At 40.2% G+C, this 57,598-nt stretch overlaps 1 protein-coding gene across 1 annotated transcript; it reads right to left on the bottom strand.

Annotated features, from left to right (window-relative positions):
- Positions 1 to 15,389: 15,389 nt before the first annotated feature.
- On the bottom strand, positions 15,390 to 46,041 carry CGRRF1 (cell growth regulator with ring finger domain 1). Its single transcript, XM_022570526.3, has 6 exons — positions 45,723 to 46,041; positions 33,877 to 34,016; positions 24,650 to 24,827; positions 24,350 to 24,497; positions 18,091 to 18,198; positions 15,390 to 17,866 (listed from the first exon to the last, which is right to left on the bottom strand). The coding sequence occupies exons 1-6, from the start codon at positions 45,824 to 45,826 to the stop codon at positions 17,546 to 17,548; spliced, it is 999 nt and encodes a 332-aa protein (XP_022426234.1). The 5' UTR covers positions 45,827 to 46,041; the 3' UTR covers positions 15,390 to 17,545.
- Positions 46,042 to 57,598: the final 11,557 nt, after the last annotated feature.

Below are 57,598 nucleotides of genomic sequence, written 5' to 3'. Positions count from 1 at the left end.
CTCAATTTAGAGAATTTTTCCAGAAAAGAAAGACTTCTTAAGCCTAGTTTTAGGTAAATAGAATGCCACTGCCCAAAGGCCATAACAGGTGTGATTAGTTACTCTACAGGAGTGAAACAAGAATATGAATTGGATGGACATGTTGAATGCATAGGGAAAAGGTCTTTTTTTAAAATTTTGGTAAAATATGTATAACATAAAGTTTACCCTTTTCACCACTCTTAAGTCTAAAATTCAGTTGCATTAAGTACATTCACATTGTTGGTGCAACCATCACTAACTATCCATTTCCAGATCTTTTCCATCGTCCCAAACTGAACTTCTGGGCTTGTTAAACAATAAATCCCCATTCTTCCCTCCCCTCAGTCTCTGCTAACCACTATTCTACGTTTTGTCTCTATGAATGTGTCTGTTCTAGGTACCTCATATAAGTGGACTCATACAGTATTCATTGTCCTTTTGCGTCTAGCTTTTTTCACTTAGCATAACGTTTTCAAGGTTCATCCATATTACAGCATGTATCGGAATTTTATTCCTTTTTAAGGCTGATTAATATTACACGAAGAAAACTTTTGAGACAGCTTTCTCTAGCATGGAGTTAGATAAGAAAGGTGAACTCCAGTTTTTAGAACATTTAGTCAGGTACACTGTCTTTTTGACTGATTTCTAAAGAGTATAATCCAAACCAATTAACTGGTACTTAAATAAAATATAAATTCAAGCAGTTGAACCACAATTTCAAACACAAATGCAGATGGGTTCACACTTTTTAAAAATAAGCAAATGTGTGAAATATTAAATTATAGTTTTTTACAGTAAAACAACTTATAAGGCATCATAGATAAATTTTCAAATAAATACAGTCAAAAGGTTAAATGTAAGTGCTGCAAAACTACTCCTATTTATAGGATTTGTATAGGTCAGGATTACAAAAGTAGGAGCTTAGACCTTTTAGAGGGATAAGTTGTCCCAGATTGGCATGAGAGAAAGAAAGTAAAAATTACTCATTGTAGAAATCATCAAATCCTAATTCTGATCTTTGTTGTTGATTAAAGGATTGCCAGTATCTTTTCCAGCTGAAAGTGCAATTGAAATGTGTCCACAGTTTTCAATAGCTGAAATTTTTAAATGTACAAGTCTAAAGTCATATTTCTGTAATCTAAACAAAGATCAGACTCCCCTTCTCCAGTATTCTTTAAAGCAACCTCTGTGATGAGAATATTCCAAGACTGCTGGCACCAACAACTTTCTCTTTACCAGGTACTATTGTTGCATAGGATACATTAAATATTGATTAATCCCACATTTTTCCACATCCTTGGAATATCCCCATTCAGAAAGCTTATGAGAAACTGCCTGGTTATACATTGAAATTTTATTGCAAGATTTCTCAGAGCCTTCATTATGCTAACGTTCATTCTGCTCTCCTGAAGAGTACAGTATATGGCAGGTCCTAAAGTTACTTGAGCCCAGAACACATTCTTCCTAGGTCTTGTAGTATAGTGTTGCCTGGGATATGTTTTGGGAAATGCTGGGTGTGATAATGGGTTCAAGAAAAGCAATAAAAATGATGAAAGAATTTAAAATTGTACCCACAGTTCAATGTTGAAAAACCATGTGCTTTTCACACAATGTAGGAAGGTGACTAGTGATTAAGAGCACAAGCTTCAGGCAAAACAAAACAAAGCAGAACTGGATTCAAATCCTAACTCTACCACGAAGTAGATGTGTGATATGGTCTATTTAACCTCAGTTGGTCTCAGTTTTCTGTCTACCATAGTAAATTGAGCCAGGTATATAGGAGGTAAGATCTAATTGCTATCAATTAGAGTAGCCAGGAGAGAGACAACACCAATTATTTTATCAGAGATCATGAATATAAAGAGTTGGTAACTGAAGAGTCGAAAGGAAAACATTAAGGTATCTCACAGGTAGCAACTGCAGGAAGCAGCTACCATCCACAGGGCTAGGGAAACAAAATGAAGTTGGAATTATAAAAACTTAGAAGTTTGGAGGACGGGCCCTCAGAGCTGGAACGCTCAGCCCTCTGAGGAGGGGGTGTTGCTAGGCTGGGGCTGGCGTCCTGAGGTGGGGATGAGGAGGCAGGTTTGGCAAATGTTGGGAGAACTGCAATCTGGATTCAACTGCTGCTCCTGGAATTAACCACCATTACCAAGGTAAAGAAGCGAGGCTCCGGTGGTGCTCACAGGAACAGGAAGCCAACATGAAGCCCACAGGAAACAGACAGGAAGGAGCAAATCCCTCCTTCCTCCTGTCTTCCAGTTTCCCTCTATTGCTCCAGTTTGCAAAGCCTCATAGGGAGCCCACTGGCAAAGCATAAATGTGGTTTGCGGAGTGTTACCCCAGCATCACAAAGCCGGTTGTAGAAGGGTGGGTTTGCAGCTGAGACGCAATAGCTTAACTGTTGGCACAAATACAAAGCGCTCAGAGCAAGGAAAGTATCTGACAGCTATTCCTCCTCCCCCAACCTAACTGACTCAGTCCTATGCCTGGGGCGGATTTGCAGAATTTCCATAGGACCTAGCTACAGTAAAGAGAGAGGAGAGTAAATGCCTGGAGGTTCAACTAAATAAATAAAACAAATAAGGTAGGCTTAACATCACAGCTCAAACTTCTAACAACTAAAACTGAACTCCTGGTTCTGCCCCCTTCCTCCCTCCCCAAGATGCATTCCCCCTCAGTCTTTGAAAATTGCAACATGGACAAGGTTACCTCCCTTCTTTGGCTCTCCAAGGTCTTCCCACTGCACAAAAGACTATCCTGACTCCTGCCCATGACAACACTTGCCCTCTCTCCAACCCCATCCACATTGCTCCTTCGCGTTTATTCACTTCAAGTCACATAGGCTTTTTCTCTCCCTCTACTACCCAAGCTCTTTTTCACTTTGTGCTTTTTGTTCCTTCCATCCAATATGCTGTGCCCAGCCTCTTTTTTTTTTTTAACATCTTTATTGGAGTATAATTGCTTTACAATGGTGTGTTAGTTTCTGCTTTATAACAAAGTGAATCAGCTATACATATACATATATCCCCATATCTCCTCCCTCTTACATCTCCCTCCCACCCTCCCTATCCCACCCTTCTAGGTGGTCACAAAGCATCGAGCTGATCTCCCTGTGTTATGCGGCTGCTTCCCACTAGCTATTTTACATTTGGTAGTGTATATATGTCCATGCCACTCTCTCACTTCATCCCAGCTTACCCTTCCCCCTCCCGGTGTCCCAAAAGTTCATTCTCTACTTCTGCGTCTTTATTCCTGTCCTGCCCCTAGCTTCTTCAGAACCATATTTTTTTTCTTTTTTTAGATTCTGTATATATGTGTCAGCATACAGTATTTTTCTCTTTCTGACTTACTTCACTCTGTATGACAGTCTCTAGGTCCATCCACCTCACTACAAATAACTCAATTTCGTTTCTTTTTATGGCTGAGTAATATTCCATTGTATATATGTGCCACATCTTCTTTATCCATTCATCTGTCAGTGGACACTTAGGTTGCTCCCATGTCCTGGCTATTGTGAATAGAGCTGCAATGAACACTGTGGTGCATGACTCTTTCTGAATTATGGTTGTCTCAAGGTATATGCCCAGTAGTGGGATTGCTAGATCGTATGGTAGTTCTATTTTTAGTTTTTTAAGGAATCTCCATACTGTTCTGCATAGTGGCTGTATCAATTTACATTCCCACCAACAGTGCAAGAGGGTTCCTTTTTCTCCACACTCTCTCCAAAATTTATGGTTTGTAGATTTTTTTGATGATGGCCATTCTGACTGGTGTGAGGTGATACTTCATTATAGTTTTGATTTGCATTTCTGTAATGATTAGTGATGTTGAGCATTCTTTCATGTGTTTGTTGGCAAACTGTATATCTTCTTTGGAGAAATGTCTATTTAGGTCTTCTGTCCATTTTTGGATTGGGTTGTTTGTTTTTTTTTTGATATTGAGCTGCATGAGCTGCTTGTAAATTTTGGACGTTGATCCTTTGTCAGTTGCTTCATTTGTAAATATTTTCTTCCATTCTGAGGTTGTCTTTTCGCCTTGTTTATGTTTGCTTTGCTGTGCAAAAGCTTTTAAATTTCATTAGGTCCCATTTGTTTATTTTTGTTTTTATTTCCATTTCTCTAGGAGGTGGGTCAAAAAGGATCTTGCTGTGATTTACGTCATAAAGTGTTCTGCCTATGTTTTCCTCTAAGAGTTTTATAGTGTCTGGCCTTACATTTAGGTCTTTAATCCATTTTGAGTTTATTATTGTGTATGGTGTTAGGAAGTGTTCTAATTTCATTCCTTTACATGTAGCTGTCCAGTTTACCCAGCACCACTTATTGAAGAGACTGTCTTTGCTCCATTGTATATTCTTGCCACCTTTATCAAAAATAAGGTGACCATATGTGTGTGGGTTTATCCCTGGGCTTTCTATCCTGCTCCATTTATCTATATTTATGTTTTTGTGCCAGGACCATACTGTTTTGATTACTGCAGCTTTGTCGTATAGTCTGAAGTCAGGGAGCCTGATTCCTCCAGCTCCGTTTTTCGTTCTCAAGATTGCTTTGGCTATTCGGGGTCTTTTGTTTTTCCATACAAATAGTGAAATTTTTTGTTCTAGTTCTGTGAAAAATGCCATTGGTAGTTTGATACGGATTGCATTGAATCTGTAGATTGCTTTGGGTAGTATAGTCATTTTCACAATGTTGACTCTTCCAATCCAAGAACATGGTATATCTCTCCATCTCTTTGTATCATCTTTAATTTCTTTCATCAGTGTCTATAGTTTTCTACACACAGGTCTTTTGTCTCCTTAGGTAGGTTTATTCCTAGGTATTTATTCTTTTAGTTGCAGTGGTGTTTAAGGAGTATTTCCTTAATTTCTCTGTCAGATTTTTCATCATTAGTGTATAGGAATGCAAGAGATTTCTGTGCATTAATTTTGTATCCTGCTACTTTACCAAAGTCATTGATTATCTCTAGTAGTTTTCTGGTAGCATCTTTAGGATTCTCTGTGTATAATATCATGTCATTTGCAAACAGTGACAGCTTTACTTCTTCTTTTCCGATTAGCATTCCTTTTATTTCTTTTTCTTCTCTGATTGCTGTGGCTAAAACTTCCAAAACTATATTGAATAATTGTGGTGAGAGTGGGCATCCTTGTCTTGTTCCTGATCTTAGAGGAAAAGGTTTCTGCTTTTCACCATTGAGAATGATGTTGGCTGTGGGTTTGTCATATATGACCTTTATTATGTTGAGGTAAGTTCCCTCTATGCCTACTTTCTGGAGGGTTTTTATCATAAATGGGTGTTGAATTTTGTCAAAAGCTTTTTCTGCATCTGTTGAGATGATCATATGGTTTTTCTCCTTCAATTTGTTAATGTGGTTTATCCCATTGATTGATTTGCATATATTGAAGAATCCTTGCATTCCTGGGATAAACTCCACTTGATCATGGTGTATGATCCTTTTAATGTGCTGTTGGATTCCGTTTGCTACTATTTTGTTAGGGATTTTTGCATCTATGTTCATCAGTGATATTGGCCCATAGTTTTCTTTGTGACATCTTTGTCTGGTTTTGGTATCAGGGTGATTGTGGTCTCATAGAATGAGTTTGGGAGTGATCCTCCCTCTGCTATATTTTGGAAGAGTTTGAGAAGGATAGGTGTTAGCTCTTCTCTAAATGCTTGATATAATTCGCCTGTGAAGTCATCTGGTCCTGGTCTTTTGTTTGTTGGAAGATTTTTAATCACAGTCTCAATTTCAGTGCTTGTGATTGGTCTGTTTATATTTTCTATTTCTTCCTGGTTCGGTCTCAGAAGGTTGTGCTTTTCTAAGAATTTGTCCATTTCTTCTTGGTTGTCCATTTTATTGGCATATAGTTGCTTGTAGTAATCTCTCATGATCCTTTGTATTTCTGCAGTGTCTGTTGTTACTTCTCCTTTTTCATTTCTAATTCTATTGATTTGAGTCCTCTCCCTTTTTTTCTTGATGAGTCTGGCTAATGGTTTATCAATTTTGTTTACCTTATCAAAGAACAAGCTTTTAGTTTTATTGATATTTGTTATCATTTCCTTCATTTCTTTTTCATTTATTTCTCATCTGATCTTTATGATTTCTTTCCTCCAGCTAACTCTGGGTGTTTTTTGTTCTTCTTTCTCTAATTTATTTAGGTGTAAGGTTAGGTTGTTTATTTGAGATGTTTCTTGTTTCTTGAGGTAAGATTGTATTGCTATAAACTTCCCTCTTAGAACTGCTTTTGCTGCATCCCATGGGCTTTGGGTCATCGTGTTTTCATTGTCATTTTTTTCTAGGTATTTTTTGACTTCCTCTTTGATTTTTTCAGTGATCTCTTGGTTATTAAGTAGTGTATTTTTTATGCTCCATGTTTTCGTATTTTTTACAGATTCTTTCCTGTAATTGATATCTAGTCTGATAGCATTGTGGTCGGAAAAGATACTTGATAAGATTTCAATTTTCTTAAATTTACCCAGGCTTGATTTGTGACCCAAGATATGATCTATCCTGGAGAATGTTCCATGAGCACTTGAGAAGAAAGTGTATTCTGTTGTTTTTGGATGGAATGTGCTATAAATATCAATTAAATCCATCTTGTTTAATGTATCATTTAAAGCGTTTGTCCTTATTTATATTCATTTTGGATGATATGTCCCTTGCTGAAAGTGGGGTGTTAAAGTCCCCTACTATGATTGTGTTACTGTCCATTTCCCCTTTTATGGCTGTTAGCATTTGCCTTTTGTATTGATGTTCTCCTATGTTGTGTGCATAAATATTTACAATTCTTGTATCTTCTTCTTGGATTGATCCCTTGATCATTATGTAGTGTCCTTCTTTGTCTCTTGTAATAGTCTTTATTTTAAAGTCTATTTTGTCTGATATGAGAATTGCTACTCCAGCTTTCTTTTGATTTCCATTTGCAAGGAATCTCTTTTTCCATCCCCTCACTTTCAGTCTGTATGTGTCCCTAGGTCTGAAGTGGGTCCTTTGTAGACAGCATAGATACGGGTCTTGTTTCTGTATCCATTCAGCCAGTTTATATCTTTTGGTTAGAGCATTTAATCCATTTACATTTAAGGTAATTATCGATATTTATGTTCCTATTACCATTTTCTTAATTGTTTTGGGTTTGTTATAGTAGGTCTTTTCTTTCTCTTGTGTTTCCTGCCTAGAGAAGTTCATTTAGCAGTTGTTGTAAAGCTGGTTTGGTGGTGCTGAATTCTCTTAGCTTTTGGTTGTCTGTAAAGGTTTTAATTCCTCTGTCGAATCTGAATGAGATCCTTGCTCAGTAGAGTAATCTTGGTTGTAGGTTTTTCCCTTTCATCACTTTAAAAAATGTCCTGCCACTCCCTTCTGGCTTGCAGAGTTTCTGTTGCAAGATCAGCTGTTAACCTTATGGGGATTCCCTTGTATGTTATTTGTTGCTTTTCCCTTGCTGCTTTTAATATTTTTTCTTTGTATTTAATTTTGATAGTTTGATTAATATGTGTCTTGGCGTGTTTCTCCTTGGATTTATCATGTATGGGACTCTCTGTGCTTCCTGGACTTGATTAACTATTTCCTTTCCCATATTAGGGAAGTTTTCAACTATAATCTCTTCAAATATTTTCTCAGTCCCTTTCTTTTTCTCTTCTTCTTCTGGCACCCCTATAATTCAGATGTTCGTGCATTTAGTATTGTCCCAGAGGTCTCTGAGACTGTCCTCAATTCTTTTCATTCTTTTTTCTTTATTCTGCTCTGCAGTAGTGATTTCCACTGTTTTGTCTTCCTGGTCATGTATCCATTCTTCTGCCTCAGTCATTCTGGTACTGATTCCTTCTAGAGAATTTTTAATTTCATTTATTGTGTTGTTCATCATTGTTTGTTTGCTCTTTAGTTCTTCTAGGTCCCTGTTAAACGTTTCTTGTATTTTCTCCATTCTATTTCCAAGTTTTGGATCATCTTTACTATCATTACTCAGAATTCCTTTTCAGGTAGACTGCCTATTTCCTCTTCTTTTGTTTGGTCTGCTGGGTTTTTACATTGCTCTTTCATCTGCTGTGTGTTTCTCTGTCTTCTCATTTTGCTTATCTTACTGTGTTTGGGGTCTCCTTTTCACAGGCTGCAGGTTCATAGTTCTCATTGTTTTTGGTGTCTGCCCCCAGTGGCTAAGGTTGGTTCAGTGGGTTGTGTAGGCTTCCTGGTGGAGGGGACTGGTGCCTGTGTTCTGGTGGATGAGGCTGGATCTTGTCTTTCTGGTGGGCAGGACCGTGTCTGGTGTTGTGTTTTGGGGTGTCTGTGACCATATTATGATTTCAGGCAGCCTGTCTGCTAATGAGCGGGTTGTGTTCCTGTCTTGCTAGTTGTTTGGCATAGGGTGTTCAGTACTGTAGCTTGCTGGTAATTGAGTGGAGCTGGGTCTTAGTGTTGAGATGTAGATCTCTGGGAGAGCTTTTGCAATTTGACATTACATGGAGCCAGGAGGTCTCTGGTGGACCATTATCCTGAACTCAGCTCTCTCACCTCAGAGGCACAGGATGACACCCGGCTAAGCACCAAGACCTGGAAATCCACACGACTTAGAAGAAAAGGGAGAAATAAATACATAAATAAATAAAATAAAAGTTATTTTAAAAATAATTATTAAAAGTTTTTTAAATTAAAAAGTAATAAAAAAATAAAAGAAAAAAGCGAGCAACGAAAACAAAAAACAAATCCACCAATGATAACAGGTGCTAAAAACTATACTAAAACAAACAAACAAAAAACGGACAGACAGAATCCTATGACAAATGGTAAAAGCAAAGCTATACAGACAAAATCACAAAAAGCATAAACATACACACTCACAAAAAGAGAAAAAGGAAAAATATATATTTATCTACATGTTAAAAAAAAAGGAGGAAGAGAGCAACCAAATCAATAAACAAATCTACCAATGATAATAAACTCTAAATACTAAACTAAGATAAACATAAAGCCAGTAACAAATTAGACGCAGAAAGCAAACCCCAAGTCTACATTTGCTCCCAAAGTCCACTGCCTCAATTTTTGGATGATTCGTTGTCTATTCAGGTGTTCCACAGATGCAGGGTACATCATGTTGATTGTGGAGATTTAATCTGCTACTCCTGGGGCTGCTGGGAGAGATTTCCCTTTCTCTTCTTTGTTCGCACAGCTCCCGGGGTTCAGCTTTGGATTTGGCCCCGCCTCTGCATGTAGGTCACCTGAGGGCATCTGTTCCCCGCCCAGACAGGACGGGGTTAAAGGAGCAGCTGATTCGGGGGCTCTGGCTCAGTCAGGTCGGGGGGAGGGAGGGGTACGGAATGTGGGGCAAGCCTGCGGCAGCAGAGGTCAGCATGACATTACACCAGCCTGAGGCTGCCGTGTGTTCTCCCGGGGAAGTTGTCCCTGGATCACGGGACCCTGGCAGTGGCAGGCTGCACAGGCTACCGGGAGGGGCGGTGTGGATAGTGACCTGTGCTCACACACAGGCTTCTTGGTGGCGGCAGCAGCAGCCTTAGCGTTTCATGCCCGTCTCTCGTGTCCGTGCTGATAGCCGCGGCTCGCGCCCGTCTCTGGAGCTCGTTTAGGTGGTGCTCTTAATCCCCTCTCCTCACGCACCCCAAAACAACGGTCTCTTGCCTCTTAGGCAGGTCTAGACTTTTCCCCAGACTCCCTCCCGGCTAGCTGTGGCGCACTAGCCCCTTCAGGCTGTGTTCACGCAGCCAACCCCAGCCCTCTCCCTGTGCTCCGACGGAAGCCTGAGCCTCAGCTCCCAGTCCCCGCCTGCCGCAGCGGGTGAGCAGACAAGCGTCTTGGGCTGGTGAGCGCTGGTCGGCACCGATCCTCTGTGCGGGAATCTCTCTGCTTTGCCCTCTGCACCCCCGTTGCTGCACTCTCCTCCGTGGCTCCGAAGCTTCCCCCCTCCACCACCCGCAGTCTCCGCCCGCGAAGGGGCTTCCTAGTGTGTGGAAACCTTTCCTCCTTCACAGCTCCCTCCCCGAGGTGCGGGTCCCGTCCCTATTCTTTTGTCTCTGTTTTTTCTTTCGTCCTACCCAGGTACGTGGGGAGTTTCTTGCCTTTTGGGAAGTCTGAGGTCTTATGCCAGTGTTCAGTGTGTTCCGTAGGAGTTGTTCCACATGTAGATGTATTTCTGACGTATTTGTGGGGAGGAAGGTGATCTCCATGTCTTACTCCTCCGCCATCTTGAAGGTCTCCCTGTGCCCAGGCTTTTGACAAGGCTTTTTTCCTCAACCCTCAGGGCTCAGCTCAATTGTAGGCTCTTCAGAGAGACCTCCACAGACACCGTCCTATCTAGTTACCTGCTAACTTGCTTTTTCCCTTCAGAGTATGCAGCATAAGCAGTATCATCTTATTTTTTTAATTTACTATTTATTGTTAGTCTCCTCCAGTCATCCAAGTGAGTTCCACAAGCGCAAAGATCTCACATGCCTTGTTCATCCTCTACCTCTAGCACCAAGCACAGCAGCTGATCCATGTAAGACCTTCTAAGTATTTGTTGAATGAATGGATGGTGTTCTGGGGGTACAAACATGAATAAGACAGAGTCTCCCCAGTTTTCCTGACTCACTTTACCCAAGCCAGAAGCCTAAGAGCTATCCTGGACTCCTCCTCTCCATGATCCAATTTGATGAAGTCCTTTGGTCCTTATTGTTTCTCAGCTGGATTACTGTAATAGTATCTCGATCCTGATTTTTCCACATTTAGTCTTCCCCACATTTCAAACTCCAGACCATCTTCCAAACTTACCTATCTATTTATAAGTGATAGGCATGTTCTCCAGCTAATCCAAGATTAGTAAAGTGTGATTTCTCATGCAGATAAAAATAAACATGAGTTCCAATATTTTCCCCACGTTCCACTTTGTAGACTGCTACATTCAAAGCACCTCCAATACTGACATTTACAAAATGCATATCTGATTATATTGCTCTGTTTTAAATTACTGCAGCAATTCTTCAGTACCTTTAAGATTTGATCGTATGAATTTTATCCTTTGTTTTGTTAATATGGTGTGGCACATTGATAGATGTGCATCTGTTGAACCATCCTTGCATCCCTGGAAAAATTCCACTTGATCATGGTGTATGATTCTTTTAATGTATTGTTGAATTTGGTTTGCTAATATTTTGTTGAGGATTTCCACATGTAAAAGAATGAAGTTGAACCCCCTTCCTCACACCATATACAACATTTGACTCAAAATTGACTATAGACCTAAATGATAAAACCCTTAGAAAAAACATAAGAGTAAATCTTCGTGACCTTGAGTTAGGCAAAGCCTTCTTACGCATGACAACAAAAGTGCAGTAACCGAAGAAAAAATAGGTAAGTTGGACTTGGTCAATATTAAAAACTTTTAGGCTTCAAAGTCACCACCAAGAAAGTGAAAAGACAGCCTGCAGAATGGGAGCAAATATTTGTAAATCATATATCTGCTAAAGGCTTTGTATCTAGAATACAAACACTTACAAATCAATAACAAAAAGTCTACTCAATTTTAAAATGGGTCAAAGATCTGAATAAATATACAAATGGCTACTAAGCACATGAAAAGATGCTCCACATCATTAGCCATTAGGCAAGTGCAAATTAAAACCACAGTTACACTGTAGAATGGTAGTTGCCAGGGACTGGGGTGAGGGGGAAATAGGGAGTTGTTATTTAATGAGAGTAGAGTTTCAGTTTTGCAAGATGAAAAATTCTGGAGGTCTATTTTGCGACAGTGTGATGTACTTAATGCTACTAAACTATACATTTTTAAAGGGTTAGGATGGTAAATTTTATGTTATGTATTTTTTACCCAGTTAAAAAAGTTTGATACCACTTCACACCCACTAGGATGGCAATAATAAAAAACATAATAACAAGTGTTGGTGAGGATGTGGGAAAATTGGAACACTATACATTGCTGGTAAGAACATAAAATGGTGCAGCTGCTTTGAAAACAGTTGGGAAGTTCCTCAAAATGTTCATTGTAGAATTTTGATATGAACCAGCACTTCCACTTCTAGGTGTATACCCAAGATTAATGAAAACATATGTCCATGTGAAAACTTGTAGCCAATGTCCACAGCAGCATTTTTCATAAGAGCCAAAAAGTGAAAAAAATCTAAATGTCCATAAATTGATGAATGGATAAACACAGTGTGGTATACCTATGCAATGGAATATTATTTGGCAATAAAAAGAAATAAAATACTGATTTATGCTATAACATGGATGAACCTTAAAAACATTATGCTAAGTAATGTTCTGTGGCCAGTCAAAAAAGGCCACATATTGTGTGTGATTCCATTTGTGATTCTACATGTGATTCCATTCCATGTAATGTCCAGGACAGGCAAATCTATACTATAAAGAAAGTAAATCGGTGGTTGCATAGGGTTAGGGAAACATGGCAGGGATTGGGGGTGATGGCTAATGCACACAGGGTTTTTCGTGTGGGTAATCAAAATGTTCTAATATTGACTGTAGGGGTGGTTGGAAAGCTTTGTGAGTACATTAAACCCTTGAATGGGGCAATTGTATTGATATGGTATTTAAACTATATCTCTATTAAGCTGTTAAAAATGGCAAAAACAAAAAAGGCCATGCAGCTTTTGCCTTGTTCACTAAAAACACTTACTCTTGGAATCCTGAGCCCCCATTTAAGAAATGACTATCCTGAGGCCACCTGGCTGTGACAAAGTCCAAGCCACATGGAGAGGCCACAAGTTGTCCTAGCTTGGCCCGGCTTTCAAGTCCTCACAGCCCAGGCACCAAATACGTAAATGAAGAGCCTTCAGATGATTTTAGTCCTCCGGACTTTGAGTCACTTTAGTCATTTGGGTCTTCCCAACTAAGGTCCCAGACAGGCCCATCCCTGCCATACCCGGTCCCAATACCTGACTACACAATCTGTGAGTATAATAAAATGGTGATGCTTTTATACAACTCCATTTTGGGATGGTTTGTAAAGCCCACGCTTCTGGTTTTCCTCCTACCTCACCGTCTACTTCTCAGTGTACTTGTTCCTCCCAATCTCCCTGAATGCTGGAGTATCCCCTCAGTCCATGGACCACTTCTATTCCTGTGCTCACGTCGTCGGTGATCTCATGCAGACTCATGGCTTTAAATGCCATGCTGATGACATCGCATCAAGAAAAGATGAAATCTATCAGCCAGATCTTTCCCCTGAACTTCAGAGTACTATATTCACCTGCTTATTTGAGATCCCTACTTGAATTTCCAACTGGCATCCAAAATGGAACAAAAACAAAATTGCTCTTGTCCTCCAAACCTTTTCCCAATTGTTTCCATCTCAGTAAATTGCACCTCTCAGCCTTGCAGTGGTTAAGGCGTCTTTGTCTAGATATACATAGCTCGCTTCCTGGCCTTCTACAGGTCTCTATTATCCTGGTGAGGCCTTCCTTGACCATCGTATTTGAAGTAGAATCCTCACTTCCATCCTTCACATTCCCGACTCATTCACCCCAGCTTTGATTTTCTCCATAGCACTTAATCTCCACCTGATATATGGTATTGCTTACTGATTTCTCTCTCTCTCTACTAGAATGTAAGGCCTATGAAGGCACGGGTTTTTGCCTATTTTTTTTTTTACTGCTGTATTCTCATGCCCACACAACGTGTAATGTCTTTGGCACTCGTTAATTTTTCAATTACTGAATGAATAATTAAATGAGTTCAGGGAGCAAACAGAGATGAGATCAATAACACAAGCAGTGTTGGCCTCAGAAGTATCAATATATATAATATACCTCCTCTTTGGAGGAAGAGAGAAAAGAATGTCTACTGGCTTTGAACATCTAAACAAAGCAGTAATGGTAATACCTGTCACACATAGAGCTTACTATATGCTATGCCCAGGTCTAAGCACTTCACATGTATTAACTGGTATAAAACTCAACAGCCTATAGTTAGGTTCTATTATCACTATTTTTCTAGATGAGGAAACTGATCAGAGTGAGTGAGGTTAAATAATTTGTCCAAGGGACAAGTGGCAGAGCTGGGAAAAAACCCAAGATATATGACTTTGGGGGTCTATCATCTTCACCTACCTTTTTTTTGTGTGTGTGTGCGGTACGCGGGACTCTCACTGTTGCGGCCTCTCCCGTTGCGAAGCACAGGCTCCGGATGCGCAGGCTCAGCAGTCACGGCTCACGGGCCCAGCTGCTCCGCGGCACGTCAGATCTTCCCGAACCAGGGCACGAACCCGTGTTCCCTGCATTGGCAGGCGGACTCTCAACCACTGCGCCACCAGGGAAGCCCTTCACCTACCTTTTGGTTCTTTTCTGAAAGTGAGACAGCAGTGGTGGGGTACAAAACTTGACAAGAGTGGAAGAGAAATAGCTATTGGGAGTTCGGTAGGGGGTCCACTAGGAAAACAATAAAAGGATTGTTGAGCAGCAGTGAAGACCTGGAAGCAACTAAGCAGAGAGGCTTCATGGTGGACTCCATAAATTGGTTAGACCACTTGACCTTCTGTGGTAACAGCAGGAAAGAAACATAGTTGAGGTAAGCCAAGCGTGGGGGTTGCTGGGGCAGGTAGAGTGGAGAGGCCAAGAAAGCAAGGCAACATGGTAACACATTTGAAACAGTTGAGCCAGCAACCCAGGAGCAAGTTCATGAATTATTAGAATAGACTCAGGGACCCAGGAACTAGAGGTCATGATGACGAGAGAGAAACGATTCAGGAGAAATATAATATAGGGAGATATGAAAAGAGAGGGGAATTCAGTGTTCAAAATCTAGGTAATGGAGTTAGGGAATTATCCAGTGGAATAAGGGCCATCTGAGGCAGAAGTGAGTAGAAGAGGCTGAAAGCACCTCCACCGACCCTTCCTAAACCCCAGATTACCTATATTGATGCTACAAATTCCCACAAGCCAAGACAAAATTTCATTCCACAATTAATGAGGCTTAAAAAATACAATAATCCCAGTGGGAGATAATTCACGATTATCTGTGATGTGATGAGATGATTTGTGTTGTGTCCTTAAGCAACAGTTTTTAAGTTCCTCCCCTAGAGCTGGTTTCGACATTAAGAACCCTCATAGGTACCAAGTTGGGAAGAAAGGGTCACTGAAGGAGGAGGTGGCTACTCACCTATCAGGTCTGCTTAATGTATCCCTGGTTGAGGGATACAGTTGGAAAGTACCAACTACTCTACATAAAGCAAATGTTTTATCTAATGATCCATAAAATAAATAAAATGCTTTTGTAGATGTTCTCACAAGATGTCCCTTATTCACTGCTATTGGCAAATTCTGCCATAAGCCTCTAAGAGACACTGTACTTGTTTTTACTTGATTACTTACCAAATTCCTCATATTTATTACTACTGAGGTCAGGAAAAACAATTCCTTTAGTTGCAGCAAGGGGAGCTAAGGGCAAATCATCTTTAAGAGTTATGAAAAATAATGGGTGAATGGATAAATGAAATGTGGTATATACATATAATGGAATATTATTCAGTCTTAAAAAGGCAGGAAATTCTGATACATGCTGCAACATAGACGAGCCTTGAAAACACTGTACTCAATGAAATAAGCCAGACACAAAAGGACAAATATTGTATGATTCCATGTATATGAAGTACCTAGAATAGTCAAATTCATAGAGACAGAAAGTAGAATGGTGGTTGCCCAGGAGCTGAAGGGAGGGGTAATGGGGAGTTACTGTTTGATGGGTATAGAGTTTCAGTCTGGGATGATGGAAAAATTCTGAAGACGGATACTGGTGGTGGTCACATAACAATGTGAAAGTACTTAATGCCACCAAATTGTATACTTAAGAATGGTTAAAATGGTAAATTTTATGTTATGTATATTTTACTACAATAAAAAAAGTTATGAAAAACGGAATAAGATTGCAGGTGGAAGCTATCTCAGATGAGAAAGCAACCATGTATCTAGGACAGTTTAGGTACACATAGATCTGTAAAGGGAAGCAGGATGGATAGGATGGGCAAAATGATCCCTGAGTGTTCCCCCAACTGAACTACAAAGTGAATTTCCCAGATGAACTGCTATACAGCTAGCCAACTGCAGCAGGGACTGTAGCATTTGACCACCCTGCTTCCAGGAATAGAATTAGAACAGGGCCTTAGGAATTACTAAGATAGGGATGTGCTTCTAACAAGCCATCAATGCTTCTGTTAGGGACAAATACTTGGAGGTCAGGAGCCTTGTCTGATTCTTTGTAGCCCAGACTCCCAAAAGGTATCTGGCCCCTAGAAGGTATTTAGTACATAGCTATTGAACATAGATGAAATTTGATTTGGTTTATAAAATGGAGAATAGGTAATGTCTTTTTGAGAGTGTTATATTTGATGGGAATGAAATAATAGTACATAAACACACTGATACAAAGATAAGGCATTATTCTTAATACAAACAGGACAAATGAGCCTTGGAAATCTCCCTGCATGTCACAGTTTATTTGCCATGATCTAATTTCTTAGTGAGTTAGAGGTAATTTCCACTGAAGAAACAGGAAGCTCTGATTTACTTTTTTCTTCTTAGTCATCTTGGGAAAAGTGGGGAATGGGGCTTTTTTGACTACCAGGTTACTCAACTCTTAACAGGATGTAACAAAGGATGAACAAAGTGATTTACTATTCAGAAGGACATGGGGTTTACTTAGAATGAAAAACACCCTAGAAAAAAAGAGTCACTTGTTTCTTTTAGTGATTTTTCTGGCTCTAAACCCCTTCAGTTTTGATGGGTTCGTGTGCAGGAGGAACTCTAAGGTAAGGCATTGAGAGCCTCGCGGATCTTCCCTGGTAGGTCACATCCAGCTACTCTAATCATATTGGACAATACATTTAATTATCCAATAAATTTTATTATCCATGTTTTATATATCTGCTTCCTATAAATGAGTATCATTTAAGTCTATGATACACTGAGAACAGTCAAGAATTGTTTCTTGCATTTATGATTTAAGAAGCTATATTTAAAAATTAAGACTTGTGTTTATGTGACTATAATTATAAGGAAAATTAGAAACCGAACAGCTGGATATTTATAAAAACGGATATTTCAGGAAAGGATTTAAAGTTAGAAGCCCTTTCCAACTCTTTTGTAAACCAGAAAACATACAATTATTTTAAGAAGGATTTCATTTTTACCCAACTGCATTCTAGATTTCGTCAAAGGAAAAACATTCAGAAATCTTAAGACTTTTACTTCCTTGAATTTTAGATGGATTGCTTTTCAGAATTTTTCTAATCAACATTACGTGAAATCCTCTAGCTGATAAAAGGCCAAATGTTTACATTCTTCTCAAGAGGTTGAATGAATTTTTATGCATTGACCCAGAATGGGATTCCAGTGTTTGCCATACTGAACAGCAAGGAATAATTAATTTTCACCATCCATGTACCGTACAAATATGAAGTTAAAATAGAATTTTCACTGACGGTTAACACTGTAGATTCCACGTTATGATTAGTTCCAAGAGCACAAGAACGCTGCATCTTCAGTGGGAAGTGTACTTCTCAGTTGTAACAACATCCTCAGAGACTTTTCAGTTTGTCTTTACCTTGCTCTTTTTGACTGCAAAGTGCAAAAGATTCTCGAACGAACTGCCTGCACATTGGGCACTGCTGAAAATACTTAACACAGCCATCACACAAGCACGTGTGTCTACATGGCAAGAGCACCCAGTTCACGGTCCCATTCTGGCAAACCACGCAGTCCTTGCTATTCTCTTCTGGAGGCTCTATTTCACTTTCAGATAGTCCAGCCTTTTCCAGCAAACTTCGGTCTGTGTTTTTTTCCTCTGGAGAGGAACTGCTGGAGGGAGTGGAATTATTATTTGCCGACATGAAAAGTTGCTGAAAATCAAAGAAACACATGTAAAGATATTACAAATGACAATTACGCTTCAAATCCGGGGGTCATAAGACGTGCTAAAAATTTATGAGCTAGCAAATCCAATAACTAATAATAGCTAACTTCTATGATAACTAACTGAAAAATATTATCTCTTTATAGATAGTCATTCTTTGAAACTGCAAACAAAAAAGACAGAGGATAAAGACTAGAGGGTACAACTTACCTTAAGATCATGAAATTGACCTTGAGCCAGGAGTAAATATTGATACAATATTCTACAGGAGAGTTTATAAGTCTCATCAGGAATATGAATTACTGACACCATGGAAATCTAAGATAAAAATTGAACACCAGTCAGTACATACCTCCTTATATTATTTAACAGATATGTGAAAAATACTTCTCAAATAAAAATAAGAGGTTGATAAATTAGAAAACTTACAATAAGTTCCTTAAATCACAGTCACAAAAGAGGGCCCAGTTACATATTTTTGCCAGAATTATTTTATTTATACTCAAATTGACAAATTCAATGTTGTTTCAGCAAAAATAGCAATTAGTTTTTATACAGCTGTATAAGTTGACTAAAATTTTCATATGGAAAAATAAAACATAAGAACAGCTAGGAAAGGGGCTTCCCTGGTGGCGCAGTGGTTAAGAATCCTCCTGCTAATGCGGGACACGGGTTCAAGCCCTGGTCCAGGAAGATCCCACATGCCACAGAGCAGCTAAGCCCGTGCTCCACAACTACTGAGCCCGCGAGCCACAACTATTGAGCCTGCGCTCTAGAGCCCATGAGCCACAACTACTGAGCCCGCACACCACAACTACTGCAGCCCACGGGCCTAGAGACTGTGCTCCGCAACAAGAGAAGCCACCGCGATGAAAAGCCCACGCACCGCAATGAAGAGTAGCCCCTGCTCGTTTCAACGAGAGAAAGCCCATGTGGAGCAACAAAGACCCAATGCAGCCAAAAATGAATAAATAAATTAAAAAAAAAAATAGCTAGGGAAATATTGAAAAGAAAGCTATGAGAGGGACTAAGCTCAGTCAGATATTAAAGCACACTACAAAGCCTCTAAAATTAAAACAGTGTGGTACTGGCACATGAATAGACAGATGGATGGAACAGAATAAACAGTCCAGAAACAGACATAACTATATATACAAATATGACAAAGGTAGCATCTCAAATCATTAAACAAAGAGAGCCTTCTTAATAAAAAGTATTGGGGCAACTGGATAGCTGTTTGGAAAAATATAAAATTAGATGCATTCCTCATTCCATACATAAGAATAAACTCCAAAAGCATAAGAAATCTAATTGTGAAAAATAAAACTATACAAGTACTAGGAAAAACATGTGAATTTCTTTTTAGTTTCAGTGTAGAAAAAGACTTTCGAACTATGACCCAAACCCAGAGGCAGATAAATTTGACAAACCTAACTACATAAAAATATAAAATTTGACTGACAAAAAGCACTATAAGCAAAGTCAAAAGACATATGACAAGCTGAAATATATATTCACAACGTATATCACAGACTCGGGGTTAATATCTCTAATTTATAAAGAACTTTTAAAAATTGAAGAAAAAGTGAATAAAAATCCTATAGAGAAATGGGCAAAAGACATGAACAGATAATATACAAAAAGATAAAAACATGGTCCTTAGCCATATTAAAAGATGTTCATTTCACTCACAATATGATAAATGAAAATTAAAACTTGACTGAGATATAATTTCTTTCTCATCAGGTTAACGAAAATTGAAAAGCTTGTCAGTACACTCTATGGAGAAGTCATCACTCGCATATACTGCTGGTGGAAATGTGTTAAAAAAAAAAATACAACTCCAAAGGTACAATTCCAATGGAGGGGAATTTGGCAGTATGTAACAAAAAGAAATGTATTTACTTAGCCTTCAACCACATAACCTCAACAATGTTAAAATACGGACACACAGGTTATTCAGTGCAAGATTATCTGTTATTGCAGAATACTGGAAACTACCTGAATGTCCAACCACAGGAGATTGGCTGAATAACTGTCATACATGGATACCCTACATACAATAAAGTGCTAGGCAGCTGTAAGTGAAAAAAGCAAGAACATGTATAGTATATATAGGGTGCTACCTTTTGTGTAAGAAAGAAGGAAAAATAAGAAGAAACAAAGACATCTGTATTTTCTTATCATTACAATAAGAAACATAGGAAGGATAAACCAGAAAACAATGAACTTGATTATCTGTACAAGAATTGGGGTGTATGAGAATGGGGGTAAGGGATGAAAGCAACATCTGAGTATACCACTTTATATAGTTTTTTGACTTCTGAGAGAACTAATCTGAGTAATTTATGGACACAGTTTTTGACTATAAATCCTCAGTTTGGGGCAGGAAATAAGGAAAGGGCAGTTTGAGGATCAAAATAATCATATTCAGTAATGAATTATAAACCACTGGGGGAAAAAGGAATTCATGAGGCCATGAGGATAACAAATAGATAAACAAAGAGGTAAATCGGAGGACTCTTGTTTGTAATAGAATGCTGAGGGCTGACTGGAGGGCTGGAGTTGGAAAATAATCTTTTTTTGTTGTTGTTGTTTTGTTTTTGCGGTACGCGGGCCTCTCACTGTTGTGGCCTCTCCCGTTGTGGAGCACAGATTCCGGACGCACAGGCTCAGCGGCCATGGCTCACGGGCCCAGCCGCTCCACGGCATGTGGGATCTTCCCGGACCGGGGCACGAACCCATGTCCCCTGCATCGGCAGGCGGACTCTCAACCACTGCGCCACTAGGGAAGCCCTGGAAAATAATCATTTTGCAACCATCATGGTAAAGATGAAATCTGGTAAGAATCATTAATGGATATTAAATCCAGGGGGAAATTTTACTAAAGAACAGGATATTTGTATGGTCTTAAAGTGCCTCCCCACACACTGCTTATTACTTGCAAGGGAGGGAAAAAAAAGGAAACAGTGGAAAATTGGATAACACCTTGACTGAGAGATCAAAATTTACATCACCAATGAGGGAAAAGAACCTCCCATTCTTCTACAGGTGATGCCCTGAAACGCACACATAATCACCTGCGTGGTACACTGGCTGAGAATGCTCAACTCCAATCTAATCATGATGAAACATCAGACAAAATGAGAAATGTTCTATTTTACAAAAACAGTGTGTGCATGTGACTCTATTCTTCAAAAATGCTAATGTAATAAAAGACAAAAGAAAGGCTATGGAAATGTTTCAGATTAAAGGAGGTTAAAGATACGTGACAAATACAACATCTGACTCTAGACTAGAATCTGTACTGGAGGGGAAAACATGTTGTAAAGAATACTGTTAGACAGACTGACAAATTGGAATATATATTATAATAGATTAGATAAAATATTATATCAATGTTAGATTTATAAAGTAGATAACCATATTGTAGTTATACAAGAGAATATCCCCATTATTAGGAAAACACACTGAAGTATTTGGGTGTAAAGAATCATCATGTATACAACTTATTCTCAATTCATTAAAAATATATATATACACATACACCCATAAATATGTATGTGGGCAAATAGTGAAAATGGTGCAAATGTTAACAATTAACAATAGGAGATCAGGGTAAAGGGTATATGGATGTTCTTCTACTTTTTTATTTTTGCAAGTTTTTGAAATTATGTCCATAAAGAAAGTTAAAAAACAACAACAACCCTATTATGGTTGTAAACATACAATATCCTTTACAGCCTTATAAGGATTTATTAATTTGGCAGTGACTTCAGAGGCTTTTAATACTAAATCAAAATGACAGGATTGGTAAAAGATAGTAATGTTATCACCTACTACTAACAATCCTGCCATTTAATTTAACATTAAAAGCCTCTGAAGCTACTATCATGCTAGTTATGAATATATATATAGTTGTAGATTTACATTTGATATGGAAAAGATGTTTAAAACATACTATTAAATGAAAGCAGATCCCAAAATAGTATGGACAATTTGATCCCATTTTTGTTTTAAAATTACATACATAAAGGTCTAGAAAGATACAAATATTCACAGTGGTTATCTTTGGATGATAGAATACAGGTGATTTTCCTTTTTTCCCTTTTGGCTTATCTAGATTTTCTACTTCTATTTCCTGCCACAAACATGTATCATTTGAGTAGTACAGAAAACAAACTAGTATAATTTAGTAAAAATGAAATAAAAATTTAAGTCAAGGTCTTGCAGTGACAATCCCTACTTTCCTTATCTACCTAAAATAACAAACTGGTTCCTAACTACACAATCTGAATGTAATTTATTACTGTTACAATAGGAGTGAGAGAGTTAAAAAATTTCTTTCTTAGATTTAGAATTTCTGACCCCAGATAAAATACTGAAAAACCAAATGCCCAATTTGCTTTTAAAATTAAGAACAGAGAACATTCATACAAAATATACTAATATGCTTTAGTGCCAGTGTTAGGCCCCACCAGAGAGGTAAGAAAGCGAGAAGCAAGGATTAACAGGAAAAAAAGAAGGGAACCTACTGATAAGAACAGAAGATACAGAGAAGGACCCAGGCAGGGAGGTGTATACAAAGGACCTGAGAGCCAGGTACTTTGTCTGCCCTGTGGGAATAAGCCTCCCCCAACCACAGCCGGGCCAGTAGACTTCATTTCAGTTGCATCAGGGACCTGAGAGCAAATCTTTCCCTGTTTAGAATGCCACTGAACTGTACACTGAAAAGTGGTTAAAATGGTCAACTTTATGTTATATGTATTTTACACCTCCCAACACCAAACACACTCTCTCTCTCTCTCTCTCTCTCTCTCTCTCTCTCACTCCTTCTCTGTTTAGACTGAGGAGGAAAGTTAGAAAATAAGGAAGAGTCTGAGTACTCACGTTGACAAAGAGCACCAGCAGCGAGAGGGAAAGGAACCACAGGGGAAGCTGAGAGGAAGGTGACAGATCTGACCCTTTCTGTTTCGAATGAAAGGAAAGAAGTAGGGGAGCTTAGAAGAGATGGGGGACACAGTGGTGAGAGAAAGGCTATCTTGCCCAGGTAGGCAGAGTGAAGGACGGAAAGGCTGGACATATCAAACACCAACTTAATAGGTCTTATTTATCTTCAGTTGAAAAGAGTGGGAGGGCCAAAGGGAGGGACAGGGGAGACAACCAGAAGAGCTCTCCTATGGACTATTCAGGAGCTTGGCTGTGAGGCTCTATGTGGCTCACTAACATTGCTTGGTATGACTTTTTTTTTCACTTATCAAATTTACTGAGCACCTACTGTGTTTCAGGCACTCTGTTAGGTTCTGGAAATACACTGCTGTTAGTATGACTTTTATTTGGAAAAAACAAACTGACTTCAGCTCAATGGAACTTCAATTTGATAAAATTAAACCCCGTTCCCCAAAAAACTACAGAGGCATAACTTATTGAGCAGGGTCTAGATCTCCCAATTAGGGTGTGCACCTTCCAAAGCTCAATGTGTGCTGGTTTTGGTGAGATACTCCTGTTAAAAACAAAGCATACTGCCACAGGACTACAAAGGCTCAGAATCGAGCCCTGCTTCCATCTCTTATTTCCTGAATGCCTGGGAGTTTTCTTTAGTCTCTTTCAGTGTCTATAAGACAGATGCCCTAACACACAAAGTTGTTGGAAGGAATAAATATGTTAATGGTAGCGAATGTACTTTGTATATTACAAAGTGTCATAAAAATGTTACCATATCTTTATTCATCAACATATCTATTTCATGCACTTCAGAAAAGTAGTAAATTGTGTATAAAGCCATTCTAATCATGATAGGATTTCACCAAAAGTTTATTTCACGTACAAGCTTCTACCATACTTATAGAAATGTCAGGCTCAGGACCTTTTAGACCTCTAACATGCTTTTATCTTCCTAATTGGGGTAAACTACCAGACTAAAGAAATAATTAGCACATAATGAGAAAAGGAGATTAAAATAATTACTAAAAATATAGGGACCAAACACATATAAGATGTAGGTGCAGCAGGGGCTATGATGGAACCAAGATGACTGCAAATATGCAAAGAAAAGAGTGGATACTGTCTTAAAATCAAGCCCTTCAGATCATTACAATGTTTATTTATTCAGTGCTAAAAATGCTAGGAATAAACATGCTTCCTAACAGACCTTTTTCTATGTGGCAAAAATGACAGAATATAGGATGATGAAATTAATGTAATTCAACTCTATCTTTCATTTTCTAAATAAAATCATATTCTTGCAATCCATATGGAAAAAAACAAGTCATGCTCTGAAGGAGCATTACACATATAAAACGCATACAAGTGTACTTCCCATGTATTCATTTTCCAAAAAAAAATGTGTCCAGGCCAAATGTATATCCTCAGAAATTAAAATAAACCTTTTTCTATTTCACCAAATAATTAAGACCCATCATCCAAATCACTTAAAAGTTAATGTTTCCACAATTTTAAAATTACTTACAATATCATAAATTTCTCGGTTATCTTCATCAGCTAGGGTCAACAGTGCTACCAATGGATAGCGAGATCTGGGCACTGTACCAAAGTCTTCAATTTTAGTATCTTTTGGTAACTGGCAATATATTTCTTCTTTGCTGTCCTTTTTAATACTTTTTGAAGATGTAAAGAGAAATTGCCACTATAAGCAAAAATACAATATACCAAAGGGGATAAATAATAACTTAGCAACACTATTTTATCCATAAAAAGTCTAATGTCTAAAATTTTCATGTGCTAATGGATATATCAGATAAAAGGATACAAATACTGCTCTTGATAGAGATATTCACTATACAGAGCATCTTCTAATGCTTGAGGAGTGTTTATTCGGAAGCAATAAAAGTGCTTCTGCAGAGCTTCATATAATTTTTGAACACTGCACCCCCAGTAGCAAGTAAGGAGGCTATCTTCAAGGCAATCTGTTGTCAAAGTTATGCCAGCTGTGGAAAACAAACGAGACAAAGAGAAGAAAATTACCTAATGCTATGTCTACTACAATTATACATAGCCAGTAACAAAACCTTCCTTTTGGTTGCTGGCCAGGCTGACGGCAGTTAAAGGAACTCATTAAAGGGTACGTGCCTATAAATGAAGGAAATGGTCTCTAAAACAAAAGATATAAAAACTTCAATGTCTACACAATTTTAAAGCGCTGTCAGTAAACTCTAATTTACATTATTTTATATTTATTCTTGGAAGTTATAAAGATTTTTTTTGATGACTTCAAGACTCTTCCCACATATATTTAAAAAACTGGAATACAGTTCACTATTGATAACCTACCACTCTAATAGTGTATATAATCCTAACTACAAGAAGTAATAGAGCTGTCTCTAAAAGTGGATGCATACAACCCATGCGGTCCAGAAGATGATCAGTGGAGTAGGAAAAACATTAAGAAGAAATTGAGCCTTACTAACGTTAACATACTCATTGACAACACTGATATACTCTTGTCACACAGTTAATGTCCCATGTAATATGCAAAATATCCTAAGGAAAGAGCGGAGATTCCGAAACATGGAGGGTTTAATAGTGTTGCCCTCATTCATTTGTTTGCTTTCAGCATAGTAAAATATATTACAATTTAAGTAAACCTGATTAAGTGGATATATAAGTTATAAGTGGACATTCAAATTATCTTATATAGTTTTGCCTATTTACCTAACACTTACATAGGACTTACTATGTGCCACCTATATGATTTTTTCCCTTGCTCATTGCAGTTGTAGCAATATTAAGTTCAAGGGCAGCAGCATCCAATGTCTCATACTGCTGGCAGTGCAAGCTGCAACATCTAGTGCTCAGTGGCCATGGCATACTTACCACAGCAAAAGGGCATGGTTTTGGTCATTGTTCGTGGCTGAACAGCCTTGGTCTCTGATTATGGCTCTCCAAACCTACGGGCAATTCTGTAAGCTACTCAATGTCCTTGGAGTCATTTCTGTTGTTTGCAAATAGGAATTTTTATTGATACATTATGTATTTTTTAAAAGGTGATCAAGAGTATGAGTTGGAAGGAGATACACAAACACAAGCAGATGCTCTACAGCAGGGGTCCCCAACCCCGGGCCGTGGATGGGCAGCGGTCTGCCGTAGCCTGTTAGGAACCAGGCCGCACAGCCGGAGATAAGCAGCAGGCGAGAGACAGAAGCTTCATCTGCCGCCCCCCATCGCTTGTGTTACCGCCTGAGCCATCCCCCCAACCCTGCCCCGCGGAAAAACTGTCTTCCATGAAACGGGTCCCTGGTGCCAAAAAGGTTGGGGACCGCTGCTCTACAGGACACCAAAAATTGAGCTTTACACTTTTCTTCTCACTATTCAGTAGTATGTATACAGCATCTCAGATTCTGAACATGTACAGTAGCAGCAACATAGAGCAATTTCTAATCATTGTTAAGCAAAAATCTTAATTGGCAGGAATTTCACATAGGTAATTGGAACAGAATTTGATTTCAAATTTTTAAATAATGCCCAACATCAGGTATTAATTCAAGAATGGAAAATTCAGTTAGTTATTTTTCTTGATTAACTATTGAATAGCTGAAGAGGAACACTCTATTAATACAAATTATATATATATATGTATATGTATACATATATATTAAAATCACACATACTTTCCTCTATGTCACTAAAGAACCACAAAACATGAGGAAAGGAAAAAAAGTTGGACGTAGACAGGACAGGAAAAAATATAAAAGGCATATAAAAAAAAGTAGAAAAAGAAAAAAAAAAGGAACCCAGAAAATGATTTCTTAATATTATTGTATTACTGGCAAAAATGCAAAAAAATGTGAAAAGATCTATGTTTAGAGCACTAGTTATAGCAAAATGCTGGAACCCACCCAAATATCTATCAATAAGGGATTAAATGAATAAAATATGGAATATTTTATTTTTGTTTAACATCTTTATTGGAGGATAACTGCTTTACAATGGTGTGTTAGTTTCTGCTTTATAACAAAGCTATACATATACATATATCCCCATATCTCCTCCCTCTTGCATCTCCCTCCCATCCTCCCTATCCCACCCCTCTAGGTGGCCACAAAGCACCGAGCTGATCTCCCTGTGCTATGCGGCTGCTTCCCAATAGCTATCTATTTTACATTTGGTAGTGTATATCTGTCCATGCTACTCTCTCACTTCGTCCCAGCTTACCCTTCCCCCTCCCCGTGTCCTCAAGCACATTCTCTATGTCTGCATCTTTATTCCTGTCCTGCTCCTAGGTTCTTCAGAACCATTTTTTTTTTAGATTTGTTAGCATACAGTATTTGTTTTTCTCTTTCTGACTTATTTCACTCTGTATGACAGTCTCTAGGTCCATCCACCTCACTACAAATAACTCAATTTCGTTTCTTTTTATGGCTGAGTAATATTCCATTGTATGTATGTACCACATCTTCTTTATCAATTCATCTGTCAATGGACGCTTAGGTTACTTCCATGTCCTGGCTATTGTAAATAGAGCTGCAATGAACATTGTGGTACATGACTCTTTCTGAATTATGGTTTTCTCAGGGTATATGCCCAGTAGTGGGATTGCTGGGTCATATGGTAGTTCTATTTTTAGTTTTCTAAGGAACCTCCGTACTGTTCTCCATAGTGGCTGTATCAATTTACATTCCCACCAGCAGTGCAAGAGGGTTCCCTTTTCTCCACACCCTCTCCAGCATTTACTGTTTGTAGATTTTTTGATGATGGCCATTCTGGAATACTTTATAATGAAGTACTGTAACTCTTAAAAACGAATTGAGCCATTTCAAAATATCTGCATGTACTATCGTGGAACAATCTTCAGAATATATTGTTGAATGAAAAAAACAAGGTGAAGGGAAGTATATATAGTATGTTACTGTTTACCTCACAGGAGAGAATATCTATATATATGGTTTTACTTACACTAAAAAAAAGAACAATGGAAGGATAAACGTTAAAAAAATATATATAAAAACTCAACTTACAGAACATAGAAACCTACCCAGTGTGTTTGCTTTGTAAAAAGAATCAGAGTTCCAGCGGTTCAGAGCTGCATACAAGACTTGTGTACAGACTTTGTACATCTGACTACAATAGGGAGTGTCAGAGTCTACTCACCACTGGATATTACTCATACTTTAACATAATATGTCTCTGAAATTAATAAGTTAACAAAAAGAACTACAGAATCTATAAAATTCTACTCCCTACAATCTTTCATAAACTTTTCCATTAACAGACTGACAAGAGAATGTCTCCCTTTAGTTCTTCCCGCTTCTTTGCAAATAGAATTCCCATTCTTACATTTTCTTAATCTTCTATAATTCAGTGTGGACACAACGGCATCTTAGATCTGCTGATCTAACAGATCAATAACAATACTGGGGCACAGGCATAAACCAGAAAATTCAGAAGCCAAATTAGGTGAGGCAGCATGGATGTGACCTCTCTCAACCTGCCCTTACGTGCCTAGCTGTAACAGCCAAGTAAAGCACAGCACAAAAGATAGCCTTGCAAAAAACTGGAAAAAAAAAAGGACTACAGTCAAATGAGTTGAGCCGTTAAAAAAGGAGAAACCCTAGGGCAGAAAAGCCACAAACCTTGAAGAAGAAGCCCTGAGAAAGAAGAACTATATACAAGGAGATCATGCATGAGGATAATAAAACCGGAGGGAGTACTGGGAGCTGAAAATTTTAGGTTGTAGGGAAGAGAGGTTCACAAATTCCTCCAAAAATGCTACGTGTGTCATCTTGCACAAGGGAGCTGTTTACAAAAGGAGAGCAGAATTCCTGAACCACCACGGTTCTGCACATTTTAATCAGGAATGTTTTCTAAACAAGTTAGTTTTCTCTGTCCTATCTTGAAATTTGTTCTTCCTAAGTGCAAAATGTCAGAATGAACCCCTTATCTACCACTGGGGGGAAGAAAGGTCCTTAGTTCCCTTTAAGTCAATTCAACTCAACTAATATACCCTGAGTACTTACTTTTTTAAAAAAATAAATTTATTAATTTAATTTATTTATTTGGCTGTGTGGGGTATTTGTTGCTGTGCACAGGCTTTCTGTAGTTGCGGTGAGCGGGGGCTAGTCTTCATTGCGGTGCGCGGGCTTCTCACTGTGGTGGCTTCTCTTGTTGCAGAGCACGGGCTCTAGGCATGCGGGCTTCAGTAGTTGTGGCACATGGGCTCAGTAGTTGTGGCTCGCGGGCTCTAGAGCACAGGCTCAGTAGTTGTGGCACACAGGCTTAGGTGCTCCGCGCCATGTTAGATCTTCCCAGACCAGGGCTCAAACCCGTGTCCCCTGCATTGGCAGGTTCTTTTCTTTTCTTTTTGCTGTTTTGTTTTTGTTTTTCAGCAGTTTTATTATGATGTGCTTATAATGATTTTCTTTGTATTTATTCTACTTGGGGCTTGCAGTGTTTCTTGAGTCTGTGGCATCAGATCCTTTATCTGTTCTAGAAAATTCTTGGTTATTGTATTACTTTTACAACATTCTCTCTCAGCTTTCCTTCTGTAATTAATGGTGTGTGTGTGTGTGTGTGTGTGTGTGTGTGTGTGTGTGTAATGCTCTTTTTTATCATTATTCCTGAAGTATAGTTCTTCAGAAATCCCTAACAAAAATCATCTGATACTTGTCAAATGCTCTATTCTTTGGAAGAATGGGACTCAGTATTTTGGTTCCACCTGTCCTAAGAAATTTCAAAAGCTCTGTTCAACTTCACAGCCTCTCAGCTACTGTTTTCTGCTCAGCTTCTCAGTCTCTTAATTACTCAATTATAAACAAAGAAAAACACCGAGCGTCAGGCTAATGGCAGGTGGACTCTTAACCACTGAGCCAACAGGGAAGTCCCTGAGTACTTACTTTTAATGTCATTAAAGCTTCTACCCTGGGGACATGGAAGCATCATAAACCCACATACATTAAATAATAACAAAGCAATCCCAACAACCCACGCCTAATAAACAGAGCTAAACAACTAAGATTAAAACTGATTCTCTGCTTTATTTTCAAGTAAATCAGGTCTCCAGGTGTTCACCCTTCCTCCTCTATGTGCCAGGCATCTTAGGTACAGCAGTGAAAATAAAGACTTGCATTTTTAAACTACCTATATACACATCAAATGAAATAACCTCTTACAATCTCACAATTATTGCTCAGAATATTATTTCAATGTTCTGGTTAGACACCTTCAATAACATCCACCATTCCACAGTTTAAACAAATGAATTTTATTCTACTGAGTATAATTCCCAGCAAAACGTTCTTCTTATTTCCCCACAGAACATAGATAAAGAATGACATGCATTGCAAAACTACAATGAGGTACCACCTCACACCAGTCAGAATGGGCATCATTAAAAAGTCTACAAATAACAAATGCTAGAGAGGGTGTGGAGAAAAGGGAACCCTCCTACACTGTTGGTGGGAATGTAAGTTGCTGCAAGCACCATGGAAAACAGTATGGAGGCTCCTCAGAAAACTAAAAACAGAATTACCATATGATCCAGCAATCCCACTCCTGGGCATATATCCAGACAAACCTATAATTCAAAAAGATACATGCACCCTTATGTTCACAGCAGCACTATTCACAATAGCTAAGACATGGAAACAACCTAAATGTCCATCAATAGATGAATGGATAACGAAGATGTACATATATAGGACGGAATACTACTCAGCCATAAAAAAGAATGAAATAATGCCATTTGCAGCAACATGGATGGACCTAGAGATTATGATACTAAGTAAAGTAAGTCAGAAAGAGAAAGACAAATACCATATGATATCACTTATATGTGGAATCTAAAATACGACACAAATGAACCTATCAATGAAACAGAAACAGAATCACGGACATAGAGAACAGACTGGTGATTGCCAAGGGGGAGGGGGTTGGGGGAGGGATGGAGTGGGAGGTTGCAGTTAGCAGAAGTACGCTTTTATACATAGAATGGATAAACCTACTGTGTAGCACAGAGAACTATATTCAATATCCTATGATAAACCATAATGGAAAAATATATTTTTAAAAATGTATATATATGTATAACTGAATCACCTTGCTGTACAGCAGTAATTAATACAACATGGTAAATCAACTATACTTCAATTTAAAAAAGAGGGACTTCCATGGTGGCGTAGTGGTTAAGAATCCGCCTGCCAATGCAGGGGACACGGGTTCAATCCCTGGTCTGGGAAGATCCCACATGCCGCGGAGCAACTAAGCCACAAGCCACAACTACTGAGCCCGTGTGCTGCAACTACTGAAGCCCTCATGCTTAGAGCCTGTGCTCCGCAACAAGAGAAGCCACCACAACGAGAAGCCCGCGCACCACAACAAAGAGTAGCCCCCGCTCACCGCAATGAGAGAAAGCCCGTGTGCAGCAATGAAGACCCAACACAGCCAAAAATAAATAAATAAAATAAACAAATTTTTTAAAAAAGAATGATATGCATTAGTATTTGAAAAATTAAAATACTTCAGTAAGCATGCAACAAGTCTGCACACTTAAAATTTTTTTCACATACTTCACTAATGCTACTGTTAGCATCTTGTGTGTTGGACATAGCAGAGAGGTCATCTACTTACTGGGTATCTTTTCATTTGCTTCTAACATTTACAGGGTGGGCTCTATTTGAGACTTTTTCTGCATGAAAGACAGACTGATGGATTTCCTCACACATTCTAGCTCACAAGTGTCCTGTATTTGTTTGCTCATGATGTGACAGTTCTTCTTTTTCAGTGTTTCCAGGCTTGTGGAACTGTGCTGCAAGAAGGACAGTTTTGTGCTGGTGGATTTCTTTTATTGGCAGTCCTGCTCAAAAGCCAGATGTGACATTATAGCAGGTCTAAGTACGTGTCCATAGAGGTTAGCAATCAGGAAACCACCACAGTTCTGCACATCTTAATCAGGCATGTTTTCTAAACAAGTTAGTTTTCTCTGTCCTATCTTGAAATTTGTTATTCCTAAGTGCAAAATGTCAGAATGAACTGCTTATCCACCATGAGGGGGAAAAGAGGTCCTTAGTTTCCTTTAAGTCATAGGGTAATCATACAATATTTATAGGTAAGGAATAGGAAAAAGAAATTTTGTACTTTTTCAACGTAAATCAAGATTTACTTAAGGTTGGACTTCCCTGGTGGCACAGTGGTTAAGAATCCGCCTGCCAATGCAGGGGACACGGGTTAAAGCCCTGGTCTGGGAAGATCCCGTATGCCGTGGAGCAACTAAGCCCATGTGCCACAACTACTGAGCCTGCGCTCTACAGCACGTGAGCCACAACTACTGAGTCTGCGTGTCACAACTCTGAAGCCTGCACGCCTAGAGCCTGTGCTCCGCAGCAAGAGAAGCCACAGCAATGAGAAGCCCACACACCAAAACGAAGAGTAGCCCCCGCTCACTGCAACTAGAGAAAGGCCCCTCACAGCAATGAAGACCCAACACAGCCAAAAAAAACCCACAAATAAATGAATGAATTAATTAAAAAAAAGATTTACTTACGGTTGATAATCCCTGTTGACTATGTACACTGATGACAACTGATTCTAGAAGTTAGAGGCTGGAAGATGACTAGACAAGAAGGTCACAGGTGCCAAGGGAGAGGATGTCAAGAAGGAAGGCCTGGCCAACTCTGCTAAACACTGCAGAGAGAGCACTAACTCAGGCCGGAAATGCGTCCCCTGGATTTTACGACGTGGGGGGGGGGGGACCAGAGGTGGGGGCTGAATCGGTAATTAGTGACCTTGGAGAAGGCCATCTCAGTACAGGGATACAGGCAAAAATCAGACCGCAATCATCTGAGGCGTAAAAGGGAACGAGCTAAGAGAAGGCAAATGCAAACCACTTTTAAGAAGCTTGGCTGCAAAGGGAGGAAGAGAAAGAGGACAGTGGCTAGAATAAGATGACAAGTTGAAGAAGTTTGGGGTTGTTTGTTTAGAAGGTACCAGAAATGTGAGCAAGTGTGAAAAATGATAGGGTCTTAGCCCAGAAATTCTTGTAGAGCTACAGAACTGTGTGGAGAACTGCCTACTCTATATCTCTACTTAACTGTCACAGAAGCATTTCAAAGTCACAATTTCAAAACTGAATTCATTACCTTTCTTCCAAAACCTGTTGCTCCTCCTGCACTCCTTACCTTGGCGATAGGATCTGTCTATGGAGGACCCACGCAAAGAACTTGAATTTTCCTTGACTATTCTCTCTTACCTGTCCCACCCTATGTTTTATACATAACAAACTACTTATTGTTTCTCTAATGTATTATTCTGTTTATATCTCATTGCTGTGCTCATGCTTCTCTCTCTACCTAGAATTTTTCCCAATCCCCAAAGATAAACACCTACTTATCTCAAAACTCTACTCACCAAAAAAAAAAGGGGGGGGTGAGAAAAATAAGACAGAGGGAGACACACACACAGCACACTCCTCTTTATGAAGCTTTTCCGGTATATGCTTCCCCAAACTTAACCCTTTTCCTTCTTTCTTTTACTCCAGTGGTTCCTAGATGATCTTGCAGACAATTTATTTCCCCAAGTACAGAAATAAACAACCACCATTTATTATTACCATTTAATACCAAAATACCATAATTTCAGATGAAAAGATGGCTGTTCTTCAGAAGGGTAGCAACCTTACATTAGCTATACTTATACTACACTGCCTTACTTTTCTCACTGCACTGAAGAACAATGAAAATGGCACAGTGTCCTAACAGACTTCTCTTATTAACACCTGTGATACTTTATTTTTCTCATACAAATGCCTCTATTTACTAGTTGATAAGCTCCTTAGGAGCAAGGTTTGTGAATTATTAGTCTTTGTATCTCTGGTATGTAGCATAGCTCCTGGAACAGAATAGGGGCTCAATAAATGTTTGTTAAGTCTGAGGAAGAGAAAGCAGTAGAGAAAGAAAATTAAACGGCTAAGCAGTAGAGAAAGAAAATTAAAGGGTTAATTAAAAGGCTATAGAAAGAGAGAAAAATCTTTGGAAAATAGCCACCAACTTGTAATTGAAGCTGAAGATGGACTGGTGATCTCTAAGCCAAAAGGATTCTTGACTTGTCTCATTTGCTTTTTGAAAACTCTTGTGTTGAACTGGGTCTCTTCCGAATTTCTCAGAATTACTGGAACATCCCAACCAAACCTGAAGAAAGGTAAAAATAAAATAAGACATAATTTTAATAAATATTGAAACTTTATATGTAAAGAATGCTGTGCTTTATTAGTTATTCCTCTTAACATAAGTATCAGAAAAATAGATTCAGTTACTCAAAATTTTACATTATATTGCAGAATTAATCCAAAACTAAGAGATATTAGAGGCCCCATAGAATTGCAATATATTGTTTGGCTGGCTGAATCAACATACTCTTGAAAACAGAGAGTTCTACTGTTAATTATTGTTGATTACAAAGGAGTGCCATGATTATAGATAAAATGAACCTAACACAGTAGCAAAAAGAATTATTGAATTTTTTAAATGAAATGAAAAGCAAATATATATTTAATGTGCAGACTATTTGATATTATTTATGGGACAAGAGAACTTTTACACACCAAATATAGCCCTTCATTAATATAACATATTCTCTACTTTTAAATTTCATGTAAAAATGTGATAATGAACAGACTTAGAGGGAAAATGGAAGGGATAAACTCAATTCCTTATAAAAGTAGAAAGCAGCTGAGTTTACTCAGTTTAAACAAAACAACTTAAAATGAAAACACATTAGTTAAACCAGGGGACTTTAGGTTAAGATAGCACAGTTAGATTCATACTTTAATGCACTCTTTTCTCTCCACACACTTAGCAGTGATAGATGAAAAAAAATAAAAAGAGAAATCAGAAGGACCACACTGAAATGAGTAAACAAACAGCAGGTGTGTTTAAACAAAGCAATAGTACTGCTCAGCAATGAGAAGGAGTAAATTATTACCACAACCACATGGCTAAATCTCAAAAACAACATGCTGTGCAAAAGAAGCCTTACATAAAAGAGTACATGCTCTATGACTCCACAATAGGAAATTCTAGAGCAAGCAAAACTAATTTATGGTAGAAATAAAATACAGAACAATGGTTCTTCTAGGGATGCAGGAGTATGGACTGACTGGGAAAGGGCACAAAGAAACTTGCTCTGGTGATGGTAATGCTCTTACCTTGACTGAGGTTTGAGTTGTATAGATATGTTGGTAACACTTAAGATTTGTACATTTCACTGTATATAAATCTTACTTCAAAAGAAAAATACAAAGAAAAACAAATATTCAACTCTAGCTAAAAATATGCAATGCTTTAGTACTTATGGATAAAGAGTATAACTTACTTTGAAGTAATCAAGAAATTAACATGGATTGATGGGTAGATAGAGGAACGGATGGATGGACAGATATGTAATGAAGACATTATAGTGAAATGTTGATTGTAGAACTTAAGTGATGGGCATATGTGTGTTCACTACGTAATTCTTTTAAGTTTTCTGTATGTTTGAAAATTTTAATAATAAATTGTAATAAAAAAGAGCTGGGTTAAAAGACAAATCTTTACGGATCTGAAAAGGAAAAGAAATACAAAGTAATGAGTAAGGCTGATGCCATGGTTTGATGGGTTCTGAGTCTGGCAGTAGGCAGTGGCAACTAAGCCTTCACACGGTAAGAGGGCTTACAGGTTGTCCACTCAAGACAAGGGCCAGAGCCAGGTTCACAACTTGAATCCAGGAGCTGGGTTAGGCTTATATCAATATGGGACAGAACTTTCATTACAAGACCTACTCCCTGATGAGGGAGTCTAGAAATCTGGTTAAACAAGCAAGGATGAGGAAAAAGGAGGGGGACAGGGGACTTCCACTAAAATTTAGGTTGCAAACTAAAATTTCAAAACACATGAATAAATCTAATGCCAAGAGAAAGCCAATAAAATTAACAAATGAAATAAAATTTCACTCTAAATGATTTTAATTTTATAGAACAGTTGGATAAGCCTGTTCTGTTCCTGCTTTAAAAAGCTGAAAAGCAAGCCTCTAACAGATCAAAGCATTCCAGGTAAGTTAACTGAATCCCAAAACAAAGTTCAGGAATATTTGTATGAATACAAAAACATCCAGCACCCAATAAGGTAAAATTCACAATGTTTAGCATCCAATAAAAAATTAACAGGCATGCAAAGAAGCAGGAAAATATAACCCATAATGAGCAGAGAAATGGTACAGATACTAGAATTAGTAAATAAGGATATCAAAATAATTTTTATAACTATATTCCATATGTCAAGAAAATAAGTAAAGATCAAGCATATAATATAGAGACATGGATGATATAAAAAAGATCCCAATCCATTTCTGAAGATGAAAAATACAATGTTTTGGGTGAGAAATACACTGGATGGGATTAGCAGCAGGTTAGATATTACAGAACAAAAGATTAGTAAATTTGAAGACATAGCAGCAGAAAGTATCCAATATGAAACACAAAGGGAAAAAAGGCTGCACAAAAGAACAAAACATCAGTGAGCTGAGGGACAAGTTCAAGTGGTCTAACATAGGTGTGACTGAAGTCTGCAGTGGAGGGGAAGAGACAATACAGGAAAATTACAATACCACTCAGGAACATAAATATAAAAATTCTTAACAAAATTTTGGCAAATTAAATCCAACAGTATATAAAAATATGTCAAGACCCAGCAAAGTTTATCTCGGGAATGCAAGGCTGGCTTAACATTACATTAAAAATGTAATGTAATTCACCATATTAACAAACTAAAAAAGAAAAACCATACAATCTTCTCAATACATGCAGAAAAACTGCTTGCTAAAATCCAATGTCTGGTCCTGATAAAAACTGTCGGCAAACCAGGAATGTAAAAAAAGAACTTACTCAACCTGATAAAGAGAGGCAATAAAAAAAAAAAAAGTATAGCTAACATCATACTTAATTAAAAACTGCTTTCTTCCTAAAGTGAGAAACAAGATACTTAATAGCCATGTATCCTTAAGCAATCACTCAACCTCTGTGTAACTGTTTCCCCACCTGTAAATGTCTGTAACAGGGCTTGGCACTATGTAAGTGATGATGATGATGGAGTGGACTCAGGGGTTGGAAGAGAGAAAACAGAAATCCAGTAACTTCTCCTCTTTGATTCTCATAATCAATTGCCCCACAGCTTTTGTCTCCACTGCTCACCATTGCCCCAGTGCCCTTTAGAGGTCAAGTCAGGCATACGGAGTGGTAGGACACAAGATATAACCTTCCTGTTACAGCCATAACACCTTCCCTTTCTTTCCTTCGTCTCTTGGAGTGAAAAAAAGCAAAGAAAAAAACACCACTCTATGCATACTCCTCATTATATTCCCTGGCCCTTTCCTCATTATTTAATTCTCCCTACCTCTCCCCACCCTTTTCTTTCTTTACCCATACTGCCTTACTCTTTATACCCACTGTACCAGCAGTAAGAGCTAGAAGTTAGAGCTCATGGTGTTCATTTCTACTGTAGGTTTAAGTACTGTATTTCAGGTACTTTATAATGTTGTACCTAAAAATTTCAATCAAAGAATCCTTTAAGGCAGGGGTCCCCAACCCCTGGTACCGGTCAGAGGCCTGTTAGGAACTGGGCCGCACAGCAGGAGGTGAGCTGCGGGTGAGCGAAAGAAGCTTCATCTGCCGCTCCCCAGCGCTCACTTACCGCCTGAGCCATCCCCCCACCCCTCCCCGTCCGTGGAAAAATTGTCTTCCACAAAACCCATCCCTGGTGCCAAAAAGGTTGGGGACTGCTGCTTTAAGGTACAGAAGCCAGAAACCACAAAAGGCAAGGCTTTGGGGAAATTTCTGGAAGCGGTCCATCGTGAGCATAAAATTCCTTTGTAAAATGCTTTTTATACTCCATAATATATTTGGTTTTAATAGAAAAATATTATTTCTCCAAATCCTTACATAAAATCAATATTGTAGGAGGATATAACATAGCTGCTCTGTGGCTTTGGATACACCTCAGAGTGAAACAAATAATTTGACATGTGCAGTGCTGTTTCTCTTTAAGCGTGCTTATCCAATACTGCTTGGCCCAGCATCACATCAACAGTTGGCAAAGCATATCTATTATTAAAAGAAATTCCTCTCTCTCGATTTTTTTTTTTTTTTTTTTTTTGGCGGTATGCGGGCCTCTCACTGTTGTGGCCTCTCCCGTTGCGGAGCACAGGCTCCGGATGCGCAGGCTCAGCGGTCACAGCTCATGGGCCCAGCCGCTCCGCGGCATGTGGGATCCTCCCAGACAGGGGCACGAACCCGTGTCCCCTGCATCGGCAGGCGGACTCTCAACCACTGCGCCACCAGGGAAGCCCTCTCTCAATTTTTAATTTCTCTGCCTCATGCTTAATCTTGGGTCTACATTTTCTAATATCTTAAGGTCCTTGATTTAACATCTTTTAAAGTTGTTATGAATCTTGCTCAATCTTTGGCCTTTTAATATTATATAACCTTTTTACTGTGAAGGATAACACACATATAAAAAAGTACACAAAGTACTTTTCTGAATAACAAAATATTTGTTATTCAGGTTAAGAACCAAAATAATATCCTCAGAAAGTCTCCTTGTGTCACCTCCCACATACTACCCCTTCCTTCTCTATCTTGATTTCAATTACTATAATTTAGTTTACCTGTTTTTGAACTTTCATATAAGTGGAGGCATGCTGTGTATACTTTTATTTCCTATTTTATCACATTATGTTGAAGATTCATTCTTGTATCTATACTTAGAGCATTTTTGTGGCTGTATAGTATTCTATTGTACAAACATGCCATAATGTGCTTACTCATTCTACTCTTAATGGACATTTAAGTTGTCCCCACATCTTGGCCATTATGAATAATGTTTATATGAACATTTTGTTCATATGCATTTCTGTTAGGAATGGAAATTCTCGGCCATAATGAATAATGTTTATATGAACATTTTCATAAGAGGCTCTCAACGCACATACATGTACATGCACTTCCGTTAGGAATGGAATTTCTCGGCCATAAGGTCTGTGCTTCTTCAACTTTGGTGGATAATCTTAACAACTGCTCTATGTGGTAGTATCAATTTACACTCCACCAGCAATGAATGAGGGTTCCCCTTGCTCCATATCCTTGTCAAAACATTATTAGATATCCTGGTAGGTGTGTGGTGGCACTGCATTATGGTTCTAATTTCTACTTTCCTGAATATTAATGAGGTTGAGCACTTTTTATGTTTATTGATACTTGGATATCCTCTTTTGTGAAAGCCCTTTGAAATCCCTTCCCTGTTTTTCTACTGGTCTGTCTATTTTTCTTATTTATAGAAAATTCTTTATATGTTCTGAATACAAGCCCTTTATTGGATGTATGTTCAGCTCTTCTACAACCTTGCCTTTTCACGTACATAATAGTATGTTTTTGGTTTTTGTTTGTTTTTTTACATAAATGGAGAATGCTTTTTTTGTGTGATTTATTTTTGGCTGTGTTGGGTCTTCGCTGCGGTGCGCGGGCTTCTCGTTGCAGTGGCTTCTCTTTGTTTCGGAGCATGGGCTCTAGGCACACGGGCTTCAGTAGTTGTGGCACGAGGGCTCAGTAGTTGTGGCTTGCAGGCTCTAGAGCATAGGCTCAGTAGTTGTGGCACACGGGCTTAGTTGCTCCAAGGCATGTGGGATCTTCCCGGACCAGGGCTCGAACCTGTGTCCCCTGCATTGGCAGGCAGATTCTTAACCACTGCGCCACCAGGGAAGTCCCATAATGGTATCTCTTGATGAACAGGGTTCTTAATTTTAACACAAAAGTTATTAACCTTTTCCTTTAAGGTTAATGTTTTTGCTCTTTGGCTTTTCATTACTGCCTTATGTGAATTACGGCCTAACACTGCTACACTTCTGAATTACCATCTCAGACATTTTTGTATTCTTGTCCTCTTAGGGGAGTCAGCCAAGCATGGCTAGTGCAGCCAGCACTCAGTCAAGGCTCTGCGTCCTTATTTGACTTTGCCAGTCTTGCTCCCTTGATATCCTCATGCTTTGAAGGGAAAACAGGGGGTGAGGGGGATAGAGTTCACTGTGTAGCAGAGTGACATCGTAGCCTGACAACACCTCTTGTCCTAAACATCACACTTAATGTAGTCTAAGATCATGTCAGCTGACACACTGATGACTCACGTTGAGCTTTCAGCCTAGAATAACCCTAAACCTTTTCACATACCTGACCCATCGTGAACTTGCTCTTTTGCACAAAAATCCACAACTTTTACAGTTTAAACATATTTGATGTGGACCAATATTTCTATCTTTAATGTATTGCTCAAAAGCCAATATGCAGAAATGATTTGGAATAAGGTTAAATGCTAGAGACTGTCTAAAGAGCAATCCATAATTGGTGCTGCCAAATGGTTCTATAAAATGTTAGTAAGTAGACTCTGTGATGTGTTTCTGGCCACCATTCTACATCTGGCCTTTTTCACATTTTTAGTCAAAAGCGTGAATAAAGACACTGATGCCCTGTGTATCAGATCATGGCTGATATGACATTAGCAGAAACAGTAAAATAGAAAATTGAGCAATTTTCTTTTCAATCAAATTCCATTTTTATCTTTTTCCACTCAAAGTCATTTTGGCAACTGTTAGCAATAGAATACCAACTAAATAAACGTTTCTTAACATTCATTACTTTCTCTTTTATATAAACTCAGCCTCCCACCCTTTTCTTTTCCATTAAGAGAATTTTCCATTCTCTTTACTGTTAAAGTCTCATACTTAATCCTCCTGGAATTTTCTATAATTCTGTTTTTTTCCCATTTCTAAAGTGTTTGTTGCACTTGTTCATACTGCTTAAACTTCCAGCACAGCAGTAACCTGGGGACTTCCAATTCTGTCCAGACTTTTTCATATTGCCTGTACACTGTCTTACCCTGCACACACTTCCTAAGCTTCCACCCAGCAGCTGAATCAGAACTGACCTCCTTTCCTTGTTGGAGTCTCACCGAGTCCCTCCTGAAAACAATTTACTTTGAGGCTAAAGTGTCAAGCTCAGCAGTAAACAACTTTTATCACCCCTTCAGCCTTGAGTTCTAAAGTCAATTAGAAAACACACAGGCAGCTGTTAATCTGGGCGGGGGCGGCGATGGGGGGGAAGCTTCTCTCCTGTGCAATCTCCCAAAGTTGGCCTCACTTGGCTAGTTGGATACTGAGATTGGACCAGGATATAAAAAACATTCTTGGGGGAATCCTTGGTAGAGGAGGAGGGTTGTTTCTGGGCAAACTGATGTGCTAACAGACTTCGAGTAAATTACTCAATCTCTAAAATTCTGTGCCTTTAATTGTAAAAAGAAGGGTTAGAATAAGTTATCTTAAGGCCCTATTAAGGTTTGAAATGCCATTTCTAAGAGCTTTGTGTTTTCTTCTAGATTGTTCCAAGAAATTTCTTGCCAATAGAAGTGTCATATATTTTGTACCCTAAGCAAATACAAAATAACGCTATATTCTTTCCCTAAGAAGGAATCTGTACCTCATCACACATACATAACCTACTGCATTCGACAAGTAAGATGAGAAACAGTCAAGGTCAGTTTATCAGGAAGGGTTGGCAGGAGACAGCTATTTCGACACAAAGATTTTAATATACAGAACTATTAAAGTACTGGAGGACTGAAAAGCCAAGAAGGGGACACTGAGGTACCCTAGCAAGAAGCAGTTATCCCTCCGAAGGCTAAGGAAACAAAAGGAAGAGTGGGGATTATTACAGTTTAGAAGCTGGGAGAAGGAATCCCCCAGAGCTGGACCCAGACTTTTCCAGTAGGAGTGCTGGCCAGCTGGTGCTCATATTTCTGAAGGAGTGCAATAAGGCTGTTTCTAGGTATGAGGAAAAACTGTAAACTAAAATGAACTGCTGCTACTCAGGCCTACTGTCACTGCCAGGGTGATGCCAGGGCTGCAGGAATGTAGACCAGGAAAAGGAAGCAAACGGTTAACCGAAGTCCAACCTTATTAAATATAGAGCACCTCTGAGTCCAAGTTTCAGTCAACCAAGTATGAGTTAACACTTTAGAGTTAGAAATTTTTTTAGAATACACCCAGATAAATAAATGTAATCTGCTCTATTGTTACATTCTATCCTCCTTGGCCTAACCTACTTACACTCCATTCTCACACATACTACCCAAATTCGCAATGATATAAATTAGCAAACTTTTATAATTCTTTTAGAGGCTAGGCTATTTCTGACTAGGTCAGAATTTTGTCCCTGTCCTGAGGAACATGAAGAGATCTGCGCCTCGTGGCAAAAGGTAATAGAGGTACGTCTTGAGTATAAACACCCTTTGCAAAGCAACTGCCCTGGGAGAGGTTATTACAAGATCTTCAAGCAAGAGAAGCCTAGTTTTCTCAGACACGGAAAGCAGGCTGCTTCCACCAAGAAGGAAAGCTCAGAATGACTGGGGTTTCAAGATTCTCAGCTCTGTCCATTTAGATGTTGCCATTCCTAGTTTCAGGGAGCTACTCTTTTCTAGTCAGTGTCCTAAATGAGACATTGACAAGGCTATGTAATTCTAATACCAGCACAAATAAATCTGTGTTCAATTTTTAGCTTTGTGGCATGAAGTAAAGTGCTATAAAACCATAACAACTCTTGATTCTCTAAGACTTGATCTGAGAGTTTAAAGACATGAGCTTGTCATTTCCTTTCTGTTAAGTGTTAAGGTGCTTGGTCCCCCAAGGCACTTACTTCAGAAATCGTTTAATCACAATCACACAAAGATAGTAAGTTGATTAATTATGAGGCCAACACATGCCATAGATTACTAGAATCTTATTTCCCATTGGCAAGGAGCTAAAGAAATGACCAAAGCCAAATCCCATCTTTGAAGGTCCTCCCCCCAACCCAGGATCCCATTCTGAGTAACGATTTCTTATATATCAGTCCAGTCAAGAGACCAAAACCACACCAGTATTTTAACAGATAATTTAATGTAAAATTGCTAACCAGATGTTGAAGAACTGAAAAGGCAAAAAGGGGACACTAAGCATCAAAGAAGTAGTAACAGTGGGAAGCACCTATCACACCTAGGACAAGGAATAGAGCAAAGAGGATTACTACAGCTTAGAAATTTGGAGGAAAGACCCCCATGCACGTGGGACTCGGATCTGAGGAAGGGATATTGAAATCTTTGAGGGGGTTCAATGAGGCTGGTTCTAAGAGAGTGGAAAACTATAAACTGCGACCAACTGTTAATGCCAGGGTGAGGCACCATCACTATGGTGAGACAGAGGAGGACAAGAATCAAACAGAAAGCAGCAAGTCCTTTTGCCCTCCTCTAGCCTTCCACTCCCCTTCCCCTATAGGCAAAGCCTCATTGAGGCAGCGAGCTAGTAAAGAAGAAACGTGGTTTAGAGGTTCTGCCCCAGATTCACAGAGCAGAGTATATACGGGTGGTATGAAGCCTGGAGATGACACTTTAATAATCCGCAGTCCAGAGGAAGCAGAGAGTAGCTGCACAGTTAGGTTCACTGATTATTTGAAACTATTAAAGGATGTATATGGCATTTTGGTCTCCTTTCTGCACAGTGCCTGGTAAATAGCAAGAGCTTAATAAATGTAGCTATTAGAGCTCACAGAAACCATCACACAGTTAAATAGAGATACCATACTTCCAGTTGCATGATTCTCTGCTATGGCCACTGGGATTCCAACAACCAGGTGCTCCTGTCTTTCTCCATTCCCACACAGTGCAAGTGGACAGGGGAAAAGTGGAAAGAAACGCAGAGCAGTACCGAGGTAAGAACCATGACAGAGAAAACAGATGACCAATTGAAATTATATTTGGGGAGGTTAAAAAAAATGACAAGCATAGTGAAAAAGCATAGTGGATTAATGGGTTTACCTCCTGCCTAGAGAACTATCAGATAGTTGATTTGATGAGATCTAGATGGTTTTCATCGTTTCTACTCAATGAATCTGTAGCCGTGGCTTAGGGCAGCAAATAAACACTAGTAAAAAGGTTATCTAGATGGGCAAAGCTAACCCAGATGGAGAGAATGGGTGGGTTAGGCTCAAGATAACCGGTTAGGCCCAAATCAGGATGGAAGTGAGTGGCACTTACATGGTCTTGTGTCCTCAGCAGTGCTTAGTTCAGACTTCTGAAAGTTCTACAATTACCTGGCTTTCCACCCCTTGTAAAAGTCATACTTAAATGGAGTGTTTAGATAATCATTAAGTTTTCAAACCAAGCCAAATTTGGCAGAGCCAGGATTTGAGCCTAAGTCTGTCTGACCCCAAAGTCTGTCTCTTAACCACCACAAACATGAGGTTCCTAACTACCCTTCACCCACAGATGCCACCATCATTATCAGTATGGTCTTCACTTATTTTCCTCTTACCAGTACTAAAGACGGACATCTGAGATACCTAATTAGTTGAATTAGGCCGACTGAAAATTAATTTTAAAATAATTAGGCCTATTGAAAATTAAAATTTAAGGATATAATGTAATTATCAACTAGTTACTTATTTTCCTTAATGGAGGAAAATTACACTCTTGAAGACAATAACACTAACATTATAGTCCCTAAAAGTCCTGTGTTAAGACAGCTTTCAGCTTTTCTCACTTAGGCAACATCTTCCTAACTCCAATTACAAACTTTCTTGAGATGAACAATAGCAAGAAAGTCTGATGGGTCAAGAATAACAAATTGTGTAATACTGGTCTTATTCTTCCCCCACCAGCCAACAAGGAATTTTATGATCTACTGCTGATAGGGTGGAAAGCAGTGTGAAAACATTAAAACTTTACTTAGTTCCTAAAGATGGCATATTTTTCAGAAATTGACCAGGGCTTGTGTCCTTTCTTTAACCTAATCACATACATGTGCTCAAAGGGTATTTTAAAACTCATTTTACACAGCCTGCTCTATTCGCTAGCATGTCTTCTCTGACCCTCTGCTCATGTATTCTCTGAAATGCTTTCTATTCTCCACTATACACCTTTAACTCCATTTATTTTTCAAAATACTCATTCTTCAAATTCCAGCTCATGTCTCTCTCCTCAATGGATGAGGCCTGTAAGATGGTTTCAAATAGCTGTATTTTTAAGGCTTCCTAAATATGATACAATGGCATCTCCTCAAGAGAGAAATTTTAGAATTTCTGAGCTAGAATTGCTCAGGGATGAGCTAACAGTCTACTCTCCTTGTCTCCAATAGGTAAAGTGCCCTTACCCCTTACTGTAACTTATCTCTAAGGTCTCTTCCAGCTCTAAAATTATGTCTTTATGGTTCTATCGATCTAAATACTCCTTCAAAAGGTGTGAAATATGTGTAGAAACCATTAAATTCTCAAACGGTAACAGAGTTCTGTCAGTTATAACTTATACTGTAAGATCTGAGGCCAAGTGCTCAGTTCAGGTCAGAACAACAAGGATCAACTCGGTTTACTGTCCACGTCTGTGGACTGCACCGCGGATGACGGGTTCACTCGGGCACACAGTAGGCCCCAATTCCGGACAAAAGTCTGTTGTACAACCTCTCTATCCTAACACCAAGACCTGGCCCTTACTGGTTGCTTTATCGTCTAGAAACAAAGCTGGGTAAAATACCTCAATCCGGCACCACCCTCAGATGCGCGCAGCGACGGGGACCGGACGATGATGCGGAGCAGTGATGCAGGTGCGGTGTCCACCTTGTTTTCCTCCCGGAGCCAGTCGGAGCTAGTCGGAGTCCTCGGCACCGGCTCTCCGACAGCCCCAGGTGCCCCAATCCAGCAGCCACCCAGCTCCTCTGCCCCCAGTTGCCCGCCGCGACCCCACTCCCTGGCTGTCCGCCCCGTCGTCCCTTGCCCCTGGCCCTGGGGCACTTACCATCCCAACACCAGGCCGGTGGTCACGATGAAGCAGGTAAAGACCACCGCGATGTAGAAAAGCGGCGAGTACTCGTAGAGCGTTACTAGAAACACCGCAGCCATCAGGGTCTCCTAAGCTGAGCCGAGTTCCAGCCGCTGAGCCCAGTCTAGCCCAGCCGGGCCCTCTCGGCCAGGGTAAAAGCCACTACGGTGCCCCGGAGCGGACAAACTTTGTAGATCCGCACTAGCCTGGAGCTCCGGCAGACTAGTTAGGGGTAGCCTCGCGGGCTGCGGGAGCCTGCGTGCCAATCACGAGGCGGCCTACAGGGCTCGCCCCGCCCCTCCCGCTCCCGTCCAGGGTTATTGGCTTCGCAGAGGGGCGGGGCCGCGACTCGCACCGCCCGCGACTCGCACCGCCCCCGACTCACGGGCTTGGTGTCCAGCGAGCGTCTTATTTCGTGGTCTGCCCCAGCGGTCCGCGCTTGTCTGCGGCAAAGTCTGAATAGATGTTGGTGCCAACCCCGCCCAAGACTCAGGTAGTTTTTCTGATGCCAGAGAGAGGAGGCACAGTCCGAAATCCACGTCACAGAGTCAAAATCCTGAGATCCTGCCTATTAGATCTGAGGCGGTTGTGGGAGGAAGAGGGCGGCTGCATCTACAAAGTAAAATAACCCCACACCTACTCTTGTTTTATGTACAAAACTTACAAATAGGCACTGTACGAAACACCAAAAAGAGTCTCACAAGCAGTTTATAGGAGCCTTGTCAGCATTTTCAAGTTGGATTTAATGCTAGAGGAAAATTAGCATTGGGTGTCAAGATTCTCAGAAATAAATCAACTGTCCTCCCATATCCCTTTCTTTTTTTCCTCCCCTATACCCCTCAAATTAGAATTAGATATTTGAATATTTTTTGCATTAATTTTCACTTTAATAATAATTTTAAATATGTATTATGTGTATGTGTATATATGTGCATATATATATATATATATATACAGTTGACCCTTGAACAAACGCAGGTTTGAACTGCACAAGGTCCATTTATAGGTGAATATTTTTCAATAGTAAGTACTATAGTACTACACAGTCTGTGGTTGGTTGAATCCGTGGTTGAGGTATCGCAGATACCAACTAAAGTTATACCCGTCTCTCTCAACACTTCCACTGAGATCTCATGGGTTTGCGTTTGGTCCCAAGGCCACACCTAGCGGCCACGGAGTCAGGGAAACGCAGCATCCCCGCTACAGATCAGGGATTTGTTACCACGGAAGAAAGGGACAAAGGACCTAGAGATAGATAACTAGTAGTCCCTCCACACTCCCAAATCACCAGTAAAATTACTGCTGGAGGAAGATGAGCTAAATTTGTCCTGTGGCTTCACCTATCCTTTGGTGAATGACAATGTATTGGGTATTCTCTGGAGTAGTGCTGTGTGAGAAGCTTGGTTCAACAGCATAATTTTTTTAATTAATTAATTAATTTGTTTATTTTTGGCTGCATTGGGTCTTCGTTGCTGCGCACGGGCTTTCTCTAGTTGCGGCGAGTGGGGGCTCCTCTTCGTTGTGGTGTGTGGGCTTCTCATTGCGGAGGCTTCTCTTGTCCAACAACGTAATTTTTTTTTTTTTGCTGTACGCGGGCCTCTCACTGTTGTGGCCTCTCCCGTTGCGGAGCACAGGCTCCGGACGCGCAGGCTCAGCGGCCATGGCTCACGGGCCCAGCCGCTCCGCGGCATGTGGGATCTTCCCGGACCAGGGCACGAACCCGTGTCCCCTGCATCAGCAGGAGGACTCTCAACCACTGCGCCACCAGGGAAGCCCTGGACATTTTTTATTATTATTATTAAAGACAACACTGCAGTGATATTCTTAAAGCTAAATCATTTCCTTGGGATAAATTTCTAGAGGTGGAACTTTCGGTTCAAAAAGTATGTATGTCTTAAGCCTTTGAAGAAACACCATTCTCCAGAAATGTTGTACCAATTTATGTTCCCTGCCTTTTATCCTCGGTTTTGTCATCATTTGATATTGTCACTTAACAAAATCTTGACTAATGTGAAAGGCAATTTTATTTCAATAAACAATGAAGAATTTTCATAATGGAAACAAAAATGTAAGGAGTTCCAAGTGAAAGTGGTATATTAAACATATGCCTATAAGTTTGCTCTCTCCCAAAACTCCACTAAAACTACATCAAAGGGATTTTAAAAATAAATCAACAAAAACAAGAACAGGAAATAAAATAACAGCAGCAACATATTGGAAGATGGAAAACAGCTGAACAAGGATAATTCACTAGCCAGGCTATTAAAGCCAAATCCCAAACCAGCAGTGGAGAAATAGAACCAACCTGACTCACACCAAAGAATTCTCAGAAAAAAGAACAGGAACTGACACAAATTTAAGACAAGCCCTAATTTTCCACTTGGATAACTGCTACAACCATTGAAACTTGTAACTTTATTTCCAACATAGATTCTTTCTAGTACACTCTACACAGTGCTGGCAAACATTTTTTTTTAACACACATATATATTTTTAAACATGTCTTATTTCACTCCACTGCCAAAACTTCTTGGTTGTCATGCTATATGTCCTTGAAAATAAAGTTCCAAGTTCCTTATTTAGCATACCCATCTATCCATGACCCAGCTCCCACTTACCTCTTAGTTATTCATTCATGAAATGTTTATTGAGGGTCAGTATGTGCCAGACACTGTAGAAAACAATAGGGATACAATAATAAGCAAAAAGTGACACATCTCTGTTCTCATGGAGTTTATCATCTAATGGAAAAGACAAACATTAACCAAAGAGTCTTGAACAAAATATAAAGGCAAAATTATAACTGCTACTAAAAATAGGTACATGGAGCTATGAGACTAAATAATGGGGAAATGGGGAATATAAGGAAGATCAAGGAAGTCTTCCCTAAAGAACAGATGGTTGACCTGAGAGCTGATGGAAAGAGGTTTACCAGGCAAAGGGACAGGATGGGACAAAAAGCATTTAGGTCAGAAGCTACAGCATGTGCAAAGGCCCTGTGGTGGGAAAATCATAGCATACCTGAGAGAATGAAAGGCCAGCATGGAGAGGGAGGAGGAACATGCTATGAGATGAAAATGGAGACATAGGTAGGACCCAGATCATACATGAGTCTTGCCATTTTAACTACTCAAATAACCTAAGAGCAATGAGAAGCCTCTGATATGACTGAAGAAGAGAGTTTTATGGACTGAATTGTGTCCCCTCCTCAAAATTCGTATGTTGAGGCCTTAACCCCGCAATGTGACTGTATTTGAAGATAGGGCCTTTAAGTAATGAAGGTTAAGTGAAGTCATAAGGGTGGGATCCTAATCTTATAGGACTGGTGTACTTATTTAAAAAAAAAAAAAGACAAGACACCAGAGATTGCTCTCTGTGTACACGTGTGTACAGAGAAAAGGCCATATGAGAACACAGCAAGAAAGCAGCTGTCTAAAAACCATGGAAGAGAATTCTCTCCCGAAAGACTGCTGGCACCTTGATGTTGGGCTTCTGGCCTCCAGAACTATGAGAAAATTTCTATTGTTTTCGCCACCCAGTCTGTGGTATTCTATTATGGCAGCCCAGGCAAACTAATATAGGGAATGACATTCTATTTGCATTTTATTTTATTTTATTTATTTAGTTTTTTTGCGGTACGCGGGCCTCTCATTGCTGTGGCCTCTCCCACTGCGGAGCACAGGCTCCGGACGCGCAGGATCAGTGGCCATGGCTTACGGGCCCAGCTGCTCCGCGGCATGTGCGATCTTCCCGGACCGGGGCACGTATCCGTGTCCCCTGCATCGGCAGGCGGACTGTCAACCACTGCGCCAACAGGGAAGCCCCTATTTGCATTTTAAATCAATTACTTTAGCTATTGTGTAGAAAACTTATTGGAAGGAGGCTGGGATGGATATAAGTGAATATGGAGATACCAATTAATAGATTCTTTCAAAAGTCCAGAGAAGAAATATTGGTAACTCTGATTAGGAAAGTGATGAGGACTTGCAGCGAAGTGGATTATTAGTTAGAAGTGATTTCAACTGTGAGTGACTAAATAAATAAATAAAAACAGTATCTTACTTGAGATAGAAGTTTATTTCTCTTTCAGGTGAAAGTCCAGAAGTAGGTAATGCAGGACTGATACAGTGCTTCACAGTGCAAGGGACCCAGGCTTCTATTTTGCTCCACTATGTGTAGCCCCCATTCCTAAGGTCACCTCATGGTCCAAGATACCTGCTGCAGCTCCAGCCACCATGTCCAGATTCCTGCTAGCAAGAGGGAGGAAAAAGAGGAAGAATGAGACACCATTTCAATTTAAGGAAACTCTAAGGATATACGACACATTCTGTTGGCCAAAATTTAACTGTAAGGGAGGCTGGAAAATACAGTCTTTGTTCAGGGTGGCTGTGTGTCCAGCTAAAACTAGAAGGCTCTATTACTTACAGAAGGAGGAAACAGTTTGAAGGAGAGAACTCTTGTCACAGAAGAAGTATACAGGACCTAATGATGCATTGGACATGGGGCATGAGAGTAGCAGGAGTTGAAGTTTCTGGCTTCTTCTACCAGTTGAGTGGATGTAGCTGTCATTCACTGAAATTAGACCCTAAATCTCCAATCTCTCAACTCTCATCCCTGTTCCCCTTCTCTCATTCCCTCCAAATACAAATCTTAGACCTATTGAATTACCAGTCTTCTAAAATACATTAGAGATGCAGGTATGTGAGGCCTGAAGCACATACCATTTGGGGGGCCCATTCTAGGAGGGTGAATACAAAATCACAAATACAGAATTAACTGTAAGGCCTTGGAAAGGGCCTATGCAAGCAAGTGGCCCCCAAACTTAAACTTCATTCACTTTAGGGTGCTTTAAGCCTCACCTTTACTTTATGTATCACCAAGAAAAAAATTGTAAGATGCCACGATTGCTAGGTGCATCCTGATTTCAGAGAAGTTAAAGTGTTGGGAGGAAATGAATTTTGAACTCAGTGAAAGAAAATATTTGCAGATTTCAGAATTGGCCATTGTATTAGTCAGGGTTCTCCAGAGAGGGAGGGAGAGAAGGAGAGGGAGAGAGGGATTCCCACAGTCAGTTCAGCCGTCTATAAGCTGGAGGGCCAGCGAAGCTGGTGGAGTAATTCCTGTCCAAGTCTGAAGGCCTGAGAACCAGGGGAGTCAATGGTATAAATCCCGGTGCAAGGGCAGAAGACCACTGTGCCAGCTCAAGCAGGCAATCAGGAAGAAAAAGGGGGCGGGATGGGGGGCGATATCCTTCCTCTGCCTTTTGTTCTCTTCAGGCCCTCAACGGATTGGATGATGCCCACCCACATTGGGGAGGGATATCTACTTTGCCAAGTGCACTGATTCAGTGCTCTTCTCATTCAGAGACACCCTCACAGACAGACTCAGAAGTAACGTTTAATCTGAGCAATACGTGGAGAAGTCAGCACATCAAATTAGTCATCACAGCTCTGTACATATGCTCTTCCCTTTGCCTGAAAAGCCCTTCTTCTTTCCTTTTCCCTCTCCTGGCGAACTTTTAACCATTCTTCTTTTTTTTTTTTTTGCGGCATGCGGGCCTCTCACTCTTGTGGCCTCTCCCGTTGCGGAGCACAGGCTCCGGACGCGCAGGCTCAGCGGCCATGGTTCACGGGCCCAGCCGCTCCGCGGCATATGGGATCCTCCTGGACTGGGGCACGAACCCGTGTCGCCTGCATCGGCAGGCAGACTCTCAACTACTGCGCCACCACAGAAGCCCCTAACTGCCCCTTTTGAGTAGCTGTCTCTTTCAGGAAAATTCTTAGTCTCTCCTCCCTCTTCTCTTGCTTCTCCTTAAAATGGTATTCAATTGTACAGGGTATTCGTGTGATCTCACGGTAGGGTTGGGAAAACAAGGTCTCACTTTGCACACCTTTGAGTCCTCAGTAAGGTGATGCAGGTTTCATCTGGCCTTTTGTGGCAACGGGCTAGCAACCACTCCTGAGATCCAGGGTTCTAGCCCTTTATCTCTGGTTGTAAAGCCCTCAAGCACTAGCTTAGCTGGTTCACCAGACTGTTCACCATTTCCAGTGGTACTTCCTTAGGGAACTACGAATGTGTAGCTCCTCCAGCTTGTACCCTGCAGGCCACTGAGAACCTCAAGATACCAAACTAGGCCCCCTCTGCCATTGAACACTGTTGCTCCTGAGTCATATTCAAGGAGGCGCAAAGCTAAATGCAAGGCCTCTCCTCCTTTCTCATAGGAAAAGTGGACTGCCCATACCAATCTCCTCCTGCTTTCCTACAACCCCTCCCCACCCCCCATTCTGAAACTTCAGCCGTGGAGCCCTGCCAGAACAGGCTGGCTATGGCTGCCTGTCATACTTCCCCAAGCCCTTTCTGTTTTTTAATTTTATTTATTTTTGGCTGCGTTGGGTCTTCATTGCTGCGCACAGGCTTTCTCTAGTTACAGCGAGCGGGGTCTACTCTCTGTTGCAGTGCGCGGGCTTCTCATTGCGGTGGCTTCTCTTGTTGTGGAGCATGGGCTCTAGGCATGCGGGCTTCAGTAGTTGTGGCTCGTGGGCTCAGTAGTTGTGGCTCACGGGATTCAGTAGTTGTGGCAGACGGGGTCTAAAGCACAGGCTCAGTAGTTGTGGCGCACGGGCTTAGTTGCTCTGTGGCATGTGGGATCTTCCCGGACCAGGGCTCGAACCCGTGTCCCCTGCATTGGCAGGCAGGTTCTTAACCACTGCACCACCAGAAAAGCCCCCCCAAGCCCCTTCTTCTTCCCACGCTGCTCCAGATCAGAAGGGAGACTTTCTCTCCTTCCTACCCTCAGCAGGTACTTTCCTTATGTCATAGCCTCAGTTTTCTCTACCATATGGCGTATATCAAATGCCACTTTTAATTTTGCCAAGGTCTGGATTTCCAAATGTTAATGGAACTTTACAATTTTATAAAACCTTTCTCCCTTGGTAGTGTCAGGCTTTTTCAAGGCTACTGTGTTTCTTCGGATTCAAAAATCCTATTTTAGTAGTCAAAAGCTGCTTGCTTTCTTTTGCATTCCTGACATCACGGTTCTGTTTATCCTTTGAGGCTAATAGATACTTCTGGGTGAGCAAGGAGAAGGTCTCATTAGAAATGCTAAAAATATTAACATGTTTTTAAAACATTTCTTTTATACATTTTTCTTGGAGCTGCCAATCCCTTCATTCATTTTATATGGACTTTGTATCTCCCACATTATTTCCTGGAAGGTCAAATTTATCTCTGTTTTGGAGACACCAAGAGGAATGATAAACATCATGACTTTGAGTTTCAAACTTTGAGACAATCACTGCACAACAGAATTGAATGAATGTGCAATTTGGGTATGATCTCATAGATGACAGGAACTGTGAAACATCTTATAGTCCTTTGGCAGAACCTAACCTTTTGTAGCCCATCGAACTTCCAAGTCCCTCTAGTAAAAAAAGCTTTCATGGTCTTCGATGTTGGGCTTTTGTCATCTGTATGTACTAAGTGTTAGGAGCCCACCTGAAGCCTGTTCCAACTGAGCCGACACTGATGACTCACATGGTGCTTAGTCTGTGGCCCAAACCTTAAGGCATTCACCTAGAACAGCCATTCTCAACTGGGGGTGAATCCTCACCTTTGGGCCCTGACACCATTTGACAATGTCTGGCCACATTTTGGTTGAGGGGCTACTAGTGTCTAGTGGGTAGAGGACAGGGTTGCTGCCAAACATTCCCCAATGCCCAGCACAGCCTACCCACCACAGGGAATTATCCAACTCCATATGTCAATATTTCTGAAGTTGAGAAACCCTCATACAGAAAATTCTTAGTAGTTCTGGGCACTTCTCACCAAATCACTGTTTCCACCTTGGTCCAGGCCATGTATTCCCTGGATTACTACAATAGTCTCCTGGCTGGTTTCCTTGCTTCTCTATTTCCCACAGTTGGTTCTTTTTTTTTTTTTTTTTTACTTTTTAAAAATTCAATTTTTAATTTAAATACAGAAAAATCATTATGTCCGGTGTACAGTTCCTATCACCACAACCAGGATACAGAATGGCAGCTCAATTTTCAATGTCTTTACTATGCTGTTTGGGTCTGTTCGTCACATGAGCCACTCTGGACTTAATCTGAGTGTCGGCAGTGGTTTATATTGTAGTTAAGCTCTCAAAGTCTTTGCCATGCTCCTGTGGGTGTGTTCTGCACATGTGGAACTTGGGTATGTGCCCAGTGTCAATCCCAGTCTCTCCTCTTCAGGATTTCCTCTACACCCTCTGACTCCCAGAGACCCCTTTCTCCGTTCTTCTGGCCTGAAAGATGGGGAGCTTCCAGAATATTTGCCCTCTACACTGCTGGGTCAGTCTGCATGACTGAGCCTGTCCTTCAGCTAAAGTGACAAAAGAAAAGGGAGAAAAAAAATAACTGGGATACCGCCATCAATTTTTGTATAACAGGGACCTTTTTCCAAATTCCTCTATGCAGAAAAATGGATTTTCTCTCCTGGTTTTAGGTGCTTGAGCCCCTGCCCTGCTGTAACAGTGCCAGCTTGATTGGTGTTGCCCTCAGGGCAGGGCTAGGAGAAAAAAAAGGGAGTTTCCTTCCACACTCTCCTTTCCCAGGGGCCCCTTTTCGCCATCCCCAGGCTAGAAGGAAGGGTTCCTTTTGGAGGTTTTGCTGTCGCTGCTTCGCTGATTCAGACCACTCTCAAGTCAGGCAGTAAAGGAGGAAAAAGAACTAGAAAACTTACCAGCACAGTACCAGTCATTTGTCAAGTTCTGAGTTCCTGCTGTGTAAGGCCTAAAATTAAGGTGTAATATTATGTGTTGCCTTGATATCTGGTGAAATCGGGAATGACCTAACTGTGAGTTTCTATCCCCACTCCTCTCCCACGGACAAGGTCCCCTACCCAAACAACCCTCCTTATCAAGGGGACCAGGCACAGCGCCTGCTTATCCCTGAGTACCAGGTTTCAGTTTCCTTCCAGCTCCTGAAATTATTCAAATAAGCCAGTCACATCCTCCCGCAGGAGCAGGGGGCACCTCACCCTCTTGATGCTACAAAGCCTGCCTCCCACAGCCTCTAGTTGTTCACTCTGTTCCCCAGGGCATGGCACTTGGTGTTCCCCTCCCCCAGACTGTGAGTGTATGTGACTAAAAAACTGCTGTCAGTTTCACCTATCCAGTATTGGGTGTTGTGTGTTCAGCCATCTCCATAATCCTAGGGAGAGAATCCCTCCCTCACAAACAGGATGAAGAAGAGGTGATCAAATCACTTCCTTTCTCAATCCACTAGCTATTTTGCTATTATTTACTCTTCAGAGTCCTCTGGTAGTTGTTTTTCATATTCTCTCCAGAGCTTTTAGTTGTAATCAGTGGGAGAGAAAGACTGCAATTTACTTACTCCATCTTGGCTGGCTCTGGAAGTCACTTTATCCCTACAGTCTAACACAACAGAAGGATCCTTTAAGAAGGACACTGAAGTCAGAATGATTCTGCTAGGGGCTTCCCTGGTGGCACAGTGCTTAAGAATCCGCCTGCCAATGCAGGGGACACGGGTTCGAGCTCTGGTCCGGGAAGATCCCACATGCCACGGAGCAACTAAACCCATGCGCCACAACTACTGACCCTGTGCTCTAGAACCCGCAAGCCACAACTACTGAGCCCGTGTGCCACACCTACTGAAGCCTGCGTGCCTCGAGCCCGTGCTCTGCAACAAGAGAAGCCACCACAACGAAGACTAGCTCCAGCTAACCGCAACTAGAGAAAGCCCGGCGCAGCAACAAAGACCCAAAGCAGCCAAAAATAAATAGATTAAAAATATAAATTAATTTTAAAAAATTGTTAAAAAGAATGATTCTGCTAAAATGCATAACAGGTCACGTCACTCCCCTGCTCAATCTCTCCAAGGGCACGTCCTTGTGATGATTGACAAGGCTGTACAGAATCCAGCCCTCTAATCCCTCTGACCACACCTACAACTCACTCCAGTCATTTGACTGCTGTTTTGTCCCCTGTAACAACATGCATGCTTCTGCCTCAGGGCCTTTACAGTGCTATTCCCTCTGTGTGGGATGTTCCTCCAGATATCAACAGGCTTAATCCCCACAGCTTCAAATCTTTGTTCAGACATGACCTTCCTAGTGAAGACTAGGGCGACTTCCCTATTTAAAATAAAAATCCCTCATACAGTGCACTCCCAATCTCCCTTTTCCAATTCTTTCCCCCAGCACAGATTACCTTCTAACTTATAATATTTACTAATTTACTGTGCTATTGTCTGTTACCTCCCCCCCCCCCATTAGAATGTTAGTTCTAGAATGGTAGGGATTTTAGTCTGTTTTGGATCTTGGCACCAGGACAGAGCCAATGGGTCCTCAATAACTATTTATTGCATGAATGAATATGTAAATAATAGAAACACTTTAGCATGGCTGCCAATACAGAGAATGGAGGACTTAGAAAAATTCAGGCCAGAAAAGATTATTCTAATTCTGATCTTCCCTCGATTTTTAATTAGAATACTCCTTTCCTTTCGACCCTGATCTTGTCTTGACATCAAATGCTTCCCTGAGATAAAACACATTTCAGTGACCTCAACACAGCTTAGTATTTATAGGTTCTTGAGTTTTTACTAGGGGCTACCCAGGCAGAAAAGTGCTAGAAAACAGTTTGAACTTTTCCCCCTCAGAATAACCCACGCCCGAACGGCATTCCCAAACCTCATTTAAAATAAATGTAATTTTTTTTTCCTCGTTCAAAGAATATTCTACAGACTGAGTTCAAGTAAAATTTCTGTACGTAGTCTATATTCATTTTACACCTCCCACATAATAAAATAAATCATATTTTCATCATTGTCCTTTTCTTGTCAGCGTACTACTCTGCCCAACCTCTCTGGGTCTAACATGAGACCAGCCCATTTCATAGCCATTAACATTTAGGAAACATTAAAAGAACAACATAAGGGCTTCCCTGGTGGCGCAGTGGTTGAGAGTCCGCCTGCCGATGCAGGGGACATGGGTTCGTGCTCCTAGTCCGGGAAGATTCCACATGCTGCGGAGCGGCTGGGCCCGTGAGCCACGGCCGCTGAGCCTGCGCGTCCGGAGCCTGTGCTCTGCAACAAGAGAGGCCGCGACAGTGAGAGGCCCGTGCACCGCGATGAAGAGTGGCTCCCGCTCGCCGCAAAAGTCTAATATACCTGTTCATGGACCAGTAAAAATCATTTTCTCTTCCACCATTTCTTATATGGTACTACATGTCAAATTTACCAGTTCCCTTGTCATGGTAAAAAGTATTGCGGCTGGGGGGCAGATCACTAAGAGAATGTAGTTGAGCTGTGGAACTTCTTATAGCTAATCCTTCTAGTTTTCTAACTTATGAGAAAACATAGGTATTGTATCAAATTAATTTATATATTTTGAATTCTGATTTAATGCTACTTATTAACATGCTAACAATTCATTAAATTTAATATTAAACACAAACTTTAAAAATTCTAATAATTCAGTCTAATACTAATGAAGAAGGATGTAAGTGGGAGCATGTTCTGGAATTTTCTTTTTCTTTGCTTCTTTCACTCTTTCGGCAAATATGAATTGAGCATCTACTATGGATGCGGCATCATGCTAGCAGCTGGGGATAAGCTGTAAACACCATGAGATCTTGCCTCAGGCAGCTTCTTTCATTGAAGGCACCTGTATGAATTCTGAGTTCGAACCTTACTTCTTCTAAACTACTTTCCCCACCACATTCAAAAGTAAACTTGCTCCAGTAAGTCGGCACCTCCTACAGAAACTTCTTAATGTGTGATTAGACAACAGCTCTAGATGAGAGCACTCATCTAGACATCAATCATCATTCAATCATACTTCAATAAATA

Source organism: Delphinapterus leucas, chromosome 2 (assembly GCF_059928025.1).
Source record: "Delphinapterus leucas isolate spDelLeu-1000000601 "Yukka" chromosome 2, BTC_Dleu_Yukka2, whole genome shotgun sequence".
Lineage (NCBI taxonomy): Eukaryota > Metazoa > Chordata > Mammalia > Artiodactyla > Monodontidae > Delphinapterus > Delphinapterus leucas.
Note: the sequence above shows the minus strand (reverse complement) of the source record. Positions and strands in the feature narration are given on the sequence as shown.

Coding starts and splice junctions, on each gene's coding strand:
- CGRRF1 (XM_022570526.3), bottom strand. CDS start 45,826: ATGGCTGCGGTGTTTCTAGTAACGCTCTACGAGTACTCGCCGCTTTTC. Junction 24,498..24,649: donor CTCTATCAAGAGCAGTATTT/GTATCCTTTTAT, acceptor ATCTTCAAAAAG/TATTAAAAAGGACAGCAAAG. Junction 18,199..24,349: donor ACCGAGAAATTTATGATATT/GTAAGTAATTTT, acceptor TTTTTATCTTAG/ATTTCCATGGTGTCAGTAAT.